We start from the raw sequence: 65,183 nt of genomic DNA on the forward strand, positions 1-65,183 counted from the left end.
GCAGGCGTCAGGCAGGCACAGAGCTTTTCTCTTTTTGTTCCCTGGCCTGAAAGAGCGTGATAGTGGAATATTAATGCCGCTATCTGGAGGCCTGGCGCTGGGGCCTGGCAGGGGCTTGTTTTTCCAGCCTGAAATAGCCCGGCCTTTGCCTTCCCAGCGGGCAGGCTGCCAGGCCAGCCGGTGTGTAAACCACCCAGCCGAACAAAGCAAAACTATTTTTACCTCGGGGAGCCCAGGAATGCATCGCAGAGCCCCTGTGTCTGCCCCACCCGGCCCCGCGGCCCAAGCGGGCCTGCCAGCGTCTGCGAGAAGCAAACAGCCCTGCCCCTTGGGGACCAGCTTCCCTGGCAAGGAGGCCAGGTGTCCCAGAAAGACCCGGAGAGCCCCCTCCTCCCCTCAGCCGGAGACGAGGAGACCAGCAAGTCTCACCCGGAAGGTTTCTGCAGCGGCCAGGCAAGAAGCAAGAAGGGTTGAATCCCCTGCCCCGATACCGCGTGAATAACAGCAACCTGCTAACAGGGATGACTCCCACTTGCTGTGACGCTGCTAGACAGCAGGCACTGTGCTAACTGTGACATCTCTGTGAGGGACATCCCCACGTGCCTGATGTGGAAGCTGAGGCTCAGAGAGGTTAAGTGACTTGCCCAGGGTTACCCAGCCAGGAAGCGGTTTGGCCGCAGGTCCAGAGTGGATGTTCTTCTCACCTCCTTGCTGCCAGCCGCAGTCTTCACAGGAGAAGGATACCTGTGCTTCTGGCCACGCAGGCCTACGACAGCGGGGAGGCTGGGAGAGACTGGGAGAGCCCCCACGCTGTGCTGATGACAGCAGGTAGCATCGGCATGCTCCAGAGTGAGGGTGTCACCACACCTAAGTCTCTGATGAGCAAGAGGGAGGCCGGGGTGTCAGAGCCTGTGGAGTGGGATCCTCTGTGAGTTACCTTCATGAAGGTTTTTCTTCCTTCCTATCTCCCTCCCTCCTTCTGTACTCCTCTCTTGGTAGCTGTAGCAAAAAGAGCGTGGTCTTTGTCATCCGCCTTTGTTCCCTCCTCCTCTCCATCTGTCCAACTCTTCCCGTCCTTCAATGCTCAGCTCCAGCCCCACCTCCTCCAGGCAGTCTTCCCTGACCTCTCCCTGCCCGGAGCAGAGAGGGGTCCCTCCCATCTGACCCCTGCCACACCCACTGTCTGTGAGCATGGGACACCTCAGCAGCAGTGGCCTGTCGTTGCTAGAGACACTCCACACACATGTGGCGCCTTCCCAACTGGATGGAAAGCTGCCTGCGGGCAGGGGCTGAATCCTGTGCTGCTTTCCACCGCCTCTTGTCACTGCGCTGCCTCCCAGCCTCCCGCAGTTCTACTTAGGACTGGATGGGCTGTTCCCCCGCCCGCCCTCCCCTCCGTCCACGCACCCCCCACCCAGCCACTACTGGCCCTGCAGTGCAGGCGTGTGGAGACTCACTAGGCACCCGGAGTCCAGCCAGGAGGGGGCGAGAGACAGGAAGGCAGCAACTGTAAAGCAGGGTGGTGAGTCCTACGAAGGAGGAGGCAGGAACGTCATGGGAGCCAGAGGAGCCCACATTCAAGTCACGGCTCTCCCGTGTCCCCGCTGTAAGAGCTCCGTCAAGTCCCTTCCTCCCTGTGCCTCTGTTTCCTCGTCTGTACACTGGGGATGATGACTCTCGCCTCGCAGGGCTGCAGTGAGGACTGGATGAGACGGCGTGTGCAGAGCGCCTGGCCCTTTCCTCCTTCCCAGCACACCAGCGCCACACGCGCAGGGACCGCGTCTCCCCCCCTTGCTACGGTGTCCCAGCCGGGGGCACGTGGCGGGGGCTCAATGACTGTTGGTGGAACGGCCGCTGCTCCATCCCCCAGTCGCAGTCAGTGACCGCCTGGTGCTGCCGGGAGGGGCTGAGAGCTGCTCGATGGCCCGGCAGGTTTCCTGCCGGCTTGGGGACTCAAGACAAAGCAGGGGTGGCCGGGTGGCAGGTGGCCATGCGGTTCCAGGCGGTCTCATTTCCTATGTGTTCGAGGAATAAATAGTAAAATTTGTCCTTTTGTTCCCTTTCCTGCCAGACTTGTTTATGGGAAAACGGACTGTTTAGTGGGAGATGAAAGGGGCGGGTTCATGCTGCCAGAGGTGTGAGTTCTCAGTTTTGAGCCTATACCCGAAGTGAGTTGCGCGTTCTATTGGACGTTTGCACAAACCTCTCTCTTCTCTCTCTTAAAATCTTACTTCCTTGGTTATTGTTGAAGTGGGGCATAAATTATTAGAAAACAAAATAAGACCAACAACTGAAAACCTTGTTTTTATAGCAGCACAGGCTTACATTTAGTTAGAATAATAGTCTTTTGAAATTCAACATTCCCTGCTCCACAGTGGTACAAGGGGAAGGAAGAAAAGCAGAGAAATCTGGAAAATCTCCCAGTGCCTGAACTTGGAAAAGAACAGAGGGAGCTTTGACACCCTGATCTGAGTGTGTTTCCCGCCCCCCCCCCCCCTCGGTGGCTGGCACCGGGGTCTTCTGCTTTGCTGGCAAGTGACAGTCGGGCAAGCGCAGAGTGGTCAGGAGGCCGTGGGATCCAGCGGGACTGGCTGGGGACACAGGCACAGGAGGTGCTGTCTCTGCAGGGTCGGCCTGCTCACCTGCCTCAGAACACTGGCTTGGAGCACGTCTGGGTTTCCAAGTAGTGTGTGTGCACAGCTAATTCCAAGTCAATGTTTTCAGTGGAATGAGGAGGTAGAGGTTGTGTGGACTAAAGGGGCAGCGAAGGACGCACTGTGCCCTTGGGGAGGCCACCCGCTGAGACATCGAAGTTTTCTATTTTCCCCTGAGGCCCGGCATCTATCTGTAAAATGAGGTTGTTACAGCAGTTCTACTGCTACTAACCCAGCCTATGAAAACATGCACACACGCAAATCCGCAACACTGTCATCGCAGTGCAATAGGAAATAATTTGGGTGTTCATCAAGAGGAGAACCGCTGGATACATCACGGCACACCCCTACAGTGGGGTGCTGGGAAGCGTTACAGATGGGACACCATGGGCGATTGTCACACACACAGTGTTGAGCAAAAGAAGCCAGACCACCACACAGGATTGAAGTTTGTCCCCCAAAATTCACGTGCTAAGGCCCTAACCCCAATGTGATGGTATCTGGAGACGGGGGCTCTGGGAGATAGTTAGGGTCAGATGAGGGTGGGGGCTCCCAAGATGGGATTAGTGCCCTTATCAAAAGAGACCCCAGAGAGCTTCTCCTTTCTCTCTCTCCTCGCCACAGGAGGATACAGCGAGAAGGCAGCCGTCCCCAAGCCAGGGCTGGGCCCTCACCAGAGCCCGACCCTGCTGGCACCCTGATCTCAGACTTCCAGCCCCCAGAACAGGGAGAAAATACATTTCTGCTGCTTAAGCCCTGGAGTTTGTCACGCCAGCCTGAGCTGACTAATGTAAGTACCTACTGTAGGAATCCAAGTGTATGGAGTTTAGCTACAGGCTATGGTGTTACAAATCGGGGCATTGTTGCCCTCGGGGTTGGGTGGCAGACGGTGAGGGGTGGGGGGGGCACTGGCAAGTGGCCCGAGGTGGCTTCAGTCTGGTCCTGTTATGTCTGTCCTTGATCTGAATGTTGGTCACACGGTGCATTTACTTTGTGAAATTGCATCAGGTTGTGTGTTTAAGATTTGTCCTTTTTTTAATGATGTGTGTTATATTTTATTAAAATTTAAAAAAGAAAAAAATCCCAACCAAATAAAAAAATAATAATTATCAATAAAAACAAAAGGCTTGTGGACAATATTTTAGCTATTTCTAGGTTATTGGTGCCCAGTGCCTGCATTTAAACCAAATGTTGTGCGCTAAACGTAAAATTCGCTATGACGGCAACAACAAAATGCACAGGGTAAAACTGTGTGTGCTGACACGGAAAGATATCCATAATATGTTTTGTTTTTTAATAAAAGGGGCTGACTAATATTCATACTATGGTGCCATTTATGCTTTCTAAAAATTCCAAGTGTGAGTGCATGTATATGCAGATCTACACATAAATTTACAAACGGGCATTGGAGGTGGGGTGGCCATTACTTTTTAACTTTTAATCTGTTGTACATTTAATTTTTTCACAGTATGAAGGTATTTATTTTATAAATATGAAAAATAATGAAGATAAATGCAAGAGGAAAAGAAATGAGGGTTTGCAGCAGATGCCGTCTGAGCTCCCCCTTCTCACTCTGGGATCCGTGACCAACACGGAACTCCGTCGTGTCGAGCTACACTGACGGTGGGGTTAGAGTTGAACAGCACTAAATCTCCGCCTGTGGTTCTTAATTCTGATCTGGAAAGGCATTTGGCCTTGTCTATTCCTGTTGCCATCATTTTGGTTTTTGTTGTGGATTCTCTTTCTCCAAGTCAAGTCTCATGTGGTGCTGGCTCTGGAAGAAGGCACAATGGCCGCCTGCAGATGGCCATTCAGGTGGCAGATCCCCAGGCAGGGAGGAGCCAAGCTCCCCCGCCTCCTACCAGGCAGACGCCCTGGGGGAAGGGGAGAGTCAGTCACTGTCATAGCCGTAAATAATAGCCCTGTGAAGAGTGGCCTGGAGACACAGAGGGGAGAGCAATTGGCTCTGCCCAGGGAAATCAGGGAAGGCTTTCCAGAGGAGGGGGCATCTGGCATGGAGGATGAGTAAGAGTCAGGCGGGAGCCAGGAGGAGAAAGTATAGGGGACAAGGCTGGAAAGGCTGTTTGGAGCCAGACTGAAGATTTGGACTTTATCCTGAGGGTAACAGGGAGCCACAGAAGATTTGAAGCCGGAGACTTAATCAGACCAAAGTGGCGGGAAGACAATTCTGATCTTTCTGCTTTCTTTCCTCGCTTTTACCCAAGCAAATCTTTGTACTGCTAGTAGCAGCCACCTCCCACAGAATAACCTAGACGCTTAGAATGTCTGCCAAGACTCTGTCTTTATTCCTACTGGTTAGAGTCCCCCTCCCTAGAAGGACTATGGCTGCTACTCACTCCCTGTGGCCCTGGGCAAGTCCCCTCCCTTCTCCTGGCCTTGGTTTCCCCATATGTGCTGTAAGGAGATGGGACAGGAAGCTTCCTGAAGTCCCAGCAAGTGCTCCCCATCAGCAGTGGTGGCTGCCCCCGTCACTTCCCCCTTTGCTGCGGCAGCGGTGGGCGGCCACAGGCTGGACCCCCGAAGCCTTTGCGACAGGGGCTCCCCTCTGTGAGCACCAGGGCACAAGGGCTGGGAGCTAGAGTCGTCCTGTGGCCTTGGAAGGCCAGTGGCATCTTGCAAAGCAAATTGAATTCGTGTTTGAAAATTTCAGTGACCAAGTAGACTGGCCTTTTTGAAATTCCAAATTGGTTTTGGAGATAAACGGATCAGATCAGGAGGAAGGGAGGGGAGAGAGGGACAGCGCAGGATGCGAGGAATTGCTGGCAGGCAGCCTGCTGCCTTAGAGATTAGCGTCTCTACCTTTTGCCAGAAATGAGCCGCTTTGTCCTCTTTGTCCCCTGGGAGCTGGGAGGTAAAGCCGCCCCCAGTTTCTAGCCCAGTGAGGACAGCAGCCAGAGCCACGGGAACTGGCTCTACTTGGTTTAAAAGCCCCCAGGCTGGGCGTCTGCTTGGACCCGCTAGAGAGCTCCCGAGAAATGCCTTTGGGAGCCGGGGCCCTGGATGGAGCAGCAGCCGTCACTGGTCAGTGTCCAGCCCCGCAGGGACGGAGCTTTCCCCGCTCCCAGCTTCCAGGGCGGCACGTCAGCCACAGGGTCACGCGGAACTCCCTCCTGCTGTCCCTGTGACGGGGCATGCTGAGCACGGACCCCTGTGGTTTGAAGATGTGAATATTTAGAAACAGGGACAGACTAATATTTAAAAATTGCTAGTGATTCTTTTTTTTTCCCCGTTTCTGTTGCTCCACAGGTTAAGCAAAGCTGATCTTTGGGGAAAACTGCTCAGAAGTCCAAACAGTGAGAAGATAAAGTCTCTGTCTGATGATGCAGAACTTATTTTCATTCATTCACTTATTCGTCACGGATTTATAAGCATCTATTATTTGCCAGGCTCCGTTCAGGCTGCTGAGCACATAAAAGGGGATGAAACAGACAAAAATTTGCTTGTTTGCTTGTTTGTTTGTTTGGGTAGCCCACATCCCAATTACAGGGTGATGAGACGGATATTAACAAACAAACAGTGATATGGTTAATGTGCTGGGTAGTGATAAGTGCTATAAAGAAAAACAAAAGTAGGAAAGAGGGACAGAGAGCCAGAGGTCTGGTGGTGGTGGGGGGGGGGTGTTCAGTTTTAAACAGATGGCCAGGGACAGCCTCACTGGGAAGGTGACATCTGAGCAAAAGCCTGAAGGAGGTGAGGGAGTGAGTTGTGTGACAATCTCGACGGGGATTCCAGGCCAACAACACAGCCAGTGCAAAGGCCCTGAGGTAGCAGTGTGTGCTGGGTGTGGCCCAGGAACAGGGCAGAGGCTGCTGGGGCCAGAGGGAAGGGTTCTGGGGGACCATAAGGAGTGAGGATGCAGGCTGTCCCTGGAAGACAATGGCAGTGACACGGCTTTCAGTCTGAGAGAGATGGCAGCCAAAAAGTGTTGTATAATGCGGGGCTGTTGTCTGACTCACAGTTTTCAAAGGACCAGTCTGAGTTCTGTGTCACACACGGGCTGTGTCAGGGAGAGGGCAGCAGCTGGGGGACCGTGAGGAGGTCGCTGCAGTGATCCAGGTGAGGGGGGTGGGGACGCAGGACGAGTGGGATCAGTGGGTCAGACCGAGACGTGACCCAGACTGCAACACGACTTGCTGACATTGGAGGGGGATACAGGAAATAGAGGGGTCCCAAGGGGGTGAGATCAGGAGTTCAGTGTTAGACACGCGGAGCCTAAGATGTCTGTTAGACACCAAGTGCAGGTGTCCCAGCTGGGCAGAGGAGAGGTCCAAGCAGAGACAGTCTAGGGACATCATGCTGAATGAAGTCACTGAGGGCGTAAGCACAGAGGGACACAAGATCAGCCCAGACACCCCAATATTTAGAGCTCGGGGGTGAGGAGCCCCCACCTGCACCTCCCCCCCCCCAGGAACTGCTCTGCGAGCGAGAGAAGTACGGTTCCTGCCGTTGTCGTGAACGCAGAGACCTTGGGGCCGTAGCATGCAGATGTGGTCAGCGACCCTGCCGCAGAGGGAGCTGGGGAAGCAGACCCGAGGGGGGATCTGTGTGTGGGAAGGTAGGTGGGGGTGCTCTGGGGTGGAGTCCTGCGGGGGAGCAGCAGCAGCAGGATCGCATGCAGGGGGGAGTTGGTCACCCTGCAGGCACCAGGAAGGCCCCAGCCCGGCCCGGGAAGCCCTTCAGAGCTGCTCTGTGTTGAGGCGAAGAGCCTGCATCGGCCAGTCACGTGGGCAAGGCAGCTCCCTCGGGCCCAGGGACTCGGCCAGGAGCCAGAGAATGAGTGTCTTGTCCTCGGGGGCCGGGGAGGACAGGCCAGCGCTCACTAAAACAGCCCATGGGGAAGGTGACCAGGCCCTTACAGGATGGTGGCAGGCCGGGGTCTATTAAGGGAGTTGGTGAGTTTGGGGTTCCCTGGAGAGTCAGGACTGGTGGGATCCAGGAACTGCGACATGTCCAGGGTCCAGGTTAAGTTTTGTCTCATGTTCCATAATTCCCCAGCTGGGTTTCGGGAAGTAAGACAGCGCACTCTCGAGCCTGCCGGGAGGGTCTGAGCCGTGCCGAGGTGGCGAGCGAAGGGGCACAGAGGCCTGGAGGTGAGGGAGGGAAGCCAAGAGCAGCAGACCAGGGTGACAAAGTGGATTAGTGCATCGGTGAGCACTCCTCAGAAACTTCCAGAAAGACTTGGGGATGCTGAAGTATGGCTTTGCTGTTGCAGAGGAAACAGGTTCAGGCTACTATCATCTGGCTGGGAAAGGGAAGGGGGCCGGGTGACCCTCCTGAAGGCCAAGGGCCTGCGGGCATCAGAGTTTCACAACTTCCCTCACTGTTTTTGTCCAGTCGATTGGGTGGCCACACTCACGTGGGCCGGGCCAGTTTCCAGCTAGGCCAGTGAAAGCCACGGTACTCTCTTTTCCCCCAGCTTCGTACAGCAACACCTAGGAATGCACAGAATTGTTCATAGTCTACATTAGGGCCTTGGCGCCAACTTGCTTGCATTCTGGCTCTGCCACACTGGAGCTGTGTGACCTTGGGTAAGTCACTCAGCCTCTCTGAGCCCTTGTTTCCTCATCTGCAAAGAGAACCATATCTCCCTTCTGGGGTTGTTGTGAAGGTTTAGGTGAGAGAGCGTCCATGAACGCTTCTCCCTTCATCCCTGGCACTTGGGAGGCAGTCCTCTGTCGGTGCAGTGGGAAGCCCATGACTGGGCCCGAGGGCATGTGCCAGTTTCCCTGGCTCCAGACAGAGGAGGGTGCTTGGGCACAGCGTTCCAGCAACCTCCTCCCACTTGGACAAGTTTCTTATTTGTGCCAAGGCCATTCTCCTCCACTCCATCCTTGATTCCTGCCATGGGCACCACTGGCCTCCATCCACCAGCTGCAGATAAGCCAACAACAATGTTATCGTGGCTGCCGGGCCTCTGGGGCAGAATTCCTTTGTCGGCACCTTGGCTCCCATGGGGGCTCTGGGTGGCAATGGGTTTAGATGGGCCGAGTAGATGCACAGGGAGCAGAGAGTGAGAGCTCTGCAGATGGTGGGGTGAGACCTTCACCCAGAGAGAGGGAGGTGGACTGGGAACCAGCACCCCCACGTGTCTGTGTGGACGGGGTGGTGCCGCACCAGGAGTTAGGAGGCTGCAGCCGGGCTTCTTGCTGTGTGATCCTGGGCAAGTCACTCAACCTCTTTGCGCCTTTCAAAAATGCCTGTCGAGTGGAGATAAGTAACATTTTGCAAACTGTGCAGTGCTATATAAACAGAAAATAAGTGTCGGTGACGACATGGAGAGAGTAGAACCATTGTGCACTGTTGGTGGGAACGTAAAATGCCACAGTCTCTGTGAAAAACAGGATGGAGGGTCCTCAAAATACTAAACATAGTATGACCATATGGCCCAGCAATTCCACTTTTGTGTGTGTATCCAAAAGAATTCAAAGCAGGGTCTTGAAGAGACATTTGCACTTCCGTGTTCATAGCAGCACCAGTCCCAACAGCCAAAAGGTGCAAGTAACTCAAGTGCCCATCACCAGAGGAACGGATTAACAAAATGTGGTCTATCCATACAATGGATATCATTCAGCCATAACAAGGGAGGGAATTCTGACACCTGCTACAACATGGATGAACCTTGAGGACATTATGCTACGTGAAACAAGCCACTCACAAAAGGACAAATACTGTAGGATTCACTTATATGAGGTACCTAGAGCAGTCAGACTCCTAGAGACAAAAAGAAGAATGGTGGTTTCCGGGGGCTGGGGGGAGGCAGGGAGGTTTTGCTCAAGGGTCATGGAATTCCAGTTTTGCAACATGGAAAGAGTTCTGCAGATGGATGGTGGCGATGGTTGTACAATAGTGTAAGTGTTCTTAATGCCCCTGAAGTGTACACTTAAACATGGTTAAGATGGTAAATGTATGTATATTTTATTGCAAAAAAAAATGTGCTTGTATAACCATGACCACCACCACCTTCGTGGAAACAACTTGCCTTGACTGGAATGAGCCTTTCTGCTTGCCTACATGTAAAGCCAATGTCTGAATCCTGAGTAACTGAAAGTTATGGGTGAATTCTTGACGTCATCAATGTATCAGATAGTTACACTGGCACTCTGGGGTCGGAAAAAGAGAGGAGACACAGAATCGATGGCATCTTTATCTGAATGTCCTAGGATTGCTCAAATTGAAGCTGTCGCCAACTGAGATAACATTTAGGAAAATGCTTTGTGACTGTAAAAGGGCCCAATCCAAAGGAAGGAAACTCTACTCTTAATGCAATGTCATAAGCCGTCTTCATCTGAGCCCAAGAAAGTCCCCTCTGTAAAGGGGAAAAAAATCTAAGACAGATAGTGGGTTAAGCTCATTAAGCTTCTATTGGTTGTATCTTGAAGGGACCCTTTTAAGAAATAAAAAGTTAGGTTGCTGGATTGTGATGAACTGGTTCCCTAAGACAGTGGTTTTTAAAATATAAACCACTTGAGTTGAAATCACCTGGCGGGATTGTAAAAAAAAAAAATCCACAACCCAAGGTTTCCCCTCAGACATACTTAATCGGGATTTTTGGAGATGGAGCCAGGGAATTGGTATTATGGACAGACCCTGGTGTCTCCTGTTCACTGACTGAGGAACACGAGCCCAGGGCCAGCCTGAGGGAATTAATTAGGGAACCCGGGACACACACAGTGTTCATCTTAGGGAGAAGAAACAGCCACAAGGGGGCTGAGGTTTAGTCCCAGGGAGGAGGCCAGCAGGGGCTGACTCTTGTTGGGGGGCTCAGGCAAGAGCTGAACGGTAGCTTCCTCCTCTGAGACCAAAAAAATAATCAGACCAGGCACTGTTCAAAGTTCTGCCCGTGGGAAGGGTTTCCCTTCGCCAGTGTCCTTCAGGAATGTTCCAGAAAGGGGCTGTAGTGCTGCAGCATCCACTTTTGGGCTTTGAACCCAGTTTACCCTGACCCTGATGCCATAAGCTGTTATGTTCTGCTTCTGTGCACTCTGATCAGCAAGCTTCTACTTCAGTACGCTTGAGAGGGCCAAATGCAACGGACGGAAACTCTACTCACCGGACAGACCCTCTCCTTGTTAAGTTGGAATGATCTCCATCCGGGAGCAGCTCTCCACAGCTGCTCCCTGTGCCTGCTCACAGGATAGGTGTCCTGCCTCCTCCCCGGACAGCACTCGAAATACTTGAAGACAACTGTTGAGCCGTCCTTCTAGGCATCCCCTCACTGCCACATTCAGCTGCAATCACACACTGTGGTTTCTGGACTCCCCTCTAGAGCTCTGCCCCACCCTAATGCTTCCCGCAGCCATGACATACTGCCAAGCCCGAGACACTAACCCGTGAGATTTCATAGACTTTATTTCCAAGAATAAACAAGGTTCCCAGACGGCAACCGATGGATGGAGTTAGCTCTTGGACAGCTGTGTGAGTTCGACACTGTTCCATGAGCACTTAGCGTGTGCAGGACACGGTTCACATCGTGCACTGCCCTTGGAGGACCAGGTCAGGAAGAGCTCTCGGGGGCCCTCCTCACCCGCAGAGGCAAAACGGTTGGAAGATGCTTGGCACAGAGTCGGTGCCTCTCTTCCCCCCCCCCCACCCCCTTTGATACCAGCAGGAGGTGGGGACCAGTATTGGCCTCCTACTGGCCCGAATCCTAGAATTAATGGTGCTTATTTCCACTGCCACCGTGAATGCCAGGTGTTGACGGGGGCACTATTTGCCCCAAGTCACTCGGGCATGCCGTGCAGACAGCATTTCTGTACTGATGCCTAAGCTAGATTCGAAAGCTCTAGCAGTTGGTTTGTTCACCTTCCAAGCATTTTTAAGAGCTATTCATTAATTTGCCACTATGTGATCTAACTCGTGTGTGGCAAAGGACTGTCATTCCTGCTGGTCAGCACCCATGGGTCCCTCAGGTACAGCTCATGGCTGTCTGCACTTTTGCAGCCTCTAGACTTCTGGTTCGTGTAGCACATTGTTCTCGTTCACATTCTGTCCCTTCTATTTGCCATTTAAGTCATTTCCTATGGTTGTTTCTGAAATGCTGAGGAAGGTTTTCCGTAAGCATATAATGCTGATTAAAAAGTATTCAAGATGTGGCCGGGTGCAGTGGCTCACACCTGTAATCCTAGCACTCTGGGAGGCCAAGGCAGGTGGACCATTTGAGCTCAAGAGTTCGGGACCAGCCTGAGCAAGAGTGAGACCCCATCTCTACTAAAAATATAGAAAGAAATTAGCTGTACAACTAAAAATATATAGAAACAATAAGTTGGGCACAGTGGCAGATGCCTGTAGTCCTAGCTACTCGGGAGGCTGAGGCAGAAGGATTGCTTGAGAAAAAAAAAAAAACAAGTATTCAAGATGAAATAGTGGTATATTGTTTTAGTTAAAGCCACAAGTATTCTATCACTGATCAGTCTACCTATCCATTTATCAGCTGTCACGTTTAGGCTTAACCACACACATGAGAACACACACAGGCAGATGCAGGTGTGGACGCACACAGAGGCATGCACATACACGATAATCCCGTTACCTCCCGATACCAGGGGAACAATTCTGCAAGGACTTAAAATCATTGCTTGATGTATAAAGGTATCCAAAGACTACATTCCTTCCTCAGGATCATGGTCTTTCTCATGTACACACAGTAATGAAACTTACATAACTCTCGAGTTTTAAGAAATTCAGTGCCCCTACCAACCGTAGAAACCTATGTGCGGGGATTGAGCCGTCTGACCGTATCCGAGAAGCATTTGTGATGTTACTGCTGCTGCTTTTGTGATTGCACTGGCATTCACGGTGGGCAGTGCGTGATGAGGGTGACGGTGAGAGAGAGAACAAAGGCACGTTATGGAGCAGCTGGGAGCCATCCCCGTGCTCAGTGTGGCTGTCCGTGAGCTTCAGAACAACGACAAAATCTTCCAGGTGCGACCCCTGGTGAATGCACACCCGTCTTCATTGCGGAGTGTCCTGGCACATCGCACGGGCATTGCTGGGCTGGGCAGGCCGAGGCAGGGGCAGCTGCATTGCCCTGTGGAGCAAGGCCGCCCCCCAGACAGCCCCAGGCCCGGCTGTGGAGGAGTCATTGCCAAGGATGCCGTGGCGGCGTGGGACCAGCTCACAGGCTCTCTGCCTCCCCTGCCCGGGGGACACAGCTCCAAGTGTCCATTGTTCAGGGTTATCTAGAGGAGAGGGATGATCTTCCAAGGGTTGGGGTTGAATGAGTTCCGAGCTCCAATGCAAAAGGCTTAGGAAAAGGCTTTTTAAAAATTCACAGATGTTTCACGGGGGTGGGGCTGGTCTGGAGACAGCAGCGGCCTCGCAGCCTGGATGGGGAGCCAGCCCTCTCCACGCCGTGCTGCGTGGCTCTGGGGCATCGCCTGGCAATCCCAGCCTCGATTCCTCCCCAGGGAGGCGAGGAGGCTAGTGGTGCCCAAGACTTCAGAGGTCCCACTCACCCGAGCATCTGTATCTCCTCTCCTCCCGGGGGGGGAACCTCCTCGTGTTTATTGAAGGTGTCTGTACGCTCCTGTCCCCCACGATCCTTAGGAGTCTGCCTCCACAGCGGGGCCAAGCAGCACAGCGGCCGAGCACTCTGACTTGGGAGTCAGAGCAGTGAGGGTTTGAATCCCAGCTCAGAAAAATGTGCCTCTGGTACAGGGCTGCCGTGAGGACACAGGTAGCTAGGAGCACCCACAGAGCGTGGCAGTGAAGGCCCCTGTGAGGAGCAGCTCCGGGGGCCCTGTGGGCTGGGCAGGAGCAGCTGCTGCCCGGACACCCTGGATGTTTGCCTCCCTTGTATTCAAATCGGGTAACAATGGACCTGCCGTTCTGGGAGGGGCCTGAGCGTGGTCCCCTCAGCTCCTGGTGGCCTGAGCCCACTGGAAAGGCAGACGCCTCCTTGGCCGCACGTCTGGACCATGGACAGGGATCCGAGCGGAGACGGCAGTAAGTAGACCCGCAGAGGCGGCGTGGGGCGCCCGCTGCCACCAGCCCCACCTGCGGTCCCGGCCGGGAGCGTGGCTTCCTTCCTTCCCCTGGCTCGCGAGGCCGTGTGCAGCCTGCGGCTCTTCTCCCGTCAAGTGCCTCTGGACGATGGGGACGGGAGGTAGAAAATGAGATGAGACTTGTCCCCCTACCACTGTGACATCGGCCAAGCCTCACATTCCTTTTCCTTCTTTTCTCTGGTTGACAGCGGCCCCCATGCCCAGCCAGATGTAAGTAAGGGTGACCAGCAGGATTCTCAAGTCAGTCAAATTGGGTTCAGTTCTTAGACGAGGTGAACTTTGCAGAAAGGTCGTGAAAAATCTTTACTCCTGCTCTTCTCTAGCGGACAGCTGGCGCGTTCACTACCAGCCCGGTGACCCCGGCCTGCCACCGTGAGGACAGAAATACAATGGAATCTCAGGGCTATTTAAGGATGCAAAGAAGGAAGTGGTATTTTTGGTAGAAATGTGCTATGTTTTACTAAGGAAGTTTTTGATCCGGAATTTGAAGCGGGCGGTGCAGTGGGGTGGAAAGTGCTCTAGACGGGGAACTGGGAGGCCAGGGTTCAAGCGCTGGCTCGCTGGGCATTGGCTCTGTGACCTTGGGCAAGTCACTGAAATTCTCTGAGCATCGATTTTCCCACCTACAAAAGGAAGTTGGGTCAGGAGTTCTTAATTCGAGGACCAGGAGGGTGTGGGCAAAATGTCATGTGAATGTGCTTTTTGAGGGGTGTGGAGAGGGGACTACAGCTTTCTTCTGAATCCCAGAGAGGCCTGTGACACTAACACATCTTCACAGCCACTCGAGTTGGTGACCTCGAAGGATTTTTGTATGTAAACCCTTTATTGTCTTTAATGTTGGTATCTCAAAGCTTTACATTTTAGACCTAAAGTAGAATAGAAAATAGAATATAAAATTAACCTTTGCTAATCTTAGCTCAGTTTAAATTTAGTTGGAATCCTTTTTCATACTGAGGTGGAAGACATTTTAGTTCCCCTTAGCAGCAGTGGACTCGGTCAGATCTGGATTCGAATCCAAGCTCGGCCTCGTAATTGCTGGGTGACTTTGTTCAAGTCATTTAACCTCGCTGAGCTTCATTTCATGAGCCCTTCATGAAAAAAGGGCTGGTGTCATCTTGCAGGATTGGTCAAGGATTCACTGGACATAAAGTGCTAATACATTCCCCCGCCCAGGGTGGGCAGGGAGCGAATATCGACTCTAGGAAATGATGGGATTGTGTCCCCAGAGCTTAAGAGTGAACGCTATTAATGGCAAATGCTGTCTCCTGTGAGGTTTCTGTGTGGGCCTCATGCCTTTGGTAAGCAGGGTGAGGCCAGGGTGAGCTGACCTGGGTGCCCTTGCAAGTCTGAAAGCCCTGACTAGGTCACAGGGTCACCCCGAGTGCTGGTTTCAAATATGATGGACCTCAGTTCAGCACTTGGCGTGTACTGCAAGGTATGGAGCAGAAAGGTTTTTAGAAATTCAGTTGATGAAATCTGAAACCGGGTAGATCTTTTTCCCCAAGTGTCAGAAAGGGAAGCTGCTACGGGACTTACATAATTTAAATGGGCCTTTTCAGGTGAGAGGTGGTTGCCTATTTCTTCCGATTGAGTTACCCCTCCCGGGCAGTAAAGCACTCTGCCTTCAGTTTTCAGGTCTACTATGTGGGTGGCTTCAGGAACAGAAAACTCTCTTCCAGTGATACATGTTTGGAGCAAAGTAGGCATGGACAGGGACGTGCTGGGACGTGGCACCCGTGGGCAAGTCCCCCTGCAGGTCAGGGCAGCATTTCCCAGCCTTGGCTAGAACATCTTCAGTGGGGGGCTGGTCCCCTTCTGTAGCTGGGACTGTCCAGAATTCTTTCTCACATTGAATTGATATGCCTCTCCCTGGAGCTCCTACTTTTTGGTCTTGATGCCAGGCCCCAAGTTTACTCAGAATGTGTCTGTTCCCTATTTAAAATAAGAGCCCTTCAAAGCCTTTTCTTCTCTAGCTTAACCAGATCCTGTTTCTTCAACAGTCCCAGATATGTGATTTCAATGACTCTTCTCTTAGAGTGCAATGTCCTAGCACAGAGCAGAAGAGGAAAAATCCCCTCCTTTATTCTGTATACCGTATCTCTTGTAATGTAACTTCTTTTATTGCAGACTGAAACCCCTCGCAGAAATGGTGAGCAAGAGCCTCTCCAAGTAAGATGGGCTATAAGTAGAAAGCCTGGTAATTTTAGGAGGGGGCTGCTCTGATCCATGACTATAGACAGAGGTTGCACCTCCTTCCTCCTGGGAATTGGTCCCTGCAGAGGGGGAGCAGGGTGGAGTCACGGTGAGAGCCCTGATCTGAGGCCACGCCACCATCACCATCCATGACCCTGTGCTGAGGAGCTGGGACTCTGCCCGGGGTACCCAGGCCAGCTCTGCCCCCACAACCCTTATGCATCCGAGTGCCCCTGCCCCCGGGTCTGAGTCGGAGATCTGAGGCTAGATTTGAGGCTGTCATGGAAACTCAGGAAAGGTGCTGGACTTCTTGGCAAGAGCCCGGCTGCCAGAAGCCATGGTGACTGCCCGTGGGGCCTCAGTGTTTTTCACACATCCCTTGGGGTGGAGGCGCAGCCACCGGGAGTCCAGCCTTCGTGGCTAGGCCAGCCCTGGCCTCCCTTGTGGGGCCATCTTTCCTGCAGGCAGCCGCGTTTCTGGAAGGGGATAGTGGGTCCAGTAACCCCCCAATGGAAAGACACAGCATCTGCTCTGGGGAGTGTGTAAGAGATGAAAGCGTGAATGAAGCTGTATTACAGCTTAGAGAGGGTCCCAAGGCTCTCCCGAATCAGTCTCCAGAGCCCTCTCTTAGCCCTTGTCCCATGTGCTCCTCTCCGTGACTGTGTGCCCTAAACCCTATTTGTAGGGGGAGGAAATCAAGGCCCTAAAAGGTTAAGTGATCTCCCCCTCCCCGAAACTACATGATAGGCCAGGTGCTTTGTGCTGTGCTCATGGCCGGGAAAATGAGGATGGATGAAACATTGCCTTGCCTTCAGGATGCTGCAAGTCTGGTGGGAGAAGCAGACCCCAAATGGGCTTTTTACAAATAGTTCTTATAAAGCCACTTGTCCAAAGCAATAGTAGAAAGTGCAACAGAGAACTAAGGGCCGCAGAGCCGGGGGCCACATCCAGGCAGGCGCTGGAGGTGGTGAGGTCTGGCCGGTCAGGCCGGGGGTTCCGCAGGGGTGCCTGGGGCAGGAACAGCCGGGGAAGGGCTGGGAGAGATGGCACGGCGTGTGTGTGTGTGTGTGTGTGTGTGTGTGTGTGTGTGTGTGTGTGAGCGAGCGTGAATGCAAATATCAGTGTCACCAAGTCGCAAGGCACCTCTGGAAAGGCAGTGATGGCTTAGAAAGCCCAGCTCCCGTGGCCCTGACTTGGCGTGACGGCCATTTCTACAAAGCATGAACTTCACATTCCAAGTAACTGAAAAAGAATTACAAATAATAATCCCTAATGGAAAATAAAAACTGCAGTATTTGCTGTACTCTCTCTTGACGCAGCAGGGAGCCTACATAACTTCTAACTTCTCCCAAGTCTTCTTCCCCCGCTTCTCTTGATGTTGGTCTCACCCACGGTGGGCATTTGCTCCCCTAAATGTTCTCTCAGTGGCCCCCACCCCTAAGCACCCGCGCTTCTCTCTTCAGGCCTTGCAGGCCTATCTCTCCCCTCCCCTTTCTGCCCTGCTCTTTGATCCTCCACCCCTCCTGCAGTTAGCTGCCTTCCCTTCCCCCACCCTGGTCTGCAGGGTGTCCAGGGCTTTTCCCTGGCCTGTGGGCAGACGTGGGAATCCTTTCTTCCTGTCCCATGGGTCAGGGCCAGGTAATGCAGGGATTATCTGCCAAGTTCAGCAGTTTGGCTTTAGTGAGTAATAGTGAGCCACTGCAGGCTTTAGGGGAAGGGGTGTTTCCTGGTCCTGCTAGGAAGGCCTTTAAACAGTGCAGCCAATTATATACTTGTTTGTTCTTCTTGGCAAAACAGAACTTTTTTCTTTTCTTTGTCTTATGATTACCTGAATATCTCCCTCTCTCTGTCTCTCTTTAAAGTGTTTTCACTTATAATAAAATATACATAACATAACATTTATCATCGTAACCATTTTTAAGTGTACAGTTCAGTGGTATTGTTGTGCAACCATCACCACCATCTATCTCCAAAACTCCTTTCACCTTGCAAAACTGAAACTCTGTGCCCATTTAGCCACAATTCCCCATCCTCCTGTCCCCCAGTCCCTGGCAGCCACCACTCGACTTTCTGTCCCTGTGAACTTGGCAGCCTGAATCTCACTCCCACTGTCTTAAGTACAATTCGGATCACAAGGCATTTATGCGCGTCGACTGTACGCCCACCCTGTGAGGTGGTTGTGCACCTCACACTTACACGTGCCTATTGTTTGCCTGCTCTTTGTCAGGGTGTATCAGAGGGAGGGGGCCCTGTCCAAGCAGCTCTCACACCTGTGGAAGGAGACAAGACGTGAAACAAATAATGTAAGGTGGCGCTGGGAGCCACTCGAGCACACTCAGGGCTTTTAAGATTATCTGGAATCAGGGGCAGAGGACTTGGATTCCTTTTATCCTCTGAAGTCAGGGCAATGACGTTGTAAAAGGAGAAAGTTAAAGGAGTTATCCATTAATTATGCCTTTCTCCCTAACGAAAATTCCTTTCTATGCAAAAGAAAAATAGCACGGGCTGGCGAGCGAAACACTACCTCTGTAACGCTCGCAGAGTTTTCTCAACAACCCCTGGATGCTGTCTGCACAGAGCCGTCGGGCGTTCAGCCTGGCAGAAAGGTCGCTGGCTTGGAGTCGGGATCCCAGATCTAAGTACTATTTCTATCTCTGCTATGAATGTGTGAGCTAGTTGCCCAAAATCACATCTTTGAGCCTCTGAAATGAGGAAAACTGCTTATGAAGTGCAAAGGAGACCCTGCCCACAGCTTCCCTTCTTGAGCCGCAGGACACAGTGTGTGTGTTGGGGGGTGGGGGGGGCCCAGCTGGACAATTGCCCCGAAACTCAGCCCCAGCACCATGGGAACACTGACGCGGCTGGTGGCCCCTTCTGAGCACCCCATGCTGGGTGTCACACAATGCCTAGTGACGTCCACATTCCCTGTTGTGTGCCCATCGAGGTCTGCACAGGAAATGACGCGTCCTCCTGTAGTTCAGCCAGGAGTCCTTTATTTTTGTGCATAACATAATGGTGAGATTAATTTAGCTCTGACGAACTGCGACTACCCCAAGAGGTCAGGGTGGCTCCCGGCTGATGGATGGAGCTCTGAGTTTCCCACCTCTCATTCTTCTCCTCTTCCTGCCCCTTTTGTGTGATTTCCAGCAGGACATTGCAGCCACATGCCATTTCCCTGTCCTCCCCTCGAGGGGAGGATGCCCAGCAGACCTGAGGCTTCTGGGTGGGCAGGAACCCTCCCAGGGGACAGGGCTGTGACGGTCTTTCTTTCTATGCTTGACATTTTCACTGTTGTCTCCTGGTTTAAAGCAGCACAAAGAAAGAGGGAGACCCACCCTCCTCAGGCCCGGGGCACTGACTGAGATTAGGACTGTGAGCATCGTCTCACTAGGTGGCCCTAGCATCATCCGCCCCATCTCACAGACGGGGCAGGTGAGCTCTGCATGGATGTGTCACTAGTGTGGTGTCGTGTCTTATATGGCAGAAAGCCCGGGCCCGGGGTGACATGTCAGAGCCCATGTTCCTAACCTCTCTGCCTCTGGGATCTGACTCCAGTGACGATGTGGCAGAACCAGGTGCTCACGAAGGCCGGTTTTCCTGCTGAGAAAGGCCCTCTTTACATCTGTGAAACTGCTCTTTGCCCCCCTCTGTAGGTTTTCCGCAATGAGAAAAAACCTTAGAGATGTAGATAATGTTTCTTATTGTCAGAGGACAGGATGCTCCTAATTTGGGGGGTGGATAGTGAGGTGTTGTTCATTTGTCTTAATGAACCTCCTCCTCCCTCTGCCATTCTTGGCCGTGTACTTCAGGCAACAGCTCAGCTCTGAGCTTGGTCTTTAATTCTAATAATGGGGCTCACAGGAACGGCAGAGGCCATGCCTGGGGCCTGGCCCCAGAAAGGCCCTGACCTCAGCCTCCACCCTTCGACCCCCCAAACCCATCCCCACAGGGGAGTCTAAATGAACCCACAGGGATGGGCCAAATCTGACCCACTGCCTGTTTTCATAAATACGGTTGCATTGCAACAAAGCCACACTTACTCAGTTGTGTACTGTCTGCTTTCACGACAACGGCTGACTTGAGTAATTGAGACAGAGGTTGTGTGGCCTGCAAGGTCTGAATATTAACTACCTGGCTCTTTACACAAAATGGTCACCAACCCCTGGGGCCCTGGTGGCTCAGATAGCTTTCAATGCTAATAAACCCATAAAAGTAGAACAATACTGAGGACCAAGATATTAATAACAGTTCCAGATAAATCATCTTGTTGGAGCTCTGGGTAGTGTCACTCTGCATCTATCCCGGGGCTCTTGCCTGATTCCCGACAGAGCAGTTTGTGCACGAAGGTGGGTTTTCCTGCTCAGAAAGGCCCTTTCCGTATCTACGGACCTTCGCTTAGCCTTCCTGTGCAGGTTTTCTGCAAGGAGAAAGAAACCTTGGCAAGGGGATAATATTTCTTACTGTTGGAGGACAAGGACATTCCTAATTTGGGGGGTGGTAGAGAGGGGTTCATCTGGGTTAGTGACAGCCCCTCTCCTCCGCCGTTCTCCTCCGCGTGGTTCAGGGTGTCACCTTGCTCAGCGCCGACGTGTCACTCCCAGGGCAGCCTGGCTGGCTGTCATCTAGAGCGAGCCCTGCTTGTTCTGGCCGTCCACTTTACTGAACGTGGCGGGGCTCTGTGGAGGAGAAGGGCTTCGGGCTACAATTGGTGCCCCCGCCTCCCACCAAACATGGTCTACACGACGGGCTGGGTCAGCTGGACGTCTGACCCGGGCAGAAGGGCTCCCCTTCCACTGAGCATCACTGCCACCATTTAAAGTCAACTTCCTGTGACCGACTTGGCCACTAGACAGAGCCAAGGGCCTCTTGTCCCCCAGCACGAGGGCCCAGTGTCCTGCTCTGACTCCATGGCTGTGTGACCGAGGAGTACTGGAGTGACCTCTCTGTGCCCCATGTGCCTCCTGTCAAGTGGGGGCAGAAGTCCTGCCTTCCACACCCCCAAGTGGGGGGGGGCGAGGCGACAGTGTGGGAAGGTGCTTCCGGGGCTAGTTCTCACACCCTGCGTCCCTCCCGGGGCCTCGGGCCACCTGCGTCTCTGTCACACCTGCCAGGCAGCCTGAGGTTTTAGAGACAGATTGTATCCTGAATGATTTTTTTCACGGGTTTCACCTCATGGAAAGTACAGGCGGTCCCCGACTTATGACGGGGTTACTTCCCGATAAACCAGTCGCAAGTGGGAAATGTCACGAGCGGAAAGTGCATTTAGCACAGGGAACCTGCAGAGCGGCACAGCTGGCCTGGCCGGCCGTTAGCTCAGAGCACGCTCGTTCGCCTGCAGCTGGGCAAACCCCCGACACGGGGCACTTGGAGTGGCAGCTGTTTGCCGTCGTGGTCCCGTGGCTGACGGCTGCCCGGCACCCCGAGACTGAGAGCGCACCGTACTGCACCTCCCTAGCCCGGGAAAAGACCAAAATTCAGATTTTGAAGTTCGGCCTCTACAGAATGTGTATTGCTTTGGTGCCATTGTAAAGCTGAAAGCCCCGGGTCGGATCATACTTAGTAGGGTCTGTCTGTCCTGGGAGAGAACGTGGACCTTGGAGCCAGACAAGCCTGGTCCGAATCCAGCCCCGCCCGCCACCTGCTGGCGGCATGATCTTGGGTGAGCCACAACCTTTCTGAGCCTCAGTTTCCTCGCTGGTGGAACGGGGGTAGGGCTAGTGTGTCGTTTGGGTCACCCGAGACCCAAATGGGAGCTGCCGTTCGTCACGTTCTCCTCATGGTGGCATTTCTGCTGCTACTGCAGCCCCGCTGCCCGCCTCGCGGGGTGCCCTGTGTCCCAGGGTGGCAGAGGGAGCCTGGCTGAGCTAAACCGCGGGGCTCTTTGTGACACACCCACCCGCATTTTTAAGCTTCCCCTGGCGTCGCCATCAACCCCGCCCCCAGGCTCAGGGCTGCCTGTCTCCCTGCAGGTGCCGCCGGCCTCAGGCTTGAGCCTGAGGGTCCTCTGGCGCCCCCCGCTGAGCTCCCGGAGCCGCTGCCCAGCTACGACCGGCTTCTTCAAGGGGACAGTAAGTCCACGGGGTCTTGGTTCCTGGGGCCTCTTGCTGTGGCCCTGGCCGGTTGGCGGGGATGTCTCTGGAAAGGCCAGCGCGGAGGTAGCCCCCCTTTCCCTTGGGGGGCCCGGGGAAGCCCTCGTCCCGGCGGGTGGGAAGGGGGAGGGACGGGCATAGGCCCTGTGCCGTGGACATTCCGTGACCACCACTGTGTCCATCTAGGACCTGAACGATGCTGGTCTTGGGACCCCACTCTTTCTGCTTCCATGCATGCCCCGCGTCCCTGTCTTCCCTCACCTGCTCTTCCTCACAGCCAGTCGCTCTTCCCTCCCTCCAGCCGGGCGTCTGGCCCCTGACCCTCCCCTTCTCCCCAGGACAGCGGATATTCTTCCCGCCTTCGGAGGCCCCGGGGAGGCCCCGGGAGCAAAGGTCCTGGTCCTCGGTCCTGGAGCACAGGTGAGCCTCAGGTCGTGCTTTGATGCGCCCCACCTGGATTCCTGTGTGTCCCTGCTGCCCCACGAGAGCCCTCCTCGGGGATCTCGGCCCTGACAGTGCCTTGAGGGGACCCTCTTCATCCCAGACCCACTGGGCCAGCTTCTCAGGACGGGGCCTGGGAATCCACGGGACGGGGCCTGGGAGTCCACATCTTACCAAGCTCTTTCGGGTTGTTTGGCTGCAAAGCCCAGCTGAAAACCACGGTCTAGATCAGGGGTTACGAACGCCAGCTGGAGACGCTGGGTGAGTGAGCCGTGTTGGGGCTGTCAGGGCCGCCCTGGGGAAGTGTGAGAAGATGCCAGGAGCAGAGGACACCTTCCTGCCGGGGGCGTTGGGGTGGGAGGGCTTCGCCAAAGAGGCGGCATGGCCCCAGGGAAGAGGCGTACCCCGGAGGGCGAGGTGTCCAGAGACAGGGCTGAGGCAGGCCCGTCTGCCTTCCCGTGTCTGCAGTGAGTCCCCGTGGGCGCCACTGTGGGCCGTGGGCCAGCTCTCGGCTGGGGTCTCCTCGTGTTGCTCACGGCTCTTCTGGCCACGGTCATGTCCCCTAGGGCAGGGCCGCATCTAGCCTGGGTCTGCCTCTTTTTAACTGAGTGACATCCTCTGTGGACCTCAGTTTTCCTCAACTGTAAAATGTATAATTCATCTTTAAGTTTTGTAGATTTTTCTGAATTTCAAAATTCTATCACTACCCTTCTCCTAAGTTCCACACTTCAGCCAAAGTGGTTTTGCTGTTCTCTGGGAAGACCTGCCACTTTCTCAGCCTGGGCACCCGTCCGCCCGGTTCCCTGTGCCGGAGATGCCCTCTCCAGCTGGACTCGTGGGGGCCTTGCCACTGCTGTGGCCTCCGTGTCCCACCTGCACAGCGAGGAGCCCCACACCGCTCTGCTCTGTCCCCAGCAGGATCCCCGTGGTGACGGAGGAGGTGGCCCGCCAAGCCCTGCTCAGCTTCGTGAACTCGAAATGCTGCTACGGCAGCACAGCGGCCGGCAGCCTCGTGATCCGGGAGCTGCGGCAGCAGACGCTCTGCAGGGTACGGGGCCTGGGGCTGCGGGCCGGGCCGCTCGCGTGATGGGAGCCGGGGAGGGAGTCCGGGGCGGGGTGTGCACGGGGGTGATGCTGCGTGCGTTCCCTCTGCGCCTCCGCCGTCTGTAGCTGTGAGTAGCGGCAAAAAGAATAAGCATCGTCCATCACCCCTGACAAGCGCGACTGCCAGGCATGGAGCGCATTACACACGTGCCCTGTCCAAGCCTCAGAGCCACGCTACACGGCAGTGGTATCATCACCAGTTCACAGAGGAGGAGTTGGAGTATGGGGAGACAAAGTTACTTGCCCAAGAACATGCAGCCAGCAGTGACAGAGCTGGGGTGCAGGCTCAGGCTTGCTAGCCCCAAAGCCTGTGTGCTCAGGCCACCCTGCCACAAGGGATGCCTGCTGCCTCCCCCAAATCGCATCCGTGCAAGGTACCCACCTCACGGCAGGCTCTTCTGTCTGCTGCTCTGACGGGCAGAGGGGCAGCTTTTACGCTCACATGTTCTAGTGTCGCTGACACAGCCGTCCTCTGCTGAGCACACGGTCACAGAAATCACACGAGCTTCTCAGGTCGTGGTTAGAGCAGGGAGCTGGAGGAAGAGGCCACTGTGTGGCTGTGTGACCTTGGGCAAGCCAATTGACCTCTCTGAGCCTCCATTTCCTCACGTGTAAAAGGAGCCGAGGGATGGCCAAGATCCCTTCCCATTCTGTGGCTCTGTGGATGAGGAGCAAGAAGAGGACCTTCACACCAGGCAGAGAAGGCCCTCCCCTGCCTGGGAACTCCAGTTTCCCCCCACCCCTGGCGGGGGACGGGGCTCCATCTCTTTGCAGAATGCTGTTTTCACAGCGCGCCTGACTGTGAATGGGCTGGCGTTTTTCCCCTTTAGTATCGACTAGAGACCTTCAGCGAATCCAGGATAAGCGAGTGGACGTTTCAACCCTTTACTAGTAAGTGAGTTGTCTGAAACCAGTTTAATTGGGGGCAAATAAGGTGGGAAAATATCAGGACTTGGCGGAGCCCCGGTTTCCCCACCCGCTGTGAAATGAGAGGGTGGACTTTGCTGTCAGGGATTTTGTGATCTTGGTAAGTGCTTCCTGCCTGGGAAGCGGTTTGCAGGAGGTCCCGAAAAAGCCTGGCATTTGCCTTTGGCTACAGGCTGGTGCTGCCGCCGAGGGCCAGACTGCAAAGCAGCATGTGTGCCTGGGCATCTGCCCACGCCACCCCGTGCCACCTCCAGCACCCCAAGTCTCTAGACCCCGTGCTCCCACTCTCCTTGTCGTCCCACCTTCTGCTGAAGCCCACGGAGGCCCAAGTCTGTCTGGGAAGCCCTGTGTCCTACCTGTTTTCTCTGTGGGACCACTCTGGTTCATTCTTCCAAGTCCCAGCTCATGGGTCACCTCTTTCATGAAGCCCTTCAGGATTTCTCCTCCCACTGCCCCCTGCCCAGCAGGAGGGGTCAGTCTTCTGAGGTCTCAGGGCCCTTTACGCATCTCTTGTCCAAAGCACTTAGCATATCCCGTCCCATCTTACTGTGACTGCGTGCTGTGGAGGAGAAAGAGGAAGAGAGGATGGGATGGGGAAGGGGATGGTGATGATAACGATTGTAGTTCTTGATTATTGACTCCTCAGTATGTGCCAGCCCGTGTGCTAAGCATTTTATACACATTCTTCTATTTAATTTTCACTACCATCCTATACAGTAGGTGCCACCTTTACCCTAATTTTAGAGATAAGAGAATTGAAGCTCAGAAAGGTTAAGTAACTTATCTGGAGTCACACAGTTGGGAAGTAGAAGAGCCAGGTGTCAAACCCAGGTCTCCCCAACTCTAACGCTTGGGTACTTAATCACAGACTTCAAAGGAACCTTTGTCTACCCATCCCAGTAGCCCCAGGATCTAGACTAATGGCTGGCACCAAGCGAAGGTGAATAATTTGCTGAATAAATGAAAGTGTATTGCTGCTGGACTTTGTTGTTTTTATGATCATCCCTTTCTGTGTCAGACCACGCAGTGGATGGGCCACAGAGAGGTGCCTTCCCCAGCCTCTGGGACATCAAGGTCCAGGTCCCCCCAATGTTTCAGGAAGACACCAGAAAGTTCCAAGTCCCTCACTCCTCATCAGTCAAGGTAATGTGATCATCGGCGTATTTGCCTTTCTCTCTGAGCTGGTTTCCCAGGCGCTGCAAACTCCTCCAACTTTACCTTTTTAGAAAGGAAACCCCAAATCCAGGCTGGGGGTTCATTTCTTGGTTATCAATTAACATAACTTAAGAAAACCGAGTGTATGCAATGCAGTCCCATACAAAATCCTGAGCAAATTAGGGAGTATTCACATAGTAAAATGATCGTCCCACTTACAAAACTGTCACCAGCTGTAAATAGTGAGCAGGTGTGTTCACAGACCATCTGAGTGTGCCTTTCGTCTTTATTTTTTGCCTGACAGTAAACAACTGGGGTGCTGAAGGAAATTGACGTAAAATAGTTAAACACCGTTGAGATTTTGTATGGAAGTCAGCAGGGAAGCAGAATTTGACTTCCATCCTGTCGTACGGAAATATAATCATGGCATGGAGTGAGGGGAACCTACGGGGTCACAAACGCATGACTGAGATACCTCGTCCTGTGTTCTCATCTCATTGCTGCCTTGGTTTCACTTTGACTTTAGGGATGTAATTTTACTCTATGATTTTTCATAGAGTTACAAGATGAAGAGGACTTTGAGAGGTCAAGAAAGTGTTCCATTCTTTTTCCGAGGGTGGAAAATCGATTTTAAGTCAGTGGTTAAATTCTAGTAGTTAGCTCATTGCCTTTCACGACGATGCTATCCATTTTTATGACTTCTGTTCCCCAAGACCACGTGAGCTACCTCATTGGCAAATGCCATCAGCCTTTGTGGGCTAGCCTGGCAGGAAACTGTGGAGCGTTAGTTAGGATGTGGGGCTCCCAGGACGCCCCTCCCCTTCTTAGCATGCAGGACAGGCTGGGAATGGTGGCATGACCTCCTTAGCGAGGCATTCCAGCCTTCTGGAATGGGAAGGGCTGTTCCTCGTGCCATCTTCCTATCCTGGTCCTGACCGCTGTATCTCTGTTTGAGACGGTGACACTGTGTGTGTGGGAGAGGTGGCACTTGGGAAACTGGGTCCAAGGGGAACATTTCACTTTCAGGAATGCCACAAATGCCACGGGCGTGGGCGGTACAAGTGCAGCGGCTGCCATGGGGCGGGCGTGGTGAGTCATGTGTGGGCCATTGGTGAGTAAGTGAGGGTGTGGGGGGAGACACGGGGGCGGAGGGCTGGGCTGGGGGCCTGGGGCTTCCTGCACTGACAGTGTCATCTCCAGCAAGTCATCCTCCCTTTCTGGGCCTCCATTTTCCCATCTGTAAAATGGGAAATTTGGATTGGGTGGTCTCCAGTGACCCTTTCACTTGGATGGCATGATTTTACTTTTTCTCTCCTTTCCTCATCCATCTGCCAACATTCATTGAGCACCTACTTGGTGCTGGGCCCTGTAAGAGGACTAAGGCCTTGGGTCCTTCCCATCAGGGACTCCGTGTCTGTGGGGGAAACCGACATGTGACCCCATGTGAAGTACAGGGTGATGGGTGCTGAGAAGTGAAGTCTGGAAGCCTTTGAGAGACACGATAGACAGGGCCCTTGTTAGTTTCCTAGGGAGTCCAAAGCCGAGGAGTGAGCAGGGTCGGTTCTTCCAGAGTCTCTGAGAAATCAACCATCCCATGCCTCTCTCCCGGCCGCTGGCCACCGCTGGCAGGCCTTGAGTTCCTTGGCTTGTGGCTGTGTCACTCCAATCGCTGCCTCTGTTGTCACAGGTCCTTCTTACAAGGACACCAGTCACCGGATTCAGGGCCTACCCTACTCTGCATGAGGTCACACAACCTCATCTTAACTAATTACGTCTGCAAAGACTACGTCCAAATGAGCTCACATTTGGGGTTCCAGTGGACTTGAATTTGGGGGGAACGCTGTTCATTCCAGTACGGGGCCCTCAGCAGACAGCCAGGCTTTCGTGGCATTAGTTTTCTTTTTAAAAACCTTCAGGGCTACTGACCGTCCCGGGGAGCAAGATCAAACTCTTCATGTGTTCTCTGCTCCCCCGCTTTGAGCCTAGTCCTTTGGACATGCACTGGCCACTCTAAACTGTCTTCATCCATCCTTCTCCCCACTGGTGGCCCTTCATATGGGGGTATGCTTCTCCATGTCCCCCACCCACTCCTGCACCCTCCCTGGGTCCAGCTTCTCTCTCTCCTCCCGGGTCCCCACTCCTGCCACCTGCCTCCTGTGGCTTTCCCCGGGCCCCTCCCTGTGGTCTTCCCTGTTCCTCCCCCACCCCTGCTGCCCGCACCCCTTTTCTCTTCCCCCCGGGCTTTCCCTGGAATGTCTCCGGAGCCACCCTGAGCCAACAGGCAGCACAGCCTGGGCCACCTCTGGGGCCATTCCCATAAAAGGAGCTCCCTGTCTCCAGCACCAGGGGCCTGGGCAGCTGCTCCTCTCCCAGCTCCCTCCGGATGATTGGCGGGGCGGGTCTCAGAGGTCGTGAGGAGTCAGAGAGGAGGCAGGAGAGGCTAACAGCGGTCTGAGGACGCGGAGTCTTTGAAATTTACAACTGGAAGAGTCCAAACATACCCCCACATGCAACCCTCCCATTTTACAGATGAAGGGGCTGAGGCCCAGGGGGAGGAAGTGCCAAGGTCACCAGGCTGAGATTTGAACCAGGTCTGGGGATGCCCTTGGCCTCCCCTCCTGGGAGGCCAGCGGGGGCTGAGGCTGCGATGTGTCCGCAGGTGAGGTGCCCGTCCTGCAGCGGAGCCAAGCGCAAAGCCAAGCAGTCCCGGAGGTGCCAGCTGTGCGCAGGGTCCGGCAGGCGGAGGTAGGGCGGGTCTCCCCGGCACGCAGTGAGGGCTCTCGCTTACTGGTTGTCTGACTTTCCACCGTCTGCCCATCTGGAAGCCAAGCAGGACCTGCCCGTCTGTCACCGCCGTGCCCTAGAGCTGTGTGCACAGTGGTGCTCTGTGATTATTTGTAGAGTGGGTGAGCTTTTCTCAGGGCATTTCTGGATAAGACTGGAACTCATCAAGCAATAGAGGGTCCGGTGTGAGGACGGAGGTGCTGCAGGGAGGGAGGGGGGATGGGTTACCTTCCCGCCTACATGATGGGAAGTGAATATAGAAAACCTCCAAAGGCGAGATTTTTGAGGATCGAGTCCTGGACAAACTCCTATTTGTAATTCATAGTGGGGAGTGAATGGAGGCAGAGTCAAGAAAAGTTGGTTGATTGACTAAGCAATCAACGAAGTTCCATCTCTGCTCACAGCGCTTTGCAAACGGAGGGGGGGCCATTGCATTTTGTAAATCATGTCCTTGAATGTATTTATGAATCTTTACGGGAAACAGAAAACCGTGGGGAGTGAAAATATTCAAAGTTGGGTTGGTTAATGATACTTCTGCCTCATGAAAGCCCAGGCCATCCTTCTGACAAGCCAGACGGAGAAGCTTTGGTACCTTCCACCATGGTTGGTAAAGAGGGTCTTTGGGTTGGAAAGAAACTCATTTTTCTTACATTTGCAAATGAAAAGAATCCAGTCTAAGTTGGCTTTGGCAAAAAAGTAAATGTACAGGGCCAGGTAATGATAAAGTCTAGGGGTACATTTCTGGGATGGCTTTAGGCCAAGCTGGATCCAGATGCTTAAACAATGTCACCAGGGATCTGTCTTTATCCCTCACTCTGCTTTCTTTGTGTTGGCTTCATTCTTGGGTGGTCCCCTGTAGTGGCAGAGGGGACCACCTGCAGCTCCAGGCTTAGGAACCCAAGATGCCCCTTTTCCTGATAGTTCCAACAAACATCCTGGGGTGGATCTCATGGCACTCACCTGGGTCATGTGCCCATCTTTGTATCAGCCATCGTGGCCAGGGAGATGGAATAAGATGATTGGCCAGGCCAAAGTCCCAGGCTGGGCACAGAAGGGCTGGGGGCAAGCCCAAGAGCCATGTGGGCTGAGTGGGGCGAGGGTGGTCCCCAAAGGGATATCGAGGCACTGCCACCAGGAGAGAGAGGACTAGATAGATAGATGGTGGCAAGGTAGAACCAGTTCAGGCCCACCAGGCCCACCTCCATGAAGAAGGATTTGGGGGTGGGACGTCCAGACGCCACTGGGGCCCTGGGACTGATCTGGGGGTGCTGACTATGTGTCCTCGCAGGTGCAGCACGTGCTCAGGGAGGGGGAACAAGACCTGCGCCACCTGCAAGGGGGAGAAGAAACTGTTGCACTTCATCCAGCTAGTCATCATGTGGTACGTGGCCTGTGGGGGTGGCAGGGCCACGTGGCCGGGGCCGGTTTCTGCAGAGAAACTCTGCATGGTCGGGGCTTTCACGGTGCAGGGACCTGCCGGCACCTGGAAGGGGGAGCCTTCCCTGGGAAGCGGAGTGTGGGGCGGTGGGACTCTGACAGGCTTCAGAACAGACAGAGCTGAGTTCCCAGTCCGACGTCACCACGGCCCAGGGCAGCAGCCACAGCCCAGCCGAGCAGTCCCGCGCAGGGACAGAGCGCGGCATCCTGCCGCACCCCTGTGTCAGTGGGGCTCCCCGCGGGGCGGGTCCCCCTGCCAACGGGGCACTGCACAGGCAAGGATGGGGTAACAGCACCGCGCCGCCAGGGTCCGCACCAGCGTCCCGTCACAGACGAGGAGGCTGAGGCTCAGAGAAGCTGCAGAACATTCCCAAGCTCTTACTGGTAGCAATTCAAGCCCCGAGCCCGGGTGTGTCTGATTCCAAGGCCTTGTCCTCAACCCGCAACCCTGTGTCCTGTCACTGGCAGGAAGAACAGCCTGTTCGAGTTTGTGTCTGAGCACCAGCCCGACTGCCCCGGGGAGCTCCTCGCCAAAGCCAGAGGGGAAAACCTCTTTACGGATGAAAACTCCACGGTAAGGAGGGCTTCGTGTGTGGGGACGACGGAAGCTGGGTTCCTCCTCCCCTCCGGTGGGCCCGGGCCTCCGGATGTGTGTGGGGCCCGTGTCCTTTGCAAGGACGGGCTGGGTAGGAGCAGAGCTGCCCGGCAGGGGAGAGGCTGCGGGGACCCCCCTGAACTGCACGTACTCAGCCCTCCGTCCTCCCACCTGCCATTCTTCCTCCCACCTGCTCGCCGTTCCTCCTGCTTCCTTCTCTTCCCTCACTCCCCGTCCCTTCCACGAACTTGAGAGCCCCCTCCCATAGCAGGCTCTGCCCTAGGCCCTGGGGACACTCCTGCAAATAAGAAATAACCCTGCCCTCCAGGTCTTACGTCTTACAGGGATGGGGTGAGAGTGGGCATTTGCACCACCGTGTCAGAAGGCAATTAGGGTCACTGAAAACACTCAGACGGGCCAAGGGGCAGGAAGGGGTGGAGGTGTCGTTCTGGCAGGTGGCAGGGAAGGCTCTGTGGAAGTGATGTCGGGCAGAAACCTGGAGGCAGGGCAGTGGGGGAGTGGCCCCCAGGGGACAGCTGGGCAGAGACTGAGGACCCGCAGAGGGCAGTGAGCGGAGGGCATTTCAGACACGAGAGGGGCTGGCAGCCAGACGAGACAGCGCTGCGGGCCAGGTGTCGAATAAAGCTTTATCGGCACACAGCCCCGCACACTCGTTTGCACTTTGTCTGTGGCCACTTTGCTGCTGCTGGGCCAGAGCGGAGGAAAGACCAAGTCCACGGCCACAAAGGCTAAAATGTTGACTATCAGTATCTGGCCCTGTGCAGAAAAGGCCCCGGACTGTGGGGAGCGGCGCTCAGCCTCCGCTCCTCGCCCCACAAACCAGCTTCCCAAAGGCTCCCTCAGGCCTCCTGCTCTAGGAAGCCCCGTGCCCACCCCCCGCCCTGTGCTCAGCCCTGCCCAGGGCCCGTCCTCAGGCTGTCACCGGTGGCTGGTGGCTCTGTGAGCTGGCCTGCCTGGCGGTGAGCTCTGACAGGGCAGGGTGCGTCGGCAGTCACCTGCCCACCCTCGGCGCCCACAGCGCTCCTGGCCCAGGTGATGCTCAGCAAAGGCTCTCGGCGGGGGAGGGGGCTGCAGTTCCGCAGTTAGGGGAAGTGCTTGGCTGTAATGTGTGGAGGGTTTCAACTGTGGCAGGAAGGGATGTGGGGGTGTGGGGGACTGATTGGACGCCCTCACGCTTGGACTTTGTGTTAGGCTGACTGCGAGCACTTGGGTGTGTTTGTGGTTCATTCTGTATCCGCAGCTCACAGACAGGGCCTGGCACGTAGTGGGCAGGTTGAGTGTTTGCATGAGACACGAATCTGGGTTCCTGTCCAGGTGTAGACCTCCGAGTCCACGCTGACGTGGACCACACCTGCCGTGGCCACTGCCGTGGGCCCACCCTTAGCACAAGGCCCTGCACACAGTAGGCCCGCAGCCTGGGCTTGCTGCAGGGGAAGGGGTGCTCTCTCTCACTGCAGCCTCCTCTTTGTGTTGGATCCCGGGGACTGTAACCTGGGTCTGCAGAGGTCAAACGAGTCCCACCAGCTGGCTGTGTGGCTTGGGGGCCCTTCCCTCTCAGGGGCCCCTTCTGTGGCTGGCTGGCTCCGGCTCAGTGACTTCCACGGCTCCAGCGTGGCAGCGAGGTGCCTGCATCTCTCCCCGCAGGTGTACCCCATTGTGGACTTCCCCCTGCGGGACATCTCTCTGGCCTCCCAGAGGGGCATCGCGGAGCACAGCGCCGCCCTGGCCTCCCGCGCTCGCATCCTGCGGCAGGTGAGCCGGGGCGGGGCTGGGCGCAGGGGCTGCCCACCCTGCGGGACTGGCTGGGCTGGTGGGAGGTGAGGCTGCCGCCTGGCATCTAGAGAAAGCCAGCCCTTCTCTCTGCCTGGGGGCTCTTCCCTGAGAATGTCAGGGGAAGGAGGAGGAAGAGGAGGAAGCAGGAAGGGCTGGGACCAACCGGAGGCCAGCGTGGCCAGAGGCCAGAGGGCAGAGCAGTGCGGGCCGCAGAGCTAGTGGGACACAGGCCACCACGGGAAGAGGTCTGGATTGTATTCTGAGAGGGACAAGAAGCTGCTGCAGGGTGTGGCACGCATGTGGCGGAGGGTGATTTTAACTCTAACTCCCTGGTATTCAGGTAGGGGACGATCGAGAGTCGGGGTCACAGCCTGGCTGAACCCAGCGTCCTGCTGTTCACGCGGGACACCCCCAGACCCCACCCAAACTCTCCTGGCTCCTGTGTTTCGGCCGCTGCATTCCGAGAGCCACAAGGTGGCGCTGGTGCCCGCCGGGTCCCCAGCCGGCCCTGCCCTGCCGCAGCTCTGTGCCAGGGAGGCCCCAGCCGGTCTTGCAGCTGAGCCTTGCAGCCTGGGCTCAGATCCCGGGCCAGCTCCTCCCCCTCTTCAAGGCCAGTTCCTCACCTGTGAAAAGGAGACACTAAAGCCCGGCAGAGGGTTTTGCAAGGAGGGGATAATTTGCTTGAAGTGCTTGGCACCTGGAGCACAAAATGCCCCTTCCTTCTGTCCTTTGCAATGAGCGGTCCCTTTCTCTCTGCACGTCCTCCCTATTTGCAGGAGAGGGAAGGATACATTTTATCTAAATTAACACGGACCATCTTGGAGCTGGACGGCAGCTTATTAACAGAAATCACGCAGCGCAGACACCAAACTTAAATGCCCGCCAGGCCCAGGTGGCAATGAGGGTGGGAGAGCCCCTCATCCAAGACGCCACCACTCAGTTGGTGCAGGCACAGGGCCCGGAGTTTCCAGACCTCCTGAAGTCTAGATTTTTATGTGAAACCTTCCACTTTTGCAATAATGCTACCAAAATGTTTTAAAAGCTAAGAATGCCATGTGGGCTGACAAGCCTGCTTTGGCCGGAGGGCCGCCGTTGGCTTCCCCTGGTCTAATCCAAACTCATAGGACTTTTCCCAAAAATCCGAGGAAGCCCAGAGAGTGGATGTAATTTGCCCAAGGTTACACAGTCTGTAAGTGGAAGAGCCCAGGAATTCGACTCCAAGTCGAATGTTATTCATTGCGTTTCAAGACGTACATGGGACTCTGAAAACTAGGCTGGGCTTGCAGGGTATCATTGGCAGCGGGATTTAGGGCCCTTTCCACTGGGCCAGACCCACGGGTGCACTCTACTCACCAGGCCAGCACTGGCTGCACAGCTCTGGCAGTCACTCGTGGCTCTGGGCCCTCCTTTCCTTTCCACGGACCTCGATGTCCTCGTCTGTAAAGTGAGGGGGGTTGGGTCTTGTCTTGGTCTGGGCTCTGCAGAAGCAGACCTGGGACGAGAACTTGAGAGCATGAAATTTATTAGGGAAGGGACCCCAGGAGAAACCAGTAAGGAGTCGGTGGGGGGAGAGGAAGAAGCCAAGCAAGGGTCCAAGTGCAGGTACCGTCCCAGCGTCTGTCTGGGCCCAGGGAAGTTCTGAGCTTAAACCCTAAAGCACACCTCAGTGTCCGCGTGGGGGCAGGGGCGCTGGGCTTTTGTTATTCCACACGGTGCAGTCGCTGGGTGTGGCCTCCCGCACTTGTAAAAGGGAGGGAACCCGTGACAAAGACTTCTCTCAAAGTAAAGTTGATACACAGTAATGGTGGTGGTGGTGGAGGGGACTGAGAAAATAGCCCCACACAGCCCACCGAACTTTGAAATTTCTTTGGGCCCAATGTTTTATTTTAAAAATTAAATTCAAATTTTATAAACCACTCCCTCATATCTCCATGGTTGTTTTAATATAAAAATATGTTAAGTGACTTTTTTCTCCACCTTCTCCCAGCATCCCATCTAAAAATTAATGCTACTAGATGTCACACTTGGCTTGTGGCTTCACATATACCCCGGGACTCCCCTGGGAATGCCTATACCCACTTGGTGAAACCTAGAATCAGACTTTGGCTAAAGATGAGAAGTTGCTTTTGGCCAGAGCATAGGTATGTGAAGGAGCATAGTAGAAAATACATCTAGAAAGGCAGATCGGAGCCAAATTGTGCAGGTCCTAGAATGCCAACTCCAGAGCATGAACTTCAGCCCCCAGGCAGTAGGGAGCTACTGAATGTTCTTGAGCAGGCAAGTGACTTGAACAGAACACTGAGATTTTACTTGGCTATTTGTTTCCTCAGCGCCAGACCATTGAGCTGATCCCCCTCACAGAAGTTCATTACTGGTACCAAGGAAAGAGTTCTGTCTACTACATCTATGGCACCGACCACCAGGTGTATGTGGTCGACTACCCTGAGCGCTACTGCTGCGGCTGCACCATCATCTGACACAGCACAGCTGTCCCCAGAGCCCGCCATTCCCATTTGCCGAGGAGGACAACGGACCGTCTTGGAGTTCATTCATAGTTGGCTACACTGGACAATCCTATGCAAACCCTGGCATGTCCTTCCAGAAAAATCAGCTATTGTCTGTCAAGCTGCAACTCCCGTGGAGCCCCTCTTGGTGGAAACCGTCACTCATGTTTAACCTACAAGAATTCAACTGCACACGTGCCTGTAGGACACACACAGGAGAGAAATAAACAGTAAGGGCTTTGCCTGTGGCCTGCAAGCTAATGCCCCAGCGAAGCGTGTGATTTGATTTTGCTTTTCCCTTCGTCACTCTCGGTTCTGGTGCATCTGCTAGTGTGAGCCTCTTGCCCAGCTGAGCATTATTGACGTGTTTAAAGATACGCGCAAATTGGCTGCCCCTGATGCACAACAGATAGTGCACTTAGGTACAAAGCACACAATTTTACTGCCCATTCTGTGGGTCAGGAATTCAGACACCGCTGTGCAAGGTCTGAGCCTCGGGTGTCTCCAGGGTGGGGCTGCAATCCTCTGCAGGCTGGTTCCTGCGCATGTCTGGTGCCCATGGCTGCTGTTGGCTGGGCCCTGGCTGGGGTGTCTGCTGGAACGCAGGCACGTGGCCTCTCTGGGGAGCTGGGGCTTCCTCACAGCATGGCGGCTCTGAGGGCACGTGCCCCTCACGCACACCCCAGCTGAGGAAGTAGAGTCTGTTCCACAGCTGGAGAGCAAACAGCTGTGCTGGGTGCACCGGGAACCTGCTGCTCTCTAACCTGGTGTCTATGTGAGGATGTCAGAGAGTGATTGGAATAGATGCAGATTTTTACATCGCAGGCTGACCTTAGAACCTGCCCACCGACTCAGGTGTGAACTTGATGTTCTGTGTGACCAAGCGAGTGCAGGGGTCCCCACCTGGTGGAGTGAGGCTGGGCGGAGGGGACACCCTGCAGACCTAGTGCTGAGCCAGCTCTGGAGACGCGCTCTGGGCTGGGCGGGCCTCTGTGCACACGGTTGTGGGTAGCCAGAGGCCCTGTCGTCTCGCAATGCCTGCAGCACACGCAGACAGGGGATTGCTACAGGGGGCCAGTCGGTGCACACTCCGATCCCCAACCCCCCCCACCAGGAGGTGGACGCTGGGGAGGCTGGGAAGGCCAAGGCTGACCCCAGGGCGTCACTGATAAATGATACGCAGCAAGCAGCCCCACCCTCCCCTGCTGCTACTCCCACCCTGCATTTCCCTGGATCCTGTTCGGGTGTTGCTGTTTCCCCGTCTGGCTGAACCACACACTGCGGGGTCCTGACCAACAGTGTGGTGACTGGCCTTGCCGACAGGAGCAGCAGGGTTTGTAGGGGGAGGTGGCTCCAGCTCCCTCCTGACCGCACAGAAGCCCAAGGGGAATGACCAAGATGCAAAAAGGGACATGAACCCAGAGGCTCAGATTTCAGCTCTTGCTCTGGCTGCCTTCAGCCGATTCCTCAGGCTCAGCCTGTCCTGTCGGGTGACCCAGGGCAGGACGAGCTGTTTCCTGGGGTCAGGGTACACTGGGGCACGGGCAGCAGATGCTCCCTGAGGACAGAACCTGGTGGTGGCAGGGGAAAGAGGGAAGGTTCCCCAAGGAGGATCTCACTTCGTCCTCCCATAGCTCCATCGTGCTCAAACCTGGGAGGCCCTTGCTGGCTTAACAAGGGAGGCCATCCTCCCCACTCTCGTGTCCCCGTGGCCTGCCTCTGTGGTCCTCAAAGGGGACACTTCTGCCTCTCAAGGGCATTGTACAAACGGAAGGGATGGTTTTTGGTTGTCGCAGTGATTGGCAGTGACACTATTGGCATTAGGTGGAGTGTACGAAATGCAGACGCCCAGAGATGCTTGGGAGCGTCCGCACCAGGGAGCGCCATTCTGCGTCTCCCAGGACTTGCAAATGTCCCACTGACATTTCATAGAATGTTACTTAGTTATACACGAAAGCCTCATCAGTCAGTACTTTATGTAACGGCAGTTTTTATTTAGTGCTCACCTCTGTTCTTTGGCTTTTCCTTATGTCTTGTTTGAAATGACTTTGATCACCTGACTTTTCTTAAATCCAAATGGTTAAAGTGGGTGTAACTATTGACCACTGCATCATGGCTCCTCACGTGTTTGTCCCCAGCAGTTGCAAACTGAAACAAGTGCATTTAGAAATTACTCATTTCTCCTTTATATTTCAGTTTGGGCATTAAACTGCTTTTCTCAAAAGCAACAACAAAAAACTGTTACAGGCCAGGTGCAGTGGCTCACACCTACCTGTAATCCTAACACTCTGGGAGGCCGAGGCAGGAGGATCGCTTGAGCCTAGGAGTTTGAGGCTGCAGCGAGCTATGACGATGCCACAGCACTGTACGCAGGGTGACAGAGCAAGACTCTGTCTAAAAAAACCACAAAAAATAAAAAACTGTTATGTAAGTGGGGCTATATATGAATTTCATTTTAGGATAAAAAGGGAGCATGGCGTATGTCAAGATTGGAACCCCCTGTGGCCCATGCACACTGTTTGCTTGTGAAGCCAACAAGCACATGCTGGCTGGAAAAAAATGGGTGCAAGGGAACATTGTTCCAATTGAGCAGCAAGTGAGAGAAAGTAGCAATGAGCTATCAGCCACAGGAATTCTGGTTCTGATGGTTTCACTAAAAACCCAGGTGGATACTTGGTCTTCCTTCCTTTTGACAACTGTTGCATGTTTTTCCTTGCAGTGCCATCTGTTTTTAGACATTCACTGCAGCCAGGATATCATTTAATTTGCTCTTCCTTCCTCTCTCTGTTATTCTTGGGGCTCATGTGGCTGTTACTGTGTAACCCTGGACCCAGTTGGTCATTGAGGTAGAGAGTAGAACATAGAGACACCCCTAACCCTAAAACTGGCCACCGGGGACTGTGGCTCCAGGCCTGATTTAATTTTGTTTTCAAAGAATATTAGACTAAAGTGATTTACTTTTTCTTTATTGCTCTGGCACAGGAGAATACTAGTGCTGTTTTTCCTAGTCACTGACAATCACAGGGTCTCTGCCAGCCCCTGCAGGGCTCAGTGAGAGTTTTGCAGAGACCTGAAGTCTCTGCCCTAATCTGCAGCATAATAGGAGAGACTATATGTAAACAAAAGAAAATGAAAGGGTCAACAGAGAGTTAGGTAGCTCTATACAGAGGAAAATTCCTAAGACCCACGTTGGCAGTGGAGGTTACAAGTGACAAACTCAAATGGACTTAAACAGGAAGGTCATTCATTAGGTACAAGAGTACCTTAATCAAATTGACCTGCTTCAGGTATAGCTGGATCCAGGGATTTGAATGAGTTTGTTCCAACACAGTCTCCCCTGCCCTCTGCCTTTTCTGTATGTTTTTCTCTTTTGCTTTTGCTTTCAGGCAGGCTTTCCCCACCTTGGTAGTAAGACAGCTACTAGCAGCTCTACAATTTCATCATATTGACCTCAATGACCCTAGGAAAGAGAGTGCTACAAGCTAATTTGCCAATTAGCTCCCACAAAAAGCCCCAGAAAAGGCTCTCAGTGGCTTGGCCTGGGTCACCTGCCCATCCTTGAACCAACTGCTGGCTAGGGAATGCAGCAATTGTATTGGTCAGCATAGGTCACATGACCCACATACCCCCAACTGGGATCAGCCTTGGCCAAATCAGAAAGGGGTCTGGAGGCTGGGCAGGCGGAAACATCACCTGTCCACTAGAGGGGCAGATAGAAAGTGCGAGGTTTATCCAGGATGGTGTTCTGGAATTTTCTATGTGCTCTGTCCCAAATGACATCTTATGCCAAAGAGGGGAGATTGGGGCTGGGTCCTTTCCCTGCCAAGCCCTGCATTTCCCTTCCCTGTATTTGATGGGTTTCCAGGGCTACTATGCCTCTGCACTTTGGTTACTAAAAATAAGAATTTAGACTGAACTTGGGCTTACTTCTTGAAGGGCTGAGGGGAGGCATTTGGTCCGGGAATGGGGAAGTGCGTATGTGTGTGTGCATGTGTGAGTGTGGTGTGCGTGTGCATGATGTGTGCACGTGTGAGCGTGGTGTGCATGTGCATATGTGCATGTGTGAGTGTGGTGTGCATGTCCATGATGTGTGCATGTGTGAGGGTGGGGTGTGTGAATGATGTGTGCATGTGTGAGCATCGGGTGTGTGTGCATATGTGCATGTGTGAGGGTGGGGTGTGTGCATGATGTGTGCATGTGTGAGTGTGAGTGTGTGTGTGCATCATGTGTGAGTGTCAGTGTGGTGTGTTTGTGTGTTTGCCGGGTGGGAGGGTAGGGTCACTGCTTAGAAAGCAGGAGGGGCTTCTCTCCTCGACCTGGTTGTCCTCCCCTTCCCACCAGGTCCCTGCCACTCTCTGCAGTTCCCAACATCCTGGCCTTGAGCCTGTGGTCAGCTTGTTATAACACGGCCGACTTCAATTTCTAGGTCATGGGTAGCCACGTATATGGAGAATGATAAAAGAACTGTGTTTTTTCACTGTCAGTGCAAATGGCCCAAGTGGATTTATGCTTCTCAGCAGGATGGGGCCTGGGACACAGGATGGGACTTTTTTAGGGGAGACACTCGGTGGAGTCCAAAGTTACCCAGTGTGGCCTTCGCAGTCACAGCCTGGGGTTCACACGCTGACTGGGCTGCTTGTCGGCAGGTGGATGGGTGCGCTCCGCTCGCCTCCTGTGCGCCCGGGGGGTGCACTGCGCTCGCCTCCTGTGCGCCCGGGGGGTGCGCGCTCCGCTCGCCTGCCGCGCGCCCGGGGGTGCACTGTGCTCGCCTCCTGTGCGCCCGGGGGGTGCGCTCCGCTCGCCTGCCGCGCGCCCGGGGGTGCACTGTGCTCGCCTCCTGTGCGCCCGGGGGGTGCACTGCGCTCGCCTGCCGCGCGTCCGGGGGGTGCACTGCGCTCGCCTGCCGCGCGTCCGGGGGGTGCACTGCGCTCGCCTGCCGCGCGCCCGGGGGGTGCACTGCGCTCGCCTGCCGTGCACCTGGAGGACCCGCGAGTGCTGGGATCTGGGTGAGGACTCTGCGGCTGTGGAGACGGCAGCTCTTAGTCACGTGAGGGGTACAGAGAGGCAAACCTTCAGGCCCTGGGGGTGGAGCGGAATGGGGTGTCCCGGCAGCCCCATGGGACACAGGCAGTGGTTTCCAAAGGCCAGTCCAAGTACAGGGACCTGACTCTGCGCCAGGCTCGCCCGGAGAGCGCGTCGAGCGCAGAGTCGCGGTCGCACCCCGCACGTCCGCAGTAACGGCGGGTGAGAACCTACAGCGTAACTGGTGCCCCGAGGATTCTTAGGCACCAGAACAGGAAACCGGCATTTGGAGTCAAAATAGTTGGGCTTTGGCATCAAAACTCTCAGCCTTAGCTCACAGCGGGAGGCCTCCTCTAAGCCTCAGTTGCTTCATCTGTGAAGTCGAGATAATGCCTAGCTACCTCGAAGGGTTGTTCTAGGACGCACAGGCGACGCTGAGTGTGAAAGCGCTTTGCAGACCAAAGCGCTGCCTACATATTTTTCTAAAGGAGCGGGAAAGACAACCTGGTGGTTTCCACGCTCCCCGCCGCTGTTCTCTGTGTCCACCAGGGGGCAGCAGGCGCGCGCAGTGAGTTTCTCCCAGCCGGTGGGTTCAGTGTCCCTGTCACCTCCTCAGCAGTTCCTGGGCCATCGAGCCCCTGCAGGGCCCGGAGCCCCGCGGAAGTCGAGGTGGCTCCAGAAAGTTTCTTCAGAAACAGATTTAGTATATCGTCAATCATCCGTAGGCTCCAAGTGAAGTGCTCTATCCTCCCAAAGGAAGGACGCCACCGGAAACGGTAGTGACATCTGGGAAGCCAGGCTTGAGATGCCAGGCTGGAAGTTCACAGTAGGTCAACACGTTAGCTCTTGAACGCAATGCATTCATTCATTCATTCATTCATTCATCCATCATCCACCGGACTTGAGCTGAGCCCCTTCCCTGTGCCCGGCCCTCGCCAGGCCAGGCAGGGGGAGAGGGGGGCTCAGGCGCTGAGCTGCCCGGAGCGTCCCCGTCTTTGAGGGCGCACGGGCGTTTCTGCAGGGTGCCCAGGCGGCCGGTGCTGGTCTCAGCTCTTCACGGGTGCCAAGTGACGCGAGTCCTGTGAGGTAGGTGTTATATGTTATTCCCTGCACTCGACAGAGGGGGAAACTGAGGCCCAGAGAAATTAAATCGAGGTCACACATCTAGGGGAGAAGCGGGGATTTGGACACCGCAGTCTGGCTGCGGGCCCACGCCCTCGCTGGTGGGCGGGGCAGGGAGACGTGACAACGACCTGTGCCTCGGGCCCTCCCGGTTCCCAGGCCTGCTGACCCCTTGCTGCGAGCTGGGGCGAGAACACCCCGGCCCCGGTGGGGAGACCCGGGGGTGCGCTCTGTACCTGTGGACGCCCCGGCCCCGGTGGGGAGACCCGGGGGTGCGCTCTGTACCTGTGGACGCCCCGGCCCCCGGTGGGGGTACCCGGGGTGCGCTCTGTACCGCCGCCAAGCGCTCCCCACAGCAACCCAGCTCCCCGCGCCAGCCCTGGAACCCATGGCTGTAGTCATAGTTTATTTGGGAATTGCCTTCCAAGTGAATTAGTCCCACTGGAAGCCTTGGCTCGGGACTTCTGGGGTATAGTCCTGTTTATGCCGCTGTATCTTCCAGAATTTTGTATGCTTTAAAGAACTAAGGGCTAAGGCTTATCCAAAGCTGTAGCCCCAGAGCAGAGCATGCAAGGGATGGACGAGATTTGGGGGGCATTGCTGTGCCCTGTGGAGGACAGTGAAGGCCCCTCAGACGAGATGACTTTGAGCTGCTCTCTCTGGATCTGCCCCCCTTAACTCCCGATTGTAGGGCGCCCTCCCTCACTGATCTCCTCCTTGCCTGTTAAACCCGCGCCCTGCTCTGAGGTCTCAGAAAGCTGCGAGCCAGCCCCGAGCCCCAGGGCCTCTGTACCCGCCCTTGCAGTCTCAAGGCATCTTCTTCCTGCGTCTTTATCGGACGTGTTAAGCTTGGTTGCTTCTGCTTGACTTTTGTGTAGTCTTCTGTGGCCACAGATAACCTCCTGAGCCTCAGTTTCTAGATCTGTAAAATGGGAATGGTGATGCTTCCCTCACAGGGTGCCTGTGAGTCTCCAATATGATGGGCTTTGAGAACCGGCTTCGTCAGCCCCTGCTCCTGCTGGCCCCATGCTCTGCCTGGCGCGGACGGCTCAGTTGCTGTCTGTCTGTCCTCATCCCCCTCCCTCTCCAGGCCCGGCTCTCCTCCAGTCTGACCCCTCCCTGCCCTGACGGTGTCCTGGGCTCCTAGGAGAGATCAGAAGAGATATTCCAGTTCTTTCTGGTAAGAAACCCAAGCCTCCCACTTCAAGGGCTCGTGTCCAAAAGCCCCCCCGACACTCCAACCAGGAGACCCCAGCACAGCGTTTGGACTTTGTTGTACCGACAGAACCTTTATCCCTTCCCCACCTTGGGTCGTACTGCAAAGCCCCGCATGGCTCGTCTAACCCAGCCTGGGGGGCAGGGGGGATGCTGTGGTCCTTCCCAATTCCTGTTTTTGTTTTTTTAACTGATCCCGCAGGTAATAATGGCAAACATTTATTAAGCCTTTCTCCAGTGCCAGGCACTCTTTTGGAATGTTTAGAATGGTTAGCTGTTTTACAAGTGTTAGACTCTAAATCTTTACAACAATCTTACGAAGTAGAGACTGCTTTTTCCCCATTTTACAGATGAGAAGACTGAGCCCCAGAGAGTTTAAATAATCACTTGCCCGAAGTCCCAGAGTCAGGGAGCACAGAGTACGGCCGTCTGGCCTTAAATCCTGGGTGGAAATGCAGCGTGTCGGTGTAGACAGTGCACGTGTATGTGTGTTATCGGCAGGGACGCCCAGGGGATGAATGTGCAGACCAGCCAATAGACAGCGGGCTCCACACACCCCCACCCAGGGCCTGCTGGACAAGGCTGGGTGGGCGGGGCAGCTTGCCTGCCCGCGGGCACCTGCTGGGAGGAAATGGGTTGTTCTTGGGTGTAAGTTTTGGGCTCAACTCACATTCTTGCTAAGGTTGGCTTCACCTCTTTTGAAAGGTGGGCGTGCCCTGGGTCAAGAGAGTAGAAATACCTTCATTTTGGAAGGCAAGTAAGGGCCCCATCCCTGACTTCCTGTTTGTGTCATTGCCCAGGGCAAGGTGACTAATAGAGCCCTATGTGACCTCATGGGACTAGAATTACTTATAATATATATTATACAAGGTATGATATGTGGAATGCGCACATACTTCGTATGTGTGTGTGTATATATATACATATATATATATGTGTATATATCGTAAAACAGCCTTTACCTTTGGCTAAATGCTAGCTATGCCTCTTCCTGGCACTGAGACTCTGGCTTGTCAATCGCTGTGAAGAGCCTGCTCATGTGCAAACTGGGTGTGCTAGTGGTACCTACTCCTGCTGGGTCTGCTGTGAGGACGAGAGATACGGAATTCACGGAAAGCCCTGAGAACACAGCCTAGCACATGCTAAGCGCCCAATAATTATTACTACTTTAATCCAATGTCACGTATTTCTGTCATTGTTACTGTAACTTTTATCTTGGAGAATCACTGTGGGACTTAAATGCTTAAATGGAATCATGCCTGGCAGAGAGCAAGTGCTCGTTAGTGGGTGCTTTATGTTATTTTTTGGTTATTGTATTTTACAAAGTTCTTTGTCCCTGATTTGATCCCCACCCCAGATCTAGGGGAAAGCTGGGATTTCTTTTCTTATTTGAAAAATATTGAAACAGATACGTACAAAAAAGCAAAATGTCTTGTTCCAGGTTTCTTAATGAGTAAGTATAAAAGCTGTGACTGAAAGTCAAAGTGTCTGGCCTCAAAACCTTCCATCCTTCCTCCTGACCACCACGAATTCTTATCTAGAGGTTAGGTATTGAGGCTTCTTCAAACCGTCCTCCTGTTACGGAAGAGCACAGCCCCTCAGACCACACCAGCCACTAGCTGCCCACTGTGGTCGGACGGTTGGCGGCCTCCCAACCTAACCCCCACTGTGACAGTGCTAAGGGGGGGCCCTGGGATGTGATTAGGTCACAAGGGTGGGGCCCTCCTGAATGGGGCTCCCGAGAGCCCCTGTAAGAAGAGAGCTATCTCTCTTCCCACCACGTGCAGGTGCGAGGAGAAGCCAGCGGTCTGCAGCCAGGAACAGGACCTTGGCCACAACCCAGCCACGCAGGCACCCCGACCGTGGACTTCCCGCCTCCAGAACTGTGAGAAATAAATTTCCGTTGTCTATGAGCCACCCAGTCTCTGGTACTGTGAAACAGCAGCCCAAACGGACAAAGACACTTTTGAATTATTTACAAAAATTCTGTTCCATCTACCATCTCAATTTGGTACTCTTATATGTCCTTTGAGGCCCATTTATTAATAATTTGAAACCCATTTCAAAGATGAGAAACCTGAGGTTCAAAGAAGTTGAACATTCTGCCCAAAGTCATGCAGTGGGTTGGGCCAGACCGGGGCTCTGGCTTCCAGTTGTCCAGTGTGGCATTGAAGAAAGAGTCCCTTTGAAGTCAGAGGAGGCTGGGGGTGTCCCAAGGAGCACTGCCTCCACAGAGCACGGCCCTTGCTTCCCCGTCCTCAGCCCCCTGGCCACCCCAGCGGCTGCGACTGTGTGCGAGGCCCAGGCTCTGGTGCGGCCTCCGCCCCGTCCTGTAGCCGATGCCTGCTGGTGAGCCGGCCGTGCCTGGGACCCCAGCGCCGCCTCACTTCTCACTGCACAGACGGGCGTGGACCTTCCAAGTGCCTCCCCCAGCACTGGAGCCCTGGCCCTGAGTCCCCATTCCGCACTCTCATCCCAGATCCACCAGCTTGCAGTCACCTGTCCGCTGTGTGGCTGAGCCAGGGCTCTCACCCATCGCACCTGCTGCCTCAGACAAGGGCAGGACACCTGCAGGCAGGCAGAGGGAGCTGTGCAGAGGTGCAGAGGACAGTTGTTGCTGACAAATACCAGAAAGAAAATATAGATGTACGTGTGGGCATTGGGACACTCGGTTGCAAGTAACAGAAATCCACCTGCCATCCTCGGTGAAGCTCTTTACTGACCCACAGACCTGAAAAATGTGGGTGTAGCACAGGCTGTGGGCTGCGGTGTTCCCAGGGGTTCAAACAGTGCTGTTAGGAACCTGTTTGTCCTGCTAGTGGCGAGACGTCCACCCTCAGCTCCAGGCTTCCTGGAACTCTGTCAGCATTTCTGTAGCCACGAGCACGTGGCTGTCCTGGTTGCTCCAGAAATGTTTCCAGAACGGAGATTCCTTGTGCCAAACAGCCTGGCTTGAGCCAGCCTAGAACCAGTCACTGCTGCCCTGCGGTGAAATGAGCCGAGTACCCCGGCCTGGATCCAGGGGACGGGACCAGCCCCGGGACGACAGTTTGTGCGGAGAGAGGGAAGGCTGGCTCCCTCAGGAAGACTCACGTGCCATTTCCAGAAGGGAGGGGAATCCAGGCAGCAAAACAACCAGCGACCAGGGCCGTGTTTGTGCTCACACTGGACACTGGGTGTCCCTAACCAACCTCCTTCCTCGTGAGACTGTAAGCTTGGACTTGGTCAATGTCACACGTGGACCCGATAAGCAACAAGGTGGGGGGCTGGAGCCCGGCGGGACAATCAGGCTCTCAACTTTCCTCCCTTCCTGCGGCCCACGGTGGCCAGCGGTGACCGCCCCACCTCAGGCGGGGAGACTGTTGAGGAGGACAAGACGCGATTGTTCCTCAGGGACATACTCCAGTCAGGTGGTGTGGAACACAGCCTCTGCACCGAGACAGAGGGGACGAGGACAAGCCCGGCTGCAGAGGCCGTGTGGTCTGCCATTGGGCATCGACGGGCAGCCGCGGGCAGGTGGCTTTGGGTCTGCGGGTGTTGGGCACGAGGGAATGCAAACCCTTGCGGGGAACAGATCTGACCCAATCATACAGACAGGAAAAGCCTGCTGGCCTGAAGCATCTGCTTGTTTTTCTCACTCCTCCAGCTTGGCTCAGAGAAAGTTTTCTCAAAGAAACATCCAGGCAGTGGCTGCCCCTGACGGCTGCAGAAAAGCCTCCTTAGTTTTGCCCCGGAGCATATAGCTGGAGACGCAGCCCATGATCCTCGAAGGGATGGGGTTGGTGTTGACAGACACAAGTTTATCCAGATCAATTAGGGAAAATTATTTTTTGCAACATTCCCCAAGCAAAGTCTGGCAGCTAATAATGAGTTTGATTTGTGCAATGTGAATGACAAAAATGTGAAACGAGATGAGAAAGCTATTTGCTAGCTTGCCCCTCGGGAGGAGGAAGAGGGCAGGGTGCTCTCTAAATTGCTCTGCATAAGTAAGGAGGGAGAAGTGCGAGGTTGGGGCGGGAAGGACTGGATTAGGCAAAGCTGACCCAGTGTGGACAAGGGCAGGACAGAGGGAAAATGCTAGCGCTGCTGAGAAGGGCCTGAGGGATGCTGACCCGTCAGGTGAGCACTTTCAAGGGGACTCCTGGCCGGGGCTCCCCTGGGAACTTACATATTGTCGGCAGAAACTGTCAGAAATGCCCAAATGCGTGGTGGGCTCAGTCTGTTCTTTTCGCCTCTCCAGATCCTCTCTTGACCCTTCTCCCCTCTGGTCTGGACCCTGGGAAGCCATCCTGCCTGGACTCCCTTGGTTTCCTTTGGGTTTGGCCGATGAGAAACTTCCCTTTGGGGCTGGCCAACAAGGAGTGTGGGATTTGGCCAGCAGGGCGGGTTACGGTCTGAACGTTTGTGTCCCCCCAAATTCACAGGTTGAAATCCTAACCTTCCGTATGATGACAGTAGGAGGTGGGGCTTTTGGGAGGTGACTAGGTCAGGAAGGTGGAGCCCTCGTGAACGGGATTAGTGCCCTCCTAGGAAGAGACGTGAGAGTTTGATCTTGCCATCTGCTCTCCATCACGTGGCGATGAAAGAAGTTGTCACCTGTGGACTAGGAAGCAGCCCTCACCAGACACCAGATCTGCCAGCACCTTGATCTTGGACTTCAGCCTCCAGAACTGGGAGAAATAGATTTCTGTTGTCACAAGCCACCCAGCCTACCGTGTTCTGTTAGAGCAGCCTGAACTGAGATAAGTCGCTTCACTTGGGTTGGGCCAATAGGGAGCTTTGGATTTGGCCAATGAGGAGCTTCCATTTAGGTCTGGGAAGGAGGAGAGTGTGACTGGGGACCTGTTCCCCCACCTACCCCCGCTGCTACGCTGCCTTGGGCCAGCTGTGTCTCTGACAGAAGGTCTCAGCTGTGGCGGGTGGCCTGTCCCCGTGGCCTTCTCCGTCTCTTGGTTCTCTTGAGCTGAGCGTCCTTGAGTCCTGCTGTTGCTGCCTCCAGGGAGCCACATGACCCCTTGGGGTTCCTCTGCACCTTGGCCACACTGTTACAAAGTTCCCTCCACTGGATACGCCCCGGCTGAACCTAGTGTGAGGGTGCTGGCTGTTCCTGCCGGGACTCTGGCCCGCCTGGTGCAAGTGCCTTTCCCACGCAGCCTGTGCGGGGCTTGGTGCTGTGTCCTGGCACCGGGCTGAAGCAGCAAGTTCACACAACGGAAGAGCTGACGTGTAGGTCATAGCAACTACGTTCAGGAGCTTTCTGGAAATTTCCCAGCAGCCTGGCTGCCCCTTGAAGCCATGGTCTCTTGGAACTCTAAACTTTGAGGCTCAAAATATCAGAGTGACCCCAGGAGCTCATCCAGGCTGAGGCCTGTGGGGCCATGAAGCAGTGGTGCTTCGTAACTGAGGCCAGCAACAACCAGGATCTCAAGGCTCAGAGGTAGGGGATGGAGAATTGCTGAATGTGACCATTTCACTGATGTGGAAACTGAGGCCATCGAGGTTCAAGATTAAATGTCAAGTAGACAGCAGCACTGAGAGAGCTGTAGAAACGTGAAAACAGGATAAGACAAGGTGTCAGCCAGAGGAGATGTCAGACAAATGAACATGGAACTGGAGCTGGCCGAACAGAAGAGAACTCAGAGTGGAGCGTTTACTGACCACGTCTAGGCCAGTCAGCTAGGAGGGTCTGGGACGCCGAGGTTGGAAGATGTTCCTCTCTTTTTCTGTTTGCAAAAGTGATTCACATTCACTGCAGAATATTTGAAAAATATGGCATGAAAGAAAAATCACCCAGGATCTTACCACTCAGACATAACTCAGTTACTATTTTAATGTATTTCCCTCCACACTTTTTTCTTCAGTTTAGCTGCGGTCATTCTGTTCTCATAACTTTGTTTTCTACCTCTTTGTCTTGGCATTACGAGTAAACATTCTTCAAAAACATAATTTTTTAAAATTTCTAGTTCTTCTATTATATAGATTACTGTAATTTGTTTATAGAACCGTTCCCATAATGATGGCATTTAATATTTTTCTTTTAGTCTCTAATTTTTAGTCTTTTGCTATTATAGTTAATGATACTTATACATATGTATGTAACTAATGTATAAAATTTCCTGCTTGCATATTTGTGATCATCGCTAACTAGTTCCTTCATTCGGAGCCCTGAAAGTGGAAATTATGGCATGATAAAAAACATGGACATTTTTAATAACTCCTGATAGATGTTTATGACTTGCTTTCCAGAAAAGTTGTACCGCAGGTCCCCAAATACCGACATTGCATTCAACATCGTTTTGGCCGGGCCACGGCCAGTGTGGAGCCTTCGTGCTCTCCCTGCGTCTGACGGGTTTCTCGGGTTTCTCGGGTGCTCTGGTTTCCTCCCGCATCCCAGAGATGCGCCCGTCAGGGTCCCTGGCCTGAGTGTGGGGGGGGTGTGAGTGCCCGCTGTGGCGGGACGGTGTCCTGTCCAGGGTTGTTCCCGGCTTGTGCCCTGAGCTGCCAGGACAGGCTCCAGCCACCTGTGCCTTGAACTGGAGTAAGCGGGTTGGAAAATGAACGAATAAATGAATGAGTGAATACAAACACTGTAAAATAAAAATGTATAGTCCGTGATAATGACACAAAAGTACAACAATCAAAGATGTGATTAAAAAGCACACAGCAAGCTTCCCTATTAGGTGTCGTTTGGTTCTGAGCTGCGTGGGGGCAGGAGGTGCTCCTGACGATGTCACCTTTGCAGACTGTTGTGCCCTGATGTACCCACCCCCACCACGACCGCCGCCACTCACGATGCATCAAAGTTGGGTAAATAATTATCTTACTTGTTTTTATTCATCTTTCTTAAATGTATGTGTAGTTTACGTTTATTTCAATGTTTAATATTAGAGATGTTTGGGTCTTTATTTAGAAGTTTGATGATATATTTGTGACTAGAAATATCTGCAGGAACTTTATTATATCAATTAGCCTATAGAAGAGTTGGTTTTCTTTTACATCATTTTGCTTGAAGTTGCAATTTCCAGGGACCTATTGAAGACATTAAGTAAGGACTTACTGCACTGACACCATTTCTCCTGCCAGCCACCTAGGAGAGTGTGGGTCTCAGTATATCTTTGCCCGTGTGGAGTTTGGTAGGGGCTCTCTTCAAGGCCTTGGCTCCACCCCCAGGTGCTAGCCCCACCCCCAGTTCCTGGCCCCGCCCCCATATCCGGCCCCACCCCCAGGTCCCCTTCTATTGATCTTAAAGGTAAGCCAGAAGCCTGTTAGCGAAGGCATGTGGTGCCCGAGGGTTCCAAGAGTAATATGTCTATTTTCTACTTTCCAGATGTTTCTTCCCTCTGGGGCCAATTCTACCACTCCCTGGAAAGTGATGTGATGACCTTGGGCTTGAGCCCAAAGCGCACAGGAGAGTTTTGGCAGGTTGATGGTGTGCTGGTGCCAACCCACTTAAAGCAGAAACGCTGTACGTTGAGTTCACATGGAGGGACACATCTGCGTCTGCCACACATGGGTTCCGGGGGCACCGCAGCCTCCTCCAGAGACGTCCTGGGCAGCCAGGTCCCTGTGGAGAAGTGCACAGGACGCGGTTTAGAAAGGATTTATTTATGGGCTGCTGATGGAAGGGTAGGCACAGTGCGGAGACCTGGAGACACGGGCCTGCAGACAGTGTTATTATTAATAGCACAGAGTCAGCAATAGTATAAGAAGTGGAAAATCAGCCTCTCCGAGTCTTAGCTTCCTCATCTGTGCGGGTTTTAGTGTTGGGAAAGTTTTCCAGGGCCTTTTCCATTGAGCACACGCCTACCCGTGCTGATGGGCGTGTGTGTGCCTGCACGTGAGTATACACATGCAAACACATGTTCAAAATTAATGTTCTGTTGCATCATTCACTTGCTGGTTAGTAGATAGACTCTAACTCTTATTTATTTTAATTTTTAATTTCTTCCTACCTACACTGATGCTGGAAATACACTTAGTGGATTATTAGTAGTAGCTGTTAAAACCCTGAATAAGGCCCTACTACTACCCTGGGGCCCCGCCATTTCCTGGGACTGGATACAGCTCATTTTAATATTAACTTTAAAAATATGATCGAGAAAGTTGATCTGCAGAGCAGAGCTTGCATTTGGGCTCGTCCAGCGTTTACGCAGTCACCCTGCATTTCGTCTTCTCCCTGAGTGTGGGCAGCTTAGAGTTGTTGGATGTGACCATCTTACAGATGTGGAAACTGAGGCTGACAGAGGCGACCTGTCTAGCCCAAGAGTACCCCTTGATGAGTGGTGGAACCAGGATGAGAACGCAGAGCTCCAGAGTCCAGGCTGGTGCTGTACTTATTTTACCCATGGTTCTAAAGAGGTAAAGTCCCTTAGAAAGCGTGTCCTACACGGATTCTCTCAATTCATAAGCAGATGGAAGTAGTGGAAGGGGTAGTGTGGCCCAGAGCCTCATCTACTGCAGGCTTCTGAAGCAATTCCGTGGATCTCTGCAGTTCTGCTTAGAACCCCCTGGTGTCCGCCAAGCAGCCTGCCCCACCCCTTCCTTATTCTCCCATCCTTTGATCATTCAGCAAACTTGTGATGAGTACTCATCACATCTAGGCTCCACACGCAGCTAAGTGACATACCTGGTGTCCTTCAAGTAAATTCCCTGTCTTTGCCGTTTTCCTTTTTCAAATTACTCAGAGTTGTTTGTTTCTTTCCATCAAGAAATCCTAATAGGTGTAAGGAGTTTATGCTATTTAGGTGGTGAATTCTTTTGAAAGATTTTAGGCAGGGGAGAGTCAGGGACAGATTTGAGTCTTCTATAGATTATGCTGGTGACTTAGCAGGGATGGCTTGTTCCCATGGAGCAGGGGGAGATAGGAATCAGGCAGAGCGGGTAGGTAGTACTGAGGTGCAGGAAGGAGATACTGAAAGTCTAAGCTAGGTCTCTGACTGAACCAAGGGCAGGAAGGTGATTAAGAGCTTGGGCTCTAAGGACAGACCTGTGTTGAAATCCTGACTCTGCTGCTTACTTGGTGTGTAAACATGGGCAAGTCACTTGACCTCTCCACGTCTGTTTCATTGTCTGTAAGACAGGCTGGACAGCAGCATCTCTGCTGGTGAGGGATCTACCAGAGTAACTCAAATGGAGGATAAGCACAGTGTGGCTCCCAGAAGCATTCAGTAAACACTGCTAGCTGTCGATGGCGATGACGATTCTGCTGGCGATGGTGATGATGGTGATGATGGTGGTGATGATGGTGATGATGGTGGTGATGGTGGTGATGATGGTGATGATGGTGGTGATGATGGTGATGATGGTGATGATGGTGATGATGGTGGTGATGGTGGTGATGATGGTGGTGGTGGTGGTGGTGATGATGGTGATGATGGTGGTGATGGTGGTGGTGATGATGGTGGTGATGGTGGTGATGATGGTGGTGATGGTGGTGATGATGGTGGTGATGGTGGTGATGATGGTGGTGATGGTGGTGATGATGGTGATGATGGTGATGATGGTGATGATGGTGGTGATGGTGGTGATGATGGTGGTGATGGTGGTGGTGATGGTGGTGATGATGGTGGTGATGGTGGTGGTGATGATGGTGGTGATGGTGGTGATGATGGTGGTGATGGTGGTGATGATGGTGGTGGTGGTGGTGGTGATGATGGTGGTGGTGATGGTGGTGATGGTGGTGGTGATGGTGATGATGGTGGTGATGGTGGTGATGGTGGTGGTGATGGTGGTGATGATGGTGGTGATGGTGGTGATGATGGTGGTGGTGATGGTGGTGATGATGGTGGTGGTGATGGTGGTGATGGTGGTGGTGATGGTGATGATGGTGATGGTGGTGGTGATGGTGGTGGTGATGGTGGTGATGATGGTGGTGATGGTGGTGGTGGTGGTGGTGGTGGTGGTGATGGTGGTGGTGATGGTGGTGATGGTGGTGATGGTGGTGATGGTGGTGATGATGGTGGTGATGATGGTGATGATGGTGGTGATGATGGTAGTGATGCCGATGAGAACAGTGACGATAATGACGTTAGTTATGATGATGGTGATGATGATGACAGTGATGATAATGACATTGGTGATAACAGTAATGACAGTTATGATGATGATGACAGTGATGACAATAGTGATGATAATGACATTGGTGATGATGGTGATGACAGTGATGAAGAGAGTGATGATGATGGTGATGATGGTGAGAGGACGGTGTTGATGATGGTGATGATAGTGATGATGATGATGATGATGATGACGTTTGGCGATGACGGTGAGGATAGCCATGGTGATGGTGATGATGATGGTTAAAACCATGAACAACGGAGATGATTAGTGAGATCTGAGAGAAAAGTCAGATATGACTCCTGGAGTTCTAGGCTAGGTGACTGAGGGAGCCCTTTTTTAAGATTTAAAAAACATACAAAATATATGCATACGGTCCTACGCTTTTGTAGGATTTGGAAAGTTGGGTATCGTAATCCCAATCAATTAAGGTTGCTTTCTCTTTCCGCTCTGACTTCCCCTCCTCGAGGTGATCTCGTGTGTTGGGTGGTGCTGGGGCGGCTTCCGGAAGGGCTCACGCAATGCAGACGTCCTTGGCTCTCTGTTAAATCTGTCTGTTTCTTCACAATTTGCGGAATATCTGAATTATATTTACACAACATTTCTTCATATTGTCTTATGGTTGTACATGGGAAACTGACATCATTTCCATAAGTAGAAAATGGCTATAGAATTAAATATGATGAAAATCAAAAAAGAAGTTATTCTATTTTAGTTAGATACTATGGCCTGCAGACACTCCAAACCTGAGGCTTGCTCTTTTTTTGCTATAAAGGGAAATTAGCTAGTGTTACAAGGGTGTTAAAGACATACTGGCACCAAAGTGAGACTTTCTCCTTGAAGTACCAGCAAAATTTGAAGAGAAGTGACAGAACATGGTAAATTTCTCACTGTGTGAGTCAGTGTTATTTAATGCTGAGTCTGTGGACCACTTAAAGCCAGGTCCCAAGCGGCCAGTGATACTCATCCTACACCATGGACAGTCCTACCCCAAGACAGGCTGTCATATCACATACCACGTGACTGCACTGGGCAGGACCTGTGGAAACTGACATCAACAGGTGGACACAGGTAAAAATTAGCTCATAACTAATCAGCTTGGCCTCTGGGCCGGCTTCTGCAGGCAGGCGAAAGGGTAGGCATCGTCAAATAAGGCTGCTATTTAGAGAAGGCATCCGAGCAGCTGGGTCTGGGATGGGCCAGGCTCTGCAGAGGGATTGCTCAGATCTCCAAAGCAGACGTGCTGGTGACGTCACTGGAGCCAGGAGGCAATAGCCCAGCTCAGACATTACCATGAAGCAATTGTCGGGGGACAATAAACCCCCCACATCTCTAGGAGCTTCTTCAGAGGACCCTCCTCCCCCTGAAGGAGGCTGAAGTGGTAAATTGGTCCCCTAGAAAAGAAATGAGGATGAGCAGCATTTTTGCCATGGTTTTAATAAGCGCACTTTTCTCAATCCCTGTCCCGTTCAATAGCAGTTTGATCAGATGACCTCCAGGAAGACTAATAAGCACTAACGTAATTATGGATCCAAATTTGACTTTTGCAGAACATTTGCATCCTTTTAAAATTCTCTTTCTAGGCTGGGACATTAGCAGTGATGCTGAAAATATTGGCAGCAGCATCTTTTTTCAATCTTAAATTATAGAACATTTCAAACGTTTACAAGAGTAGAGAGATTAGTATATATAATGAGCCATCTTATACTCCAGCGATTATTAGCTTGTCTATTACCGCCACGCACCTTCTGGCAACACAATAGGTCGTTCTGAAAGAAATCCTACAATCATGCATTCATTTCATCCCCAAATACTTCAGAATGTGTTAGGTTGAAGCTTATGTCATTTTTGGTAGACAAATATATTTATTTAAAGTTGGGACAGGGTGGTGCAGTGGCTTATAATCCTAGCATTTTGGGAGGCTGAGGCAGGATGATTGCTTGAGATCAGGAGTTCAAGACTAGCTTGAGCAAGAGAGAGACCCTGTCTCTACACATACAAAAAAAAAAAGGAAAGAAAAGAAAAATTAGCCGGGCATGGTGGCGCACATCTGTAGTCCCAGCTACTCAGGAGGCTGAGGCAGGAGAATCACTTGAGCCCAGGAGTTTGAGGTTGCAGTGAGCTGCGATGATGCCATTGCACTCTAGCCCAGGTGACAGAGTGAGAGTCTGTCTCAAATAAATAAATAAAATCAACTTAGTTTATTTGAGTGAGGATTCGAAAGTGGTCCACTCATTTTTGTAGTGTCTTTATCTTGCTGCTTCTCTCAACATGTCTCCATCTTTCTTCTCATGTCTCCCATGTTTAGAGTCAGTCCAAGAGGGAACATTTGAGAAGGAAGCGCAATAGTCCCCTTCGTCCATGGGGGGCACTTCCACGACCTCCAGTGGATGCTGAAACTGTGGATAGTCCAGACCCCATAGCTCCTGCGTTTTTCTCCTGTATAATCACATTGGCAGGTGGTGTGGACAGCGTGATACCAGACAAAGGGATGAGTCACCTCCCAGGTAGGATGGAGAGGGACCGTGTCAGATTCCATCCTGATGCTCAAAACAGTGGCATGCAATTTAAAACTTAGGAATTATTTATTTCTGGAATTTTTCATTTAATGTTTTCTGACTGTAGTTGACCAAGAGCAACTGAAACAGCAGAAAGCAAAACCCTGGATGCAGGGGGACTACTATAAATTTGTCCTTGGAACCCCCAAGCTCTTCTGGGTGTTGCCTGCTCTGTGAGACTCCCACCGCACTGCTTTAGACACTCAGAAATTATATATTTTCTATGTCTTTCCGAATTTTTATTCTCAGCAAATTCTGAGTCCTTGACTCAGGTTCCAGAGAGGAGAAAGCGGGGGCACTGGAGGGTGCAGGGGCCTCCTCTGTGCTTTCGGGCCCCGAGGGACTGACATTCCTAAGAACACGTGGAGGATGGGAAGAGACCAGGTTTGACCCTCAGCTTTGCCCTTGCTCTGTGACCCTGGCCAAGTCACTCAACCGCTCTGGGCTCTAATGTCAGGTACCACAGAGAGAGCATTTGCTCACTTCTCATTCCCTTTCTTTCCCGCCACAGAATCGCATCTGCTCTGTAGCAAAATGCCTGGCGTGCGGCGAGCGCTCGCTCACATCTGCCCAGCGACCGGCCGGTGTTCTCAGGAACCCGTGTGCCTCGAAGCCCCGCTGGTCACCCACACCCAAGACTCACCCAGCCCTGCCACTCAGCACGTCCCACCCAGCACGTCCCACCTCCTCCACTTCCTGCCCACGGTTGGGAGTCGTCTCCTCCCTGACTTGCTTGGCTGATTGAGAAGAAAGCGTTGCAGACTCTGTGGAGGGAGAAGTGGGCCGGCCCATGTCCTTGACCGAATGTCCCCTTTCTGGGTGAGAGCCTGGGTCCCCTGCTGTGCTCTATTTTGGGCTCCATTTGGCAGGTGTCCCTTTGCTGAGGCCGGGGCCCTCAGGGACAAAAGGCCACAATCTGCTACAAGAATGGTAATTTGAGGAAACTTGGCCCCCTGCCCCTGGGGCTTCGGTGTTCTTTAGGACAAGTTGAGTGATGATATCATGGACTTAATTACCTTCTGGATTACTAGGGCCCTTGCCTCTGGGCTCCAGCCGGGTGAGGTCCCTAGGAGCCTAATTTAGGAAAAGGAATCAGTGAGATGGCAGCTGTTGAAAGTGCTCAGCTCCCTTCTTTAGCCAGAAAATTTAAGAAAAAGATGCTTTGATACATCTTGCTCTAGAGGTTGCTCTTCCTTTCTGAGGTCTCTCAGGAAAAAAGGCTCAGTTCTTGAAGATAAACGGGCCCACAAAAGTCATCTTGGCCAGCTAATCCCCTTCCCAGTACCCGTAAGAGGTGATCATTCTGGTTGTGCTTGATTACTCCTAGTGACGAGGAGCTCAGTCCCTGGAGACAGCCCATTTCATCACTGGACAGCTCTGACTGCTGGTCCTGCCAGCCTGACTTCCACATAGCCCAAACATGCCTTGGTGTCACTGGCATTGCCCTGGTTTCACCCTGTGGAGACACATAGAACAAGTTTAAATTCCTTTTCCTTGTGACAGCCCTTCAGATATTGGAAAGCAGCTCTCATGTCCCCCTGAGCTTCTTCTTTAGGCTAAACATAGCTCTTTCAGCCATTTCACATATGACATGGCTTCAGTCCCCATCACTGTCTTTAACATTTTCCATTTTCCACTGCACAGGCACCAGTTTGTCACTGTCCTTTTTTTTTTTTTTTTTTTTAGAGACAGAGTCTCACTCTGTTGCCCAGGCTACAGTGAGTGCCGTGGCGTCAGCCTAGCTCACAGCAACCTCAAACTCCTGGGCTCAAGTGATCCTCCTGCCTCAGCCTCCGGAGTAGCTGGGACTACAGGCATGCGCCACCATGCCCGGCTAATTTTTTTTTTTCTGTATATATTTTTAGCTGTCCATATAATTTCTTTCTATTTTCAGTAGAGATGGGGTCTCGCTCTTGCTCAGGCTGGTCTCGAACTCCAGAGCTCCAACGATCCACCCGCCTCGGCCTCCCAGAGTGCTAGGATTACAGGCGTGAGCCACCGTGCCCGGCCGTCACTGTCCTTCTTAAAGCGTGCGGCCCTGGAGTCTCTGAGCCAAGAGGAGTAGGACACTCCCTTTGTGCTGACCCTCACCCGTCCGCGGTCGCAGCTCTGCGTGGCGGACACCCCTGTACTCACCGCCCACGACAGAACCTCCCCGTCTTTGTCACACGTGCTGCTGTTAGGCTGTGCCACCCACTCTGGGATTTGGGCAGCTGCATTTCAGGGCCCAAGCGCAGAGCTTTCCACCGTCTGTCCCCATTAAAGTTTCGCCTTGTTGGATTCATGCTTTATTGTTCCGGGCTGTCTGGATATTTTTGGGTCCTAATTGTCTCATTCAACACTTGGCAGCTCTTCTCAGCTCGGTGCCACCCACGCCGTTGACGAGTGTGCTGTCTGCCTGGCCCCAGGCACGGGACTGGGCACGCATGTCCCTTTCAGCTTGTATCAGGCACCCTTTGGGGGTTGGTCCTTCAGCACTTTACAGGTTGTACAGTCCTGTAGCTGCCGTTTCTTTGCCCGCTCACAAGGGTGTTTGGGGAAGCCAGGTTGCAATCCAGACACTCTGTCTACACACCACCCCCGATCAAGGTATCTTGTCTGAGTCACCCGTGCTGCCTCCGGGTCTCTGCTGCCCATTTGGGGGGTCAGCAGTCTCCAGGTTGCCCTGGAAGCCAGAAGGGGGCAAGCCCTGAGGTGGGGCCGCGCCTGGCGGGGGTCCCGGGGGCTGCTCACGGGCGGCGATGACCCTCAGCTCCTGGATGAGGTCACTGGGTGGGCCGGGCCCTGAGTGACAGACCCGGGGGAAGGGAGAGGGGGGCCTCCTTCCCCCCGCAGGTCACCTTCCCTGTGGAACCTCGTCCAGAGGCTGGACTTGGTGGCTTTATGGCTAGAGGGACCACAGGTCTCACATTGCTTGTTTCCTTCCTGTGTCCCTCTCTGTCCTTCCCTCCTTCCCTGTCTTCCCTCCCCTCTTACCTTCCCACAGCTTCCCCTGGAGCCCCGGCTCTGTGCTCACACTGCCCTGGGCGCGGGGCGCAGAGACGACTGAGACACTGGCTCGTCCTCCAGGCCTCAGGCCGGCAGGCAGGACACACGTCAGTCACCGGCCTCCATGCCCCTGGTAAGAGGTGGCCCACGGGGCCCACGGGGCACTGTGGGAGCACAGAGCTGCTGGGTGGTCCCGAGGCCTGGTGCTCTGCCCCTGGCTTTCAACAACCATTGAGCTGGCCCCGGAGGGACCACACCTTGGTGTCCAATGATGACTTCCCAGATCCACTTTCACGCCTGAAGGAGAATAAAACTTCTCTGTTACACTCTGGGCATGCTTTTTAGTTTAATAATAGGCGACTTAAGGTCAGCCTAGGTCATTTGGGGATTCACAGTGCTGTTGAATTTGGGGACAAGGCCTGACAGGGACCGACTAACCATAGGTCAGTGTGACTCAGTAGAGCCAGGGCCATCTGTGGGCTGGGAGCCTGGGAGAACCAGGGCTCTCAGTACTTTCTGGAAAGAGTATAGACTCTGGCATCAGACAGTCTTGGGTTTGTGCAGTTGTCTTCCTCTCACTGACCGTGTGGCCTTGAGCTTCTTAGCCCCTATGGGCCTCGGTTTCCCACATCTATAGAATGGGGGTGATGCTTCGCAGGGTCACGGTGAGGATTAGTTGAACGAGAGCAGCGTGTGGGGTGCAGTAGACTACTGCAGTTATTACTTCCCTGCCCTCCTCGCATAGTGCTCTGTGCTCTTTAACAATCTGTGACTCTTTTAAAAAGAAAGAAAAATGGTGAGGAACATGACTGATGTAAGTTCCATAAGGTGCTTAAATTATGTCTTCACAATGATTTCTGATTTGTGTTTCTTACACAGGTAACTTTTTGAAAGTTTGCTTTTCTTGGCCAATAGGTTTTGTTAGAAAGTCTTTACAGAGGGGAAAAGCCAGCTGTATTTCCAAAGTGAGAACCTCCAGGCCCTGCCTCTGTTTGGGAGAGCCGGGCCCTCGGAGCGGGGGTAGGCGGTGTGTCCCGGTGAACGGTGGTGGGGGCCCGGGCCTGCCTTGCTCTCTGCAGCGGGGTGGGGCCCAGAGCAGGGAGACCGCGAGGTGCCGAGCTGGAAGTCCTTTTGGGTGCCCAGCACAAGAGGGTGGGACAGTGCCACGCGGTGCCATGCAGTAGGGACACGTGGCTTTGCCACTCACTTCTCCTGGGCTAGTGGCCAGGGTTCCGGGTGGAGGAGGCTCAGAGTGGGGGAGATTCCTCCTGCTCCTTTGACCTTCACCTCCCTCCCCCCATTTTCAAGGCCGAGACCTGAGCTCCATGTTCCCCGCCCCGGCTACCGGCCCTAGTTGATCTCTGGCAGGACTCGGGCCAGCCTTGCTGCCGGCTCCCTGCGGGTCAACCTGACCCCAACTCATGATCGTTTCTTGCCTTGGATTGGTCTCCTTCTCTCCCCTTCCTCCTGAAACATTGTGCCGTTTCATTAGGATTTCCCAACTCCGGATTCCTGTGACGTGGCCAGCGCATGCCATTCCGCACAAAGTCAAGTCGGATTTCACCCTATTTATAGACCCATGCAGCCATTCAGACCTCGCACCATGTCTGCTGGCCGCCGGCCACGGTAGAGTTCCTTTTCTCTTCTTTCTTTATTCTCTAAAGTACACAGATAACCACTCTCAGAAGCAAGATGCAAATATATTCTCACCGGGAAAGAGTTTAAAAATAGAGAAATATAGGAAGAATACATAGAGTAAAATACTTAGGATCAACTTTATTTAATTCTGACTGTGAACTGTTTGGTAGGTTTCATTTTAGTCTTTTTATATGCATGTATATACAACTTGTTTTATCTGTGTAAATATAAATACAACTATATATGTGTGTGTGTGCAGGAAAGAGTTTCACCTTGCCCAGAAGGAAGTCTGGATTTTGCCCTCAACTCCTGGGAGGTGCTGCTTGTTTGCCTGGGCTTGGACTACTCAGATGGTAACAATGTGGTTTCAGGTGGGCCGACCACACCAGAAAGACCGACAGTGTGACTTAGGGTGGAGGCTTTGGGTCATGTAGTATTGATTGACCTGGAGACTAGATCCACCATGTGGGCAATCCATCCATCCGACCATCCATCCATCCATCCATCTGTCCATCCATCCATCCATCCGTCCATCATGCCTACATCATGGAACCCCAGTAAACACTCTGAGCCTGAGGCTCAGGTGATCTTCCCTGTTTGGCAATGCTCCATGTGCATCGTCACATATTGAAGCCAGGACAGTAACGTGTCCATGACTCTGTGGGGAGAGGACAATGGGAGCTCCACCTTTGGCACTTCTCCTGCACTGTGTCCCATGAGCTTCTTTTCTTGGTTGATTTTCATTTGAATACTTTCCCTGTAATAAGCCACCCTGTGAGTAACATAGCTTCCAGTGGGTTCCATGAGTTCTTCTAGAAAATTATTGAGCCTGAGGGTTTTGGAAATCTCCTTTAACAAATAGTGTCAGAGGTGACGGTGGTCTTGGGGACAGTACCCTCTAACTTTACAGTTAGCCTAAACTCTTACTGTGTATGAATTTACAAATGTGTGTGTGTGTGTTTAAATTACTTAACAAGGAATTCTGTTCATGGTCCTGGGATTTGAGTTTTACCTTTCATACACTTGGAGACCTTCTTTAAGCCTGCTGTGCCTCAGTTTCCTCATGTGCAAAGTGAGGTTAATAGCAGCACCTGCATCCATAGAGTTGTTATGAGAATTAAACTAATGAGTATTTGTAAAGCTCTTAGGACGGTGCCTGCTATGGAGTTAGGGCGACAGAAGTGATGACAGTAGTTTCCATACCAAGCCACTGAAGTCTAGCTTATTGTTTTTAATAGCTGTATAGACATCACCTCTGTTAGTTACCTCTGGGTTTCCCACAAAGAGAGGAGTAATTTGGGGACCAAAATGCTTTGTGGGAAATGACTCTTTTGCTTAGTCAGCTAGTCTAAAACAAGTATTTATCTAGCGCCAATTATGTATCTAGAAAACATTAATTTGGCCCACACTATGTGCAGAGGCCCTGTTCTGATAACTGTGAGGTTATAAAAACATGTATTGAGAGAGATAAAAAGGAGTTGGTAATAGGCATCCATTTGAATACCTAATGTGTCATTTGTTATTAATATGTCACTTAGTCCTCACACCAACCCTAGGTGGAAAATCTTATGACCCCGTTTTCCAGAACAGAAAGCAGAGTCTTAAGTTAAGGAACTTGCAAGTTGCCATGGCTAGAATGTGTCAGAGGAATTTAAGCCAAGGTGCGTGTTGTTTCAAAGCCTGTTCGTTCTGAGCTGGTTTCGCTGCTGGGCGAGTCTCGGACCCAGTCCTAAAAGAACTTACTGTCTCTGGAGGGGTCGGCATGGGAAGGATGATTGAAGAAAGCTCAGACTCATAAGCACTTCTCCATTTACAAAATTTCTTTGTACCTCAGTGTGTCATAGGAATTTTCAGAACAACTCAGACACAAGAACATTGTAATTCCTATTTACAGATGAGAAGACTGAGGCTCAAAGAAGCTAAAAATCTAGTACAGGGCAGGGCTGGGCGTTGAGTCTGCACGGCTGCCAGGAGCGGGTGTGACACTGTGAGACCTTCCCCGTGAAGGGGGAGTCCCAGCTCCTGCCGGCGGGAGAGGAGGGACGTGCTCTTGCCCCACCCCCGCGCCTCACCACCCAACCCTGGAAGGCTGTTTGCAGATTCTTTGACTCTCAGCTATTTCTCTTGAGGCCTAGTGGCCCACGTCACTGAGACTGCAAACATATTCCTTTGGGCTTTTGTGGAGCATTCCAGACTTGAACCTAAATTAAAAACAAAAGGCTTAATTAGTTTCCTTAGCATCTTTATCTGTAAGCAAATAAATGACTGCCTCTCGAGGGTTTTCTTCATTTTTCCAAGCACGAGTCATTGTCAGATCTGTGCTTCCTCCAAGACACAGTTGAAAACTACTGAGAATTTAATCTCTGCTGGGCACAGTAGGAAAAATGCAAGTTGAATGGGGGGATGGCCACGGGGTAGTGAGGGACTGAGCGTGCTTGACTTCATCACCCGACTGGGAGCTTGGAAAGAGTGGGTGAGCTCAGAGCCTGTAGGAGAAGGACATAGATGAAATTGGTGTTTAACTTTTCTATGTAACTTCAATTTATGAGACACCTGATGGATTTACCCTCCCTGTGGAGAGCGCCTCGTGGACAGGCGGGGGCACAATGGCTGCAAGATACTAAGCATTCCTGACCCGGAACAGCTGCTGCTGGCCCAACGGTGTCCCAGTCCCTTCTGGATTCTGGTATCTGTTTTTATTCTTTGGAACCACAGATAAAAATGGGGCAAATATTGTGACCATCCTTCCAGGTTCTCGTTCTGAGGACCACAGGATTTCTGGGAATTTGGAGATTATTTAGGAAATATCTGCTCTGAGAAACCGCCACTCAGCTGAAGCAATAACAATGAATTTGCCCAGGTCTCTAAGCTACTTTTAACTGGGCACCTACTATGTCCCAGTCAAAGTGCTAAGAACCGTGACACAGCCATGAACAAAGCAGACTGGGTACCCCTCCTCCCCGAAGCTTGAATACAGGGCCTTGCTGGATTTACAGTTTAATCATGACAACGTGTCTTTGCAGCCGTAGTCTGAGCTGGTGCAGAGCAAGCGTGTGTGGAGGAGGCAGGGACTGGCTATTCCCATCTTCCAGATGAGGAGACTGAGGCTGGGGAAGGCAAAGTAGGGGAATAGGTCTTCCAGGTCACACCCTTCTCTGAAAGCCTGGACTTCAAAAGCAACAGACTGGTTCTTGGGGAAAGTCTGGGCAAGGTACTTAACGTGTCAGAGCCCCCGTTTCCTCTCCTGTAAGGGGGGATAAGAGAATCTACTTTGCAGAGCTGTTGAGAGGGTCGAACTAGACAACGGCCATGAATATTAATAGATGGATGGCCATCTGTAGCTGTAGAAAGATAAGATAGAGAGTAATATGCTTAAGCACGTGACATACTGCCAAGAACATAAGAATATTCAACACTGCAGGTGTTTATTGAGTGCTCACTCCGTTCCAGGTGGTTTCTATTATTATTCCCATTTTACAGCTGAGTAGACCTGAGCATAAGGAAGTGAGGCTGCTTGTCTGAAGTTACACTACTGATAAAGGTCACAGAGCCAGTGTTCAAGCCGTGCAATTCAGGTGTAGATTACCCCTCCGTTGCACAGAGCCTCTTCTGTTTCACTAGTGGGAAGAAAAGGCGACTATTTCTGAACTGCTAGAGGAAGAGATAAAACTGTTTCTCGACAGTTTATGATATTACATAGACTTTCCAGCCAGGAAGCTGCACGTAGCTTCCTGAAAGAAGCCTGGGGCTCGGTGTTCTCGCCTGTGCAGTGGGCTCTGCGACGCGTCTGTCAAGGCTGTTAGGCGGATGAAAAGGGTATGAAAGATTTCGTCAACCCGAAGTGCTGTCACAAGCAGACCTGCCTGTTCTCATGTGTTAAACTCAGAGGGCCACCGTGTTTTGTGCTTGAAGTATGTAACGATGCCATTTGACGCAGCAATAAATCGGTCTGCCACCCCTACAGCCCAAAGATGACATTTTAGTGGGGCAGAAGGACCCAAGCTGATCATCCTGGAAATTTTCAGTGAACTATTTAAGTTAAATGCCGATTTATCGATGACCCGCTGGTCCAGCCAAAGTGCTCATTTTTTTAAAGACTTGTTCAGAGCTGTTTTCTGTTTCTCATTTTCCCTTTAATAACAACCTGTCTCTTGTCCTAAAATAATGGTCGGTGTCACTGCACTGAAGTGCAGAATTCAGAGGGGGGAAAACAACAGAAAAGTGAAATTCCTTGTTTCTCAGGAAATAAGAAAAATAGAAATACCCTCTACTACGACACCAATTTTCAGATGTGAAAGAGAAGAAACTTCAGGTAATAATTTCTTTCTGTAGATTTTTAAAGTATTTTTTACCACAGTAAAATATACGCAGCATAGAATTTACTATTTGTTCCATCTCTAAGTGTACAGTTCAGTGGACATTCGCGTCGGGCAACCGTCCCCACCATCCATTTCCATAGATTTTTCAACATCCTAAACCGGGAACTCTGGCCTCCCACAGCCTGTGCTCTGTTCTACTTCCTGTCTCTGTGAATTGACGACTTCAGGTACCTCGTATCAGTGGAATCACACAGTATTTGTCCTTTTGCGTCTGGCTTATTCACTTTGCTTAAGGCTTTCGCAGTTCATCCGTGTTGAAGCGTGTGATGGGTCGAACTGTGGCCCGCTCCCCTCTGTCACATTCACGTGTTGAAGTCCTGGCCCCAGGACCCCAGGGTGTGCTGTTTGGAGACAGAGTCTTTACAGTGGGAATTAAGTTCAAATGAAGTCTTCAGGGTGGGCTTGATCCACTGTGACTAGTGCCCTTATCAGAAAGGAAATTTGGACACAGACGTGCAAGGGGAAGAATGATGTGCAGACACAGGGGGAAGACAGTTGCCTGTGCGCCAAGGACAGAAGCCAAAAGCAGAAGGAGCCAGCCCTGCCAACACCTTCATTTCAGACGTGGAACCTCCAACATTGTGAGAGAATCAACTTGTGTTGTTTAGGCCACCCAGCCTGTGGGACTTTGTTACGACGGGCCTCGCATGTATCAGCATTTCATGCCTTTTTAAGACTGGATAATATTCCCTTGTCTGTGTTTACCACATTCATTCATCCCTTCACCTGGTGGTTTCCACCAATTGACTGTTATTAATGCTGCTATGAAGTTGGGTGTCCAAGTATCTGCTGGCGTGTCTGCTTCCAGTTATCTTGGGTACGTACCCAGAAGTGAAATTGCCAGATCTCACGGTAATTCTATGTTTAACTTTTTGTGGAACTGCCAAACTGTTTTCCACAGTGGCTGCACCATTTTACATTCCCACCAGCAAGGCTCAAGCTGCCTAAAAGGGTGTTCTTCCCTCACAGAACAACCATAAACTCTGGTTAAGATTCAACGACCAGTAGTATCTGAGGTTCTGGAAAGTGCATTAAAGCAGGCAGATTTTGGAGAGTGGGTCAGAACTTCAAAGGACCAAGCACCCACTTAATTTCCAGTTTTGTTTTGTTTTATTTGTTGTGTTTTCCTAGAGAGAGGGTCTCACTCTGTTGCCTGGGCTGGAGTGCAGTGGCATAATCACAGCCCGCTGCAACCTCAAACTCCTGGGCTCAAGTGATCCTCCTGCCTCAACCTCCCAAGTAGCTGGGACTACAGGTTTGCCCCACAATGCCTGGCTAATTTTTGAAACTTTTTGTAGAGATGGGGTCTCGCTATGTTGCCCAGGATGGTCTTGAACTCCTGGCCTCAAGCAATCTTCCCCCCTTGGGTGCCCAGAATGCTGGGATTACAGGCATGAGCCACTGCACCTGGCCAGTTTCCAGTTTTTATGGCTTTTGCTTGAAGGCAGGATGCAGTCATGGTGAGATGAACAGTAGCCAAAACTGCAATAGAAATCCCACCATG

At 52.9% G+C, this 65,183-nt stretch overlaps 1 protein-coding gene across 1 annotated transcript; it reads left to right on the forward strand.

Moving 5' to 3' along the window:
• Positions 1 to 12,521: 12,521 nt before the first annotated feature.
• Positions 12,522 to 34,960, forward strand: SSUH2 (ssu-2 homolog). Its single transcript, XM_045530456.1, has 17 exons — positions 12,522 to 12,778; positions 13,867 to 13,918; positions 17,335 to 17,436; positions 19,356 to 19,446; positions 20,200 to 20,217; positions 21,210 to 21,377; positions 21,781 to 21,939; positions 22,299 to 22,380; positions 23,320 to 23,449; positions 24,336 to 24,396; positions 25,451 to 25,575; positions 26,614 to 26,676; positions 28,247 to 28,332; positions 29,660 to 29,752; positions 30,277 to 30,382; positions 32,069 to 32,176; positions 34,528 to 34,960. Exons 1-17 carry the CDS (start codon positions 12,522 to 12,524, stop codon positions 34,672 to 34,674), a joined length of 1,848 nt encoding a protein of 615 aa, XP_045386412.1. The 3' UTR covers positions 34,675 to 34,960.
• Positions 34,961 to 65,183: the final 30,223 nt, after the last annotated feature.

This window comes from Lemur catta, chromosome 18, assembly GCF_020740605.2.
Source record: "Lemur catta isolate mLemCat1 chromosome 18, mLemCat1.pri, whole genome shotgun sequence".
Taxonomy (NCBI): domain Eukaryota; kingdom Metazoa; phylum Chordata; class Mammalia; order Primates; family Lemuridae; genus Lemur; species Lemur catta.

Bases quoted from the DNA above. Each gene is read 5' to 3' on its own strand.
- SSUH2 (XM_045530456.1), top strand. From the start codon at position 12,522: ATGGAGCAGCTGGGAGCCATCCCCGTGCTCAGTGTGGCTGTCCGTGAG. The intron at 12,779-13,866 runs GTGGGACCAGCT...TCTGGTTGACAG, and splicing joins GCCAAGGATGCCGTGGCGGC to CGGCCCCCATGCCCAGCCAG. The intron at 17,437-19,355 runs GTGTCCAGGGCT...CTTATATGGCAG, and splicing joins CCCCCACCCTGGTCTGCAGG to AAAGCCCGGGCCCGGGGTGA.